Source organism: Amia ocellicauda, chromosome 7, assembly GCF_036373705.1.
Source record: "Amia ocellicauda isolate fAmiCal2 chromosome 7, fAmiCal2.hap1, whole genome shotgun sequence".
NCBI classification, from domain to species: Eukaryota; Metazoa; Chordata; class Actinopteri; order Amiiformes; family Amiidae; genus Amia; species Amia ocellicauda.
In genome coordinates this window covers 10844306-10915961 of record NC_089856.1, presented here as the reverse complement: position 1 = coordinate 10915961, position 71656 = coordinate 10844306, and the positions used below count along the sequence as shown (strand labels likewise).

The window sequence follows — 71656 nt, the reverse complement described above, 5'->3', positions numbered from 1 at the left end:
TTCCGGAGGGAGGCTCGCGGAAACGGGCAGCGCTCCCTCGTCACGTGACACGCGTGCCGCGCCTGCAAGCCTGTCTGTTTAATCGTGTCATATATGGTATTTGTTGCCATTTCACAACCTTCATGTGTCCAAAGTAAAAATACATTTCATCTAATAGCAAGAGCTCTATACTGTAACAATGAACCCCAGGAAGAACCCCCCCTCCCACACACACTGCACTAAATGTGACACTTATATGGCTTTACACTTGCATACGAAATGTCTATTTTGCATCCAATGTGTTTAAAATATATGAAATGTATCTATATTGCAGAACATTCACAGAGGAAGCAATCAATCAATAATATTTTGTATTACTAAATATATATTGATACCACTTTGAGGGAAAGTTACAATAGTGCACAGCAAAATTACAGTCAATGGATCCAGTAAAAAAAAAAAAAAAATACAAATACAATTAAAAATTACCTCCTGACATTTACATTAAGCAGATGTAAAGGACTGTCTCCAGCATTTACATAGTGGATTCTTCAGGATGCCCTTTGTAGACAGGAGGCTGGGGAACAGAGTAGTTATAAAATAAACTAGTGTAAAACCTAGTTTAACTAGTAAACTAGTAAAAACTAGTTTACAGTCTAGTGACTGGAAGGGTGTGCCATTGAGAGGGTAATACAATTGGAAGAGAGTGTAGCTATCTCAGGTATAGAGCTCTGAGCATGCAGGAGAGAGTACAATCTCAGTAGCCTCACAGGAATACAGGAGCCCAGAGGTCCAATCAGGATACATATTGTGGTCAAGAGTCAAGAGGTTAGTAGACTGAAAAAAAATCCACTATGCTGGAAACTGCAATCAAGTAATCAAGCCTATTTTAGCTCTGACATTGTTTGCTTGATTAATATTCAGATTTCTTGCTTTGGGTGAAAACATATTGGATTGATTATGATTATTTTATTTAATAGTAGAATCCTTTACCGACTTTATTTGTCACACAATATACACATTTTAAGAAATATAACACAAGAAGAGCAAGAACATACAATACACCATAAATGCAGTAAGAAAGAGGAAGTACAGAATACATTGAAAGGTTCTATGTAGGTGAGTCAAGTGACCACAACCCATATGCAGATTGTCTTGGTTCTGCCCAGCGATTCAGAGTGAGGTCTTCAATCATTCTCACCTTGACATGCTAATTCTAGGGAGGAAAATAATCAAATGTATTTTTAATCTGTTTATTGATCAGAAGGCAAGGATGGGTCCACCTTTCATAGACAACGTTTTGTGAACCCCTCAGTTTGAACAACCATGCAATCACAAGTCAGTTTGTTTGATGAAAATTAATAAGTACATATCTCTCAACCTCATAAAACCTCATAACAAAATCTCAAACCCTAAAAAATATGATTTCACATTTCGGGGAGTGAGCCCCATTGTCAGCTACGTGCTGTGAAAGTGTCATGACTGATTTGTCAATATGGTAGCTGTGGATTCCTCTGTGTGTCAGGCATTGCTATATGGGAATCTGAACTTCCCCTGTCCTTTATTTGGGAAGTTCTGCTCATCACTCCTGGGATGATGAGAAGATCCAATATTGATGATGATGACACAATTAAGCTTTAGAATGACAAGAGGCATTACACCCTTCCGGCCTCTTTTCATTAGATCTGCTGTACAGCCTGACTTCAAATGATACTTAGGCCTGGACCAAATCAAAACATCAACCCTACCCAAATAATGCAAATTAAAAAAACCTGCTTCCCATATTGGTTGAATTACTTTCTTGTCAGAGGCCATTTTCTTGTTAAGGAATAAACTAAATCAACAGGGTACAGATTGGTCCTCGATTCAGTTTTGACTAATTATTTATAGGCAATTTCTGACTCTAGCACTCTGTCATGCACTTTCACTGGACTTTATTTCGACCTGTATACCCACCATGTCACCCTGTGTGATATATTTGCCCTACTCAGCTTTGGGAGGATGAAGGGACACTCTCTGGTGCAATTTGGTTTCTGAATACTGTTGGAGGTCTCCTGTCTGTTCCCTGATAGGGAGAGAGCAGACAGGGAGAGGGGGTCAGATTGAGTGGGACTGGCATCGGTCACAGGTCACTGAGTCACTGGGACAATGCGATGGGAGTTGTGAACGAGGACACTTTCTATTTACAGTACCAACAGTATTCAAGTTCATCTCAGGGCAAAACCAATATGCTAAACTGCATGACAACTTTTTTTTCTCCCACAACGAGTCTTCAGTTGTTGACTGTGATAGGTGACTAGTGCAACCAAAAGAGACAGACACCGCAAAGCTGAGCGATGGCAAACAGGTCTGTGTTAAGTGCTTAAGTGATCCGCTTAAGAAGGCTGTGAAACATAAAATTATCCCCATCCCACTGCTTTTTAAGCCACCCAGTGAAATTAGCCCTTGTTGGCATCCATTTTCTCCTCCATCTTGGCAATCTTCTTTTTCAGCATGGTGTTCTCCTTCTGCAGTATCTTATTCTAAATAGCAACAGTAAATGCAAAATGTTAAATCAGCTTGTCACAAGGTTCTGGGGGGTTTCCCAATGGGACCCTATGGCATCAGTCTCCACCCCTGGTCCTGGAGAGCCACAGCCGGACCAGGATTTGTAACCAGTGGTTTGATCAGAGGTTAACAGTGTAACACACACACCTGCTTTATTTCTACTTCCACATTTATGAAAGGCTACAGTTGTGCTTGAGCACTAAATGCCAAGAATAAATGGTTAATAAATCAGTGGTTAACAGTGTAATCTCCATGCATTAAGCGGGTTTGTTTATCAGCTGATGTGACCAAGAGCTTGGCTGGGGTGAAAACACAAAAGATGCTACCACCTACACCGGACCAGACTTTGTTGTCCTTTTCAAGGGTGGTAAAATTTAGTTACAGCTGTCCAGACATTGCAGGCCATGGCTGGATGTGTTCTAATTAGAGTATTTTTTAAGGGTTTTGTAGGCAAAAGAAAGACTAGGAACTTTTTTGATTTTCTTACATGGTAACATTTGGTGCTACAGACAGTGTCTGTCATTTCCTAAAATATCTTTAAATATACCTGTTCACAATCAAATCTTTATAAGTAAACACATATGTAAGTGAGTAAATAAGTACATAAGTAAGTAAGTAAGTAAGCATATAATTAAGTACACAAGTAACTAAGTAACTATATAAGTATATAAGTACGTATGTAAGTAAGCAAAGCCTGTTTCCCATGGTACCTTGTGTCTCAGGGATTCAACCATCAGGTCCTTGTCTCCCCCGAAGTCCTCTCGGCCCTTAGCGGCATAGAATGCTTCTCCGATGATGGACACCAGCAAATGGGACTGAGACAGAGCGAGGGTGGGTTAGACACAGGACAGGTGGGTTAGACACAGGTCAGGCCGAGGACAACGCCATGACAAAAAACTCAGTTCTGAAGCCACTTGGGCATCCCTCCCACAATAGGCTTTAATATTTATGTATTGCTCTTAATTTTTTTAAGTGGCCCTGGACAAGGGTATCTGCTAATAAATAAATAATAATAATTATAATTTTCTATGTGACGTGGCCTGACCTTCAATCAGACCCTAGGAGGACACAGTGGTATATAAACAACAATATCATGACTTGGCACATTTCTCATTTGAGGTGCAGTCTTCGAATGTGGAGGCCGAAAGGGTGTGCTTTAACACTTTTTGTAAGGTGAAAGGGAGAAAATAAAACCTTAAAAAACAAGCAAAAAATATATATATTATATATATTTTTATACTATTAAAATCATGCCGATCCTCTGTTTTTTTTCTTTCTTATTATGCTATATTTTTTAAGGAATTATTAAGTGATAATGCCTCACCAGTGCTGGTGTTGGGTGTGTCTAAGAAGTCTAAGCCCTGCTCAGAGGCAGAATTAGAAGGCTCCAGCTAGAAGTTAGATGCTTTAAACATTTAAGCTTTTGTCTCTGCTTGGGCTGTTTCCTTCATTATGGCCAGCAGTACAACATCTGCACTGAGCCCCAGGTAAAGATGGCTGAGGAACAGTTTGTACTCACGAACTTGGTGCTCTTGAACAGGTAGCAGTAGTGGCCCTTGCCTGCAGAGCCCTTGGAGATGAAGCCAAAGAGGTTGGGCATGGTCTGGTGCACTGCGCAGAAGGAGATGGTGGACAGAGGGCAGCTGTGCAGCATGAACTGGACACGTAGAGGAGAGGATGAGAACAAGAGAGTGAGATGGGGCCCAGCAGGTTGGAGAGAGACAGAAGGACCCTGCTTTCTCAGCGCTGATGGGGGGACACCAAGTAATACGAGGGTAAGTCAGAATGTCTCCATTCTATATTGGAAGTGCCGATCAAGGCCCTTTTAAATGTCTGCAGGTTTCAGTTTAGTTATACATTAAGCAACAATCAATTTCCAGTGGAGTATATGTTGCATATATGTGAGGTCAGCCAGCCTTCATGACATTTGTGCATTTATTCCTCTTATTGCCCTTACTTTAGGGAAGCCTAGGCACAATTGCACAGAGGGTCCTTCTGTTACTGGAATTTGAATTTGACCTAGCCATAAACAGTTAAAGTATAGATTATTGATTTGCAGCTTGAATGTACTGGTTAAAAAAGAATGGTTATTTACCATGTTAACAGTTACCAGTAATACCAGTAAACCAACAAGTAACTTCATACCCCTGAAAGCCTTGGAGAGCAGTCTTGACATTTGACTAGAAATTGAGGAAGTAGCCATGTTTAATATACTGTATATTATATAGCTGTTCTTAAGGGTTGAAATACCTATTTAGCTTTCTTCATATATATATTTTTTCCCATTGCCACATTCCAAACTGTTCTTTGTGATAAATGAAAAGTGTGCTATAGCAAACGGCAAAGCTACATAACTTTGATTCTGCTACTGTTTTATGTATTCCAGGCTATTGGGAAGTCTGTCAGCTATGGAAGTTGTTTATATGTTACAGTTTTCCATAAGCTGGAATAAAGTACCCAAATTAACACTCTTTCCCCACCTCTTCTCTCCCTCAATCGTTCTCACCTTGGTTTTGTGGTCCAGGATGTCAATCCCACTGATGGACAGAAACAGAGATGTCTTGCGATGCTTGTTTTTCAGTTTGCTGGCCACGGAGCCCTCAGACATCTGGGAAAGCACAGAAATCTAGGAGGCTTTGTGCGTCTGTGTGGACACTCCTCCTCGGGCAGGGAGGAGTGGGGTTTAATAGTCATAAGAGTATATAAGCTCTCCCATTTTGTGCTGTGGTCCTAGTTGTTTTGCATTAACACTTTGTATTGTATCAGTAACTAGAAGAAAACCAAACTAAGAACTGAAGGCCTTACATTAAAAAATAGACTGGATAGGATCCTTGGATCATTTAGTTATTAATGGACACCAAACGAGCACGATGGGTCGAATGGCCTCCTCTCGTTTGTAAACTTTCTTATGTTTCTTATTACTCTCTCACCTTCAAAGTTCCTGCCGCTTCATTTAGAATCCGTAGGCCGTCTGGCTGATCCGCTTCTATTCGTCCCAGAAACTGGAAGGAAAGCAATCAACCCAAGTTATGTGACAGAAGACGCTGGTGCCAGTCTTTATATCTCAATTTAAACCCTTCAGTCACTGTGTGTGAAATTGTGTACACCACTACTATCAGGAATAATTGCCACCAGTGTGTCTGAAGGAGATAATACTGACTGTTACTCAATGGATTATCTCTGTTAAAACGGCTCAGTTTTCTAGCACAGAAAATGCAGAATGGGAAATTGTCGTGTATCTGGGGGAACTGGAAGCCACAAAACCCACCTTGACTGTGAAATAGATCTCGTCATCCTCTAAGGGAGTCATCTTAACCTCTCCTTTTCCTGTAATTGTGACAAAAGGGAGAAGGGGGGAAGTCAAGTGTTTTTGATGACCATGTAGAAACTCTGCCCATCAGCATATACACAGGATTGCTTTTTATAACAAAGGTATTGTGAAGGTAAAACATATTGTGTGATATTAGAAAAGTCATTTTTGAATTTTTCATCTTACTTAGATACATCCTATCATTCCAGATGATTTGCAGGTAATCAGGTATTTATCATCTACCCTATACCCTTACCCTGCTAGCAGTAATTGAGTTTGGGGGCCTGAAGTTATGAGTTTCTTAAAGTGAGATATATTTTTACTAAAATTAGTGAAAAATAGCAGTTTAAGAGGCAAGATGCATCTTGGTTACCCCCAAAATGAGGATAATTTGTGATCCCATTGGCAGATATTACCTCTTTAAAATGATACTGATATTTTCTAACTTTAAGTACATTATTTATTTCTGTAACACATTGTTTTACAACCTTGTAATACGTCATGTTGTTTATGGTCTGTTTTCTCCATGACATAAAATCCAAGTGTTGTCTTAGCAATGAACTTTGTATCCAGGCCCTGGATATGCTTTATTTATAGACCATATATATAGGTGAGAAATCAGTGGTTAACATGCATTAAGCGGATTTTTCAGCTTGTGTGACCAAGAACTTGGTTGGGATGAAAACGCAAAAGACGCTACTGCCTACACTGGACCAGGTTTCCCTTCCCCTGGCTGACATTCATGTTGTCCTTTTCAATGGTGGTACAATTTAGTTACAGCTGTACAAACATTACGGGCCATTACTGGATGTGTTTTAATTAGAGTATTTTTTCAAGGGTTTTTGTTTAACACTAGGAACTTTTTTTGACTTTCTTACATGATAACATAAGTAACTATATAAGTATATAAGCAGCATAATTATGAAACAAATGGTGAAAAAAATAATATTGTGACATTTCATCAAAATGGCCTATCAGGGATACATACACAAACACCTGCTTTATTTCTACTTCCACATTTATGATAGGCTACAGTTGTGTTTGAGCAGTAAATGCCAAGAATAAATAAAAATAAATGCCAAAATAAATGATTATTGAAAACATTATACCCCTGCAAGTACTTTGTTCTTGTTTCACTTGCGGGAAAACAGGATTTTATCGCCATACAAAATGGGTTACAACAGACTTGTGGTGATGCATCCATTTTTTTCCAGGCATATCAAGAACTCAGAAAAGCATCCATACATTTCTGTAGGCCGTCCCAAGCCTCAGCCAAAAGTCTCACATAAACCCTAATCCTAACTCAGGCTCTGTCATTAAAGTGAAGTTGAAGTTTTCAGATCTCAGAAGCTGTGGGATTAAATACAGGAAGAGAGAAGTTTGAGCATAACCGTGTGGTTCCATTTTGTCTCATAGCAGAGACGCATGTAACAGTCAAAAATGTACATTTTCTCTAAAAGCTGATAGCTCATACCCCCTCCCCCTTCAATCTGTCATTTTGTGTCATTTGATATAGACAGCATAAGAAAAATACAAACCTACCTCCTGACTTGGACCTTTCGAAGTTCTTTCCTCTGAAAGATGTCTCCTGGGATTCTCAGTCGGTGGCCGTCCACGATCTCTCATTGGGTTTAAAGTCTGTAAGAGGAAAGTTAATGACTGACTATATCAGTGCAGTTTCTTATAGCTCCTTATCACTGACATAAAAAGCCAATCTATATGCTTACATAAGGGATTGAAGGCTGTTCTCCCTGATTATTGCCTCCAATATGTGGATCCAAGCTGTGATCTGACACCCCCCCCCCCCAGTCGAAAACTACATTACAGTTACTGTTAATCAGAAACTGTAATTACTAGCAATAAAAGTAAGGAGGGTGGGGGAGGGTAGCGGGGGGTCTTCTAGACTTGCCTCAAGAACGTCTTATTATTATTATTATTATTATTATTATTATTATTATTATTATTATTATTATTATTTATTTATTGGCAGACGCCCTCATCCAGGGCGACTTATAAAATATAAGCACAATACAGAGTTCAAAGATACAGTTCAGTACAAGTCATAAAACATTACAAATTCAAATTTACATAATACAGTGCAATTCAAAGCATAATACATTTTCCAAGTTCTAATTTACACAAGTGTATACAATATGAGGTCTTACATCCTGGATTGTAAAAGCAGAGTGCGGAGAAGATGTTAGGTCACAGTCAAAGGCAAAGGGAAAGGGAGCATAGGGGAAATCAAAATAATACAAGTACTAGTAATGCAAGGCAAGAAGTATGATAAAACGTTGTAAAGTATTTTCTTACAGGAGAGTAAAGGACTAAATTACAAGTATTGTCTGAAAAGATGCATCTTGAGTAAGCGCCAGAAGGAGGTCAAGGACTCTGCTGTTTTGACTTCAGTGTGAAGGTCGTTCCACCATTTAGGGGCCAGGGATGAGAAGGAGCTGCTCTGGAGGAAAGGGAGTGGAGAGGAGGCAGAGTTAGTCTTCTGGCACTGGAGGAGCGCAGTAGTCTGGAGGGGATGTATGGAGAGATGAGGGACTGAAGGTAGCTTGGTGCAGTGTGGTCGAGACAGTGGTAGGTGAGGGTCAATGTCTTGAACTGAATGCATGCCGGTATCGGGAGCCAGTGGAGGGAGCGGAGCAGTGGATTAGCGTGTGCGAATCAGGGCAGAGAAAATACCAGATGAGCCGCAGAGTTCTGGATGAGCTGGAGTGGGCGGGTAGTAGTTGCAGGCAGGCTGGCCAGGAGGGAGTTGCAGTAGTCCAGGCGGGAGTCGAGTCGAGACGAGTAGTCGGTGAGGAAGGGACGGGTCCGGCGTATGTTGCTCAGGAAGAATCTGCAGGTGCGTGTCAGCGTGGTGATGTGCTGGGTGTAGGAGAGCGCAGGATCCAGGGTGACTCCTTGGTTTTTAGCGGAAGAAGAAGGAGAGAGTTTCGTAGATTCCAAGGGGATTGAGATGGAGAGATCAGCAGAAGGTGAGGAAGAGTGGGGAAAATAGTGGAGGTCCGATTTGGAGAGGTTGAGCTTGAGGTGGTGCGAGTGCATCCAGGCAGAGATAGCAGACAAGCAGGAAGAGATGCAAGAGGGGATGAGATGGTTAGAGGAGGGAAAAGACAGGAAGAGCTGGGCATTATCTGCATAGAAGTGGTAGGAGAAACCATGGGATGTGATGAGCGAGTGTAGAGAGAGAACAGTAGTGGGCCCAGGACGGAGCCTTGGGGTACGCCTATGAGGAGAGGTTGGGGAGTGGATGAGGAGAACCAGGTGAGAGCAGTCACAGAGATTCCAAGGTCAGCGAGGCAGGAGAGGAGGATGGAGTGGTTGACTGTGTCAAATGCTGCAGAGTGGTCAAGGAGGATGAGGACTGAGGAGAGGGAGGCCACTCGAGCACAGCTGAGTCAGTGACAGCCAGGAGAGCAGTCTCAGTGGAGTGAGCTGTGCGGAAGCCGGATTGCAGAAGATCCAGGAGTGAGTGATGGGAAAGAAATGCAGAGAGCTGACAATGGACAGCACACTCGAGGGTCTTTGAGAGGAAGGGGAGTAGGGAGACAGGGTGGTAATTCTGAGGAGAGGTAGGGTCAAGGATAGGTTTCTTGAGGAGTGGGATGACAGCAGCTTGTTTAAATGCAGAGGGGAAACAGCCGGAGAGGAGTGAGGAGTTGAGGAGGGAAGAGATGAAGGGGAGAAGATCAGGAGCAGTCGCCTGGAGGAGGCGAGTAGGGAGAGGGCCCAGGGCGTTTGTGACGTAGGAGGAGAGAGGAAAGTTCAGAGTCTGAGAGGGGAGAGAATGAAGAAAAGTAGCTTCTATAGAGAAACTGCTGAGACTCTCACAGTGTGACTGTCCCTTATGACAAACAAACAGTTACATACACTATAAGTATACTGTGTAGATCTTTTTTGTATGGGCGGATTTGTGTTGTGTGCCACCTGTTCAAGATTATCAGTTGTATATTGATGTACTGTATCCTTGTGTATACAATATCTTACTGGGACCTGTTCTGTCTTAAAGCTAGTAAAGAGAGGCAGAGTTTGTAGACATCACAGTGGAAGACTTCTTTCTTTATTTTAGACTACTATTTTTCTACCCATGTTCACTATCCAAAACTAGTATTCGGGTGTAGTGTATTCATCTCCAGCAGGGGTCAGCGTTGTTTTTGTTAAGTGTGGTGTGAGCTGCGGAATCTTAAAAGAGCTCAGATTGGCACCCATGCAATGCAGTAGATAATGAAAACCCATTAAGTGGAGCGAGTTGATTTGCTGGAGTCTCTCTTCCAGCTGTGTGGCAGCGCTGGGGCACACGTCTGAATAAGAAAACAATAACGAGTTTGCTGGAGCCTGTCAGTTCAGCTCCCATCTTACAAGAGGACTCCAGCTTATGATCTCGCTTATAATTCCCTCCAGTTCAGTAGAGTTGTGAGCAAGCTTTAAAAATACATTACACTGCTTCCTATAAAGACTCCAACTCCAATCTCAATCCCCCGGAGTTTATTCTTCAACATGGAAGACATTTTTATTTTTATTTGGTCAAGTCATTCTGTTCCTGGCTATTATTAGTATTATTATTTAAAGTTAAATTCTCCCTGCACTACAGTAATGCAGTTTAGTACTGTTATATACATACTGTATTATCACTGTTCTGACATATATACACATACTTCCACTTACATACTATCATGGACACTCACATATCTGTTTTTATAGTAGTACTACTAACCTGCTAATGTCACAGACTATAGTACCACTATAGTATCACTATAGTACTCCTAACCCTATTTCTACTGCTATTACCTACCCCAACCTACAAACTATCACTGAAAGTAATGCATATTCAGTAATATCTTGTCATATGCAGACTCTTTATATGTACAGGATATAAAAATACAAACACAGTGTGCATGCGTGTGTGTGTGTGTGTATACACTCACCTAAAGGATTATTAGGAACACCATACTAATATTGTGTTTGACCCCCTTTCGCCTTCAGAACTGCCTTAATTCTACGTGGCATTGATTCAACAAGGTGCTGAAAGCATTCTTTAGAAATGTTGGCCCATATTGATAGGATAGCATCTTGCAGTTGATGGAGATTTGTGGGATGCACATCCAGGGCACGAAGCTCCCGTTCCACCACATCTCAAAGATGCTCTATTGGGTTGAGATCTGGTGACTGTGGGGGCCAGTTTAGTACAGTGAACTCATTGTCATGTTCAAGAAACCAATTTGAAATGATTCGACCTTTGTGACATGGTGCATTATCCTGCTGGAAGTAGCCATCGAGGATGGGTACATGGTGGTCATAAAGGGATGGACATGGTCAGAAACAATGCTCAGGTAGGCCGTGGCATTTAAACGATGCCCAATTGACACTAAGGGGCCTAAAGTGTGCCAAGAAAACATCCCCCACACCATTACACCACCACCACCAGCCTGCACAGTGGTAACAAGGCATGATGGATCCATGTTCTCATTCTGTTTACGCCAAATTCTGACTCTACCATCTGAATGTCTCAAGAGAAATCGAGACTCATCAGACCAGGCAACATTTTTCCAGTCTTCAACTGTCCAATTTTGGTGAGCTTGTGCAAATTGTAGCCTCTTTTTCCTATTTGTAGTGGAGATGAGTGGTACCCGGTGGGGTCTTCTGCTGTTGTAGCCCATCCGCCTCAAGGTTGTACGTGTTGTGGCTTCACAAATGCTTTGCTGCATACCTCGGTTGTAACGAGTGGTTATTTCAGTCAAAGTTGCTCTTCTATCAGCTTGAATCAGTCGGCCCATTCTCCTCTGACCTCTAGCATCAACAAGGCATTTTCGCCCACAGGATTGCCGCAGACTGGATGTTTTTCCCTTTTCACACCATTCTTTGTAAACCCTAGAAATGGTTGTGTGTGAAAATCCCAGTAACCGAGCAGATGAAATACTCAGACCGGCCCGTCTGGCACCAACAACCATGCCACGCTCAAAATTGCTTAAATCACTTTTCTTTCCCATTCAGACATTCAGTTTGGAGTTCAGGAGATTGTCTTGACCAGGACCACACCCCTAAATGCATTGAAGCAACTGCCATGTGATTGGTTGGTTAGATAATTGCATTAATGAGAAATTGAACAGGTGTTCCTAATAATCCTTTAGGTGAGTGTATATCACTGTCAGCCTATATTGAGCCACTGCTGGATGAAGGTCTCTCCAAGATGATTCCACTTGCTTCGATCTACAGCTTCCCATATTCTATGTGGTCGTCTTCTGGGTATTTTTTAATTTCTTGGGATATATTCAATATCTTCCTTTGTCCATCTTTTCTTCTTCCAATGTGTCAGGCCTATTGCCATTTTCACTTTTTCACTCTTTTCCATCTCTTGTTATTCCAAGCCTACATCTTCCCATGCGTCTTTGTGTTGTCCACAGTTTCTGTATGATTCACCCATTATGTGACCAGTTTTCACAGCCAAAAGTGAGCACTGGTAGTATGCATTGCTCAAATACACATCAAATAGACATGTTGATAGATTATATTTATCAATTAACTAAATGCAAAGTGAGTGAACATAAGAAAAATCTAAATCAAATCCATATTTTATGTGACCACCCTTTGCCTTCAAAACAGCATCAATTCTTCTAGGTTCCCTTGCACACAGTTTTTGAAGGAACTCGGCAGGTAGGCCGGCCCAAATATCTTGGTGAACTAACCACAGCTCTTCTGTGGATTTAGACAGTCTCAGTTGCTTCTCTCTCTTCATGGTATCCCAGACAGACTCGATGATGTTTTCTTCTGTTCACTCACTTTGCATTTAGTTAATTGATAAATATAATCTATTAACGTCTATTTTTGAAAGCATTCTTACTTTACAGTATTTTTTCAGACCTGCCTAAAACTTTTGCACAGTACTGTAGATTTACTGAGTGTTTTGATGTCTTAAAGCTCTAATGAGTTAAGTATATATTGAATCAAATGTTTTCTCATAGTAAACAAAGCCCACGCTCAGAGTAAACTAATTTTCTCTGCATCTTTCCAATACTTATCATAGAACTTGTATATGATCCATGGTATTATATCCACTTCTGAATCCTGCTTGTTCTCTTGATTGGGTGAAGTCCAGTGTGTCTTGAAGGTGATGTGTAAATACTGTGTATAAGATGGGAAGTAATGGGCCTATAGATCTTCAGATCATCTTTGTCTCCTTTCTTGTGAAAGAGAATGACAGTTGCATTGTTCCATTTATCTGGTATTTGTTTCTATCTTAGACACTTTTTGTGAAAAGTTTTGCCAGAATCTTCTCAATTACTTTTAGGGTCTCCACTGTGATTCCATCATCTCCAGGTGTTTTTCCGTTTTCATCTTTAAGGCATAGCTTACTTCTTCTGGAATCATATCTGTTATTTCACTCGTGCTCATTGAGACCTCTTTTTCTTTACTACTGGCATCACTACTATATAGGTTTTTGTAGAATTCCTCCACTCCTCTGATAATCACACCTCTGTTTTTTATTGTTTTGCCATCATTTTTCAGGGCAATGATGTGATTCTTTCCTATTCGGAGACATTGTGTTGTAGTTGATGGCCCCATTTTTTTCAATGTTTTTTAATTAGGTTATTAAACTTTCTTACATCTTCAGTAATGTTTCCTCATGTTTTTGCACAGCTCAATGTAATTATTGTTGGATTTGGGGTCCTCACTGTATTTTATTTATCTTTTCTTCATAAATTCTGTTGTTTCTTCAGAGATCTTTTTATCTTCTTGTGATGTGCTAGTTCCTCCAAATTCTCTTGCAATTTTCATGCTGTCACTCGATCTTTTGATCACATAACTGTGATGCATCTAAGTCTTCTTGTTGGTCATAAGTACACTAAATCGTTCTTCAAATTCTAATTCTAATTCTCCGCTTGATGAGGTTCAAGATGTCGATTGGTTTGTTTGGTTTCTTCTTTAGTTTTCCTTTTTCCACTATGGCATGGAAGAATTCTGCAACAAAACATTATGTGCTCATTTCCAATACTGAATCTGATTAGGTCAGTGCTGTCTATTATTTGTTTATGGTTCTTTAATATGTAATCTATTTCACTTTTTCCTCCATTAGGACTTATCCAGGTTAATTTTCTTTTCGTTTCTCCTTGAGAGAATGTGTGATAAAATGATTTTCATTTTCTACAAATTCCACTAATCTGTTGCCTCTTTCATTCCTTTCCATATCCATATATTACCTACTGAGGACTCCTCATGTTATTGTTTTCCAATTCTTGCATTGATGTCTCCCATTATGATTTTAAGGTGTGCTCTTCCTTTCTCATGTAGTTGTCCTATTTCTTCATATAAATCTTCTATTACCACATCAGAATGACCTGATGTAGATTTATAGGCTTGGACAAATTGGAGTTAATATCTCTTTCTTAGCTGGATAGCTATTTTTACTGCTCTGTCAGAAATGCTGTTAAATTCGATGATGTTATTCTTCAGTGTCCTGTGTATAATTAATCCAACACCACTTGTGTGAACAAAAATTGTGCCATTATAAATTAAAATGTTCACTCTTCAGTTCAATTAGTTATTTTCCTTTTCTTCTAATTTCACCAAATCCTATGACATCTCCTGTAATTTTACTCAGTTCTTCTTCAAATTCTTGAAGTTCTGCTGCTCTAGAGAGAGTTCTGCAGTTGTATGTATCTAGGGTCAGAAAACTATGGCAGCCTGTTTATATCCGGTGATTGTTAACACCCTCTGCTTTCATGCTCTCCTGACTGCTGCCTTGGGCAGTGCCAATCCAGCTGCCAGGGACTGAGGGCCATTTATTTTGTTTCACCATCATGGGGGTTTATTAGCCATAACTCACCACATTGGCCAGACAGGTTGGTGAGTACATCTTGATTGGTTCATTAGGGGTTTTACATCTCTTAATTAAAGTTGTATTTCACCTTGCACATGCATCTAGTTACTTTCGCCACACCAAGGTAGAGTGTATAGAAGTCAGTTGAGTAACTAAAAATTGTTGATGTGAAACCGCAAAGCTGATTGGTATCAATAAAGGACCCGTCTTAGCTGAACTATATACTGAAAAACGATTTTTACTTAATTGAAAAAATAAAAACTGCTTTGAGACTTAACTTGAGCGTGCTTTTATGATTAACTGAGCAAGCAGCGAAATGTACAGAATTCCTGAAATTAAACTGATACATTACAGGTACTAATAACTTACTACCTGAGTGTGACCTCTCAATTATTACATTAGCATTTCATCCACAGTGACTGATCTGCATGATGAAATCTAGCTAAGGTACTTGAATAAGCCCACCGAGCCACTTATAATAAAGGTTAAAAAGATATAGATATGCAGTATGCATTTGTTTGAGTGTGTGTAAACTTTTGCTTTAATATGCGTTCTTAAGGATAGGATAGAAAAGGTCGGGTTACCCTGTGACATATTTCACTGAGCTTGACAACTGCTTTTCCATATTCGCAAATATATTTAAACTACACGTATGCAAAGCACTAGTAGTCTTGGGTCTGGCGTACTCAGCGCTACCAGTGAGTTTAACCCTTTCGCTCCGAAGCCGACTGGAGCGCCAGTGAGAAGTGCGGTCAGTGCGGTGAGTGTGCGGCTGTCCCAGTGGACAGGGCTATTGAAGAAGAAGAGACTTATTTAAATTGGGACGTGTGCGAGCAGCGAATCAGAGGTGTCAACGAAAGCCACGACGTCTAATTAAAAAAGTGAAAACGGAAGACAGGTAGTGTAGCCTACCTTAGTGCGCATTTGCGAGCAAAATTAAGCCCAGTCGATGGACAGGCAGGTCTCACATCGGGAGAGATGTAAAGCGTGCGTTTGTGACGATTGAAAGACGAGCAGCGACTCCGCAACATCACCCATAAACACTGAGGAACTGTGGAATCGGGACCGGGAGACTCTGGATTGCACTGGCATTGCACTGGTTGCACTGGTTGCACTGGTCACTGGGAGTCGCGCAGAAAGGCTAGGGAGACATCGCGCCTGGAGAGGATATCCGTGGAAGGACTGAGGCTGACGGGGATATTACACAGACCGCCTGTCACTGGGAAAGGATGAAAAGACACCACTATTAAACGCCACTGGGTTAGGAGGTACATTTTTAGCGCACACAATTCACCAGAAGGTACGTAGTTGTTGATGCTAAAATTGTTTTTGTTAAAATCCCATTTTATGACATATATGTGCGCCTGTAGGCTATATGTATATATTAATCAGCTTATCTTGAAAGTCATTGATCTGTGAAAAGCATTTCAAATAAATAGGCGAGACGGGTTTGTTTAACCACTCAATCTAAATGTGTCAGGGAAGAATGTGGATTGTGTGTGGTTTTTTTAATGTCATTTTTTATGAGTAAATGGTGAATACTTTTGTTCCACTGGTTTTATACGCATGTGCTTTGTAGTAGGCTATTTATCAAGTTTTATGTCGGCCCCTATAGCTGTTTAATAATAATAAAAGTAGTCTAGATTTAGTTTCTCCGTGTGGGTTCACTAATATTTCAAACTGTTGGTGAGCGCCGCTGTATTACTGTGTGAATGCAACACATTACAGTTGTATCTCCGTTTCTGTTGGTTTTTCTCATCCCATCCTGTTTATACTGCGGGTGGCTGGACGTCCTGCGCCTTTTATTCTTGGCAACAATGAATATGTCTGTTGGTGTTTTGCGTGTAATCAATGTCTCTATACACACAAATACACACATGAATATTTTTTTTTTTTGGCTAATTTTGTTTATTATGGCGTAATCAAACAATCCTCAAGTTAAATAAATAACACTGCTTTAAATATTTATAATTATCTTTTAGTACTGTAACTATGGGTATTTCAATCTCATGCATTCCTGCACTGGGATAGGCCTAATTCTTGTTATAAAGCGTTTGTTTTGTTTTCCCCAAAACTGGTTGTGTCCCACCATTATCCTCTTGGTGGTTTAGCTTCTAGGACTTATTATTGTATTTATTGAGGCATGCATGTATGATTGTATGTATAAATGCAGTGAACATTTTGCATTCACTGGTAAGGCTCTGCATTTTAAATATGGTCTGTTCTTACGTCTCCAATAGTCAGAGTGCAAAGCCAATCGTTGTTGTTGTTGTTGTTGTTGTTGTTGTTGCTGTTGTTACTGTTATTATTAAGTTATTTATCAGATGGTTTTTCTGAGGCAGTGATTCTTCCAACCAAGCTCTCAATTACTTAATTGAACCCTTAATTGAACTAAAAAATTAATAAATCACAGCCTTTTAATTATATTAGTACAGTAGGGGTTGAAAGTTAAGTATAGAATAGTATAGAAGTATAGAATTCTATAAAGAACTTATTAAAGCCAGTATTCTTTTATACAATTTAACAAGTCAAATCTAAGCAGATTATGACTTCAATTAAGGTTCAATTAAGTAATGGAGAGCTTGGTTGGAATAAAAACCAGTAGGGTAGAGGGTCTTCCAGGACCAGGATACAGTGGTAAGACATTGCCGTTCTAATGCTCATGGGCAGCAGCACCGTCCAGTACTGTCCAAGAGAGGAGAACGACCAGTGTCAAACTGTAATTGAGGTGACCCCTAAACTAACTCCCCAGGCCTGTGAAACCTATACATTCACTTTTTTGCAATTGCTCAGATTTCCTCTGCCTCAGATTTCTGTGTTGCTGTGTGGAGCCATTCCCCATCTGCTTCCTCACGTTGACATTTCTTTCCTGGTCACACTGTGTTCACCAACCTTGGACACAAAGCCCGAGACCCCTCATACAGCACAGCACTCACCATTTGCAGGGTGGGGGGGATCTTGTTAACTATACACAGCACTGTCGGGAGTGCAGATTGGACAGCTGCTTGTTTGTGGGAACCAGAAAGTGAATGCCTACCTTAAGTTGCAGCATATCTCCCTTATACATGAAGTGAAAATATGTAATTTAGGATCATGTCTCTGTCAATATTTAATTCTGTGGTAAAAATACTACAAAGAGCTGTTCATCTTCTGCAATTTCCTACTTGCCTCCTACTACTCTACTTTGGACAAGCTTTTTTCCCTGGAAAGGAGAAATACAAAACTGTTTGAATGGCAGATTGTGTTTAAAATTCAGTTTAACTTATGAAGGAAGAAACGTGCATGCCTAGAATCACAGGTAACCTTGATATTAAATTAAATTCAACACGGAATACAGAAACTGACTTAAGAGACTCCTCCCACTCATCAAACCAATTCGGAGGTTGGAGAAGATTAAAAATAAAGGTCATTTCTATGCTCTTGGCCCTGACCATGCTTGTCAGCATATAGGTATAACCTCTGTTAAGTAGATGTGAAAAATTCTAGTTCACTTATGGAAGGAAAACCACAATCACCTTTGCAACCAGTCATTGCCTATGTGGAATATCCTGCAATAGCCAAGTTCATATTCTAGACTGCCTGGTTTCTTATCTTTGGCAGATTGTAATGGGTGCTGAAAGGGGTAAACGGTATATTTTATTTAAAAATTGAATACATAAATTGTTTGCCAGAGAAAGCTTTCAACACACGTCTGCGAATATCCTTTTGTTCATTGTTTCTCCTCTACCAAATATTTAACGACAAACATTGTTTTGGAAAATGTCTTTTGGAAATCCCTGTGTTTAAGATCTAGAGTGTTTTTTTGAAAGGCCTGCAGGTTGTTGCCTGTAGAATTGACTTCTGGGGAGCTGGTACCCATGCAAAGCAACATCCCCTGAGCTTCAAAACCCCATCGACACTGTCCTCCCCTCTATAACATAGATCTGTCATCACACTGTGGATCTTCAAATTCCAGGGTAGGGGTTTCCGCCAATCAGAGTGACAGATTTCAGAAACTAGGTTTTCACTCGTCTCTTTCACAGGAGAGCAAAGAGGGTGAGTGAGAGGGAGAGAGGTGCAGTGTCATCACTCTGACACAAAGCTGTGTTAAGATGAGACCATAAGCTTAATTTATAACAATTCCCCAGAGACAATACAAAGGCACTGAACTGTGCTTAATTCTCCTGTGTGGCTGCCGGCCTTGCTTAAACACAGCTACTTGGAAGCTGCTTTGCGTACGTGTCTTGGAAGCAGAAACAGACCAACTTTCTCAACTTTCCTGGAGAGAAAAAAACAAACAAACTCTTTATTAAGATAAGATCTGAGCAAAACGGATCCCCTTCCCTCTACTTAGAGGTCTGCTGAGGATTAAATAAACAAACAAAAAACCCAAACTACTAAATCAATAGCCCCAGTAGCTTCTCAGAGTAGTTTGTTGCCATTAATGGAAACTGGAGCAGAGCTGAGATTTGTTTTGTCTTTCTTTTTTCCTTTTTTCTTTTTAAAGAATGGCAGCATTTCTACCCATTGATTGAGACACAGAGCTCCACCCAGACTGGTTTCGTCAACAGCATGTCTGGTCCTGTCTTACGTTTGAAACATTGGGTACCCTTCCAAAACAGCCTGCTATTGCCCAGAAATCCATCAGTAGCGTTTTCCTGTCAGAGTTACTGGTTGTGTATTGTTAATTAAAGTGGTTTAATCAGGCCTGGTTAACACTAGCCTTTTCATAATACTTTTATCTATTTCACCCTACTTTATCGGGGGGAAAGGTGCTTTGTTTGCCTGCTTGTATGTGTCCTTGGGCTGCTGAGGTGTGGAAGGATCTTTTGGAGTTTGGATGGAAGGAACTGAATTAGTTCAAAGCAGGTTTTGTGTGTAATTAGTGTGCTTCAGAGAGACATCTTCTGTGTTCGGAGGATTTTTTCCAATATGCAGAATGAGCCACAACAGTCATGGAGAATAATCTGTGGGCATTACCGAGCCTCAAGGAAAACCAGAGCCTTAGTTTTGAACAACTCCCAAGTGAGCGTAAGGCTGAGATTTATGATTTAGTGGGGAAAGCTGCAATGTGTATTTTATTAATGTGTCTTTTTGTTTTGGTTTCTTATTTTTGGTTTTTTGCGGTGCTTCTTCCTGTGCGAATGCCTCTGCATACAGAAGAAGTTACATGATCAGAAAATGCTTAATGAAGTCAGTTTCAATTCCTTTTTTTTCCTCCTTTTTGTCCAAAAACATATTAACCAGATTCTGACTGGAAGAGAGCAAAGGACCGGACTGCACCCACTCCCCCGTCTTACTGACAAACTCTTTAATTAGAGAGATCTATACTCAGTGAATCTAGGGGCCCCCTTCTTCTAGGTCACTCAAGTCACTTAATAACACATAAGAGAGTGATTTCAATGGAACTGTAATCAGTTCGAAAAATACCATATATGTGTGTATAAATATCATGCCTGTGATTTTGTTTCCATTGATATCCTTAAATTGTTAAAACCTATAAGTTACTGTCGAGCCGATTCTCTTTCAAGATGTCCGCTTTCAGAGAGCTGTAACGGTGCAACAACAGTGTCCTCTGGGATGCCGAATGTGTGACATCACTGGCACATGTGCCACCTAGGATCCAACAAGGTGTTGGTGCATCTCATATTTTGTTCTGTATTTTTCTGAACTCAGGTACGGCCTCCAAAAACGTTGGAGAAGCATGTGAAATGTTGAAATGTAGAAAGTAGTAGGTTGCTTTTTAAGAGGTGCCGTCAGCAAGCGTTCTCCCAGCTAATGAACTGCAGCCATGCTTCTCAGCCACTGCCGATTCCTAGCTCCACCACACAATGTTGGATCAAGTGAGCACAGAGGAATATCATGTCGCGACACAACACAAATATATAAGACTCCAGGGGTTGTGAAAATATTATACGATAATGTTTTATGGTAATGTTCATATATATATATGCATTCCACAGTGGACGGGCATTCGTCAGCCATAAAATACACAGAATAGAATTCAGAGTCCAAAGTACATGATTAGTCATAATATGTTGTATAGATGCATGCAAAATAATAGAATTGAACTGGATGTGTATTGAGATTCCAAGGTGGACTTATGGCATGTGCAAGAATCAGAGCATTAATGACACCCTTCAAAGTGAAAGAGTGGCTGATTTTCTTTTTTTAGTTTAGGCTAGCTAACCTAGTTTATCTTTTTTCTAATCCTGGCTGTTTTAAAGAGCCCATGAGGTTCCTTAACTTTTAATGTCAGGGATCGTGCTGTCTAGTACACTGTGACCCAAGAGGCCTGGTGAGGAAGAGTCAGGATGTGGAGCCCAGAGCCTCAGCAAAGCACATGTTTTTATCAGCCAGCTGTGTTTACGTGCATTAGTCCACACTCGCTGGCGTGACATTGCCCTGTGACAGGACTCCAGTAGTGCCAAGTCTCCCAGCACCCTAGGTTTAACCACCCACATAATCTGGAGTTGTCAGGCATCAATATGGAAAAAAGCAAGAGACTGATAATTCTGGGCAGGGTACACATTGTCCATTGGATCTCACACTCACTGGTTCAAAAAATGGGAATGTTTCAGCACCTGTGGCCACCAGCATTGCATTAGAGAGGCGTGTGGAGTATGGGCTGCCAATCTGACAGACGACAGCTAGCCAGCATGTACGAATACAGGTAGTGATTGCATTGCAGTTTGAACTTAAAAAAAGTTGGGAAGCGTTTTCAAGTGTAGCTGCACCACAGGTGAAAATCTCAGTTTGCCAGGAGCGCCTGTAATGTTCAATTAGATTGCATGAGTCTGTGTGTTAAGATTTATTTTTATCATTGTCATTTTTTCCCTCCATTTGTGGTTAATGATTATTTCAAATTACCTAGACCGAGTTTGATCCTTGCTGCAATTATCTAAATAAATAACTACAAAATAATCCATTGACCTCTCCCCCCCACCACAGCACTGGAATATAATTAGGTTATAAATCACTTCTTTCATCAGCAAGTCAGACCTGTTTGTACTGGGCGAGGGAGCTTGCATTATTACAATGCACTGATTATCAATATACTTTGATGAAAAGACCCATGACCGAAAAACCCGGTGACGTGTATAAAGTTGTTGGTACCTTGTGTTCTGTTTTGAATTAGTGTATTGTAGTTGCCTCTGCCAACACTGCTGCTGTCGTCAAGATCACGAGAAAATAAAAAACAATGCTAATGGAAATCCTTCAGACTTTCGTATTCAGAGCTTCCTCCAGCTGTCACTCCACCTTTACTCAACCCTTACTCTCCTGACCTTTTTGTGTCACTATTGAGTTGGAAACAGTGCTTTGTGTCAGCTTTGCCAGTACCTTTGAGGGTCTTGGAAAGCTTCCTGGCTGTCTCCTCTACCTCCAATCCTAGCTTCAGTTCCTCGAAACCTTACTTCGTGGCCAGGGGCCTGCTGCTCTTTGAAGGCTTTCCAAGGGAGCAGAGCCCTCTTGGGTAAGGCGGTGACAGACTTTAACCGCACACTCTTCCAGAGGTCGAACTGTATTTGTATGGATGGTTTTAACCTTTACTTCACTTGATATCGATACACCTTCCACACTTTCCTCCCACGTCTTTGTTAGGATTTGCACAGCTTCCCTGCATTGTCTAGATGTTCTACATGCTGTTCGTAGGGTTGCTTCCTCAAGGTCATTCCAACTTTGATATCTCAGATAGTGTACGTTCCTGTTACCTACATGTAGTACTTTGTCTGGGCGTTTGCCCAGTCGTGATCAAGTTTGCAGTCTGTGTGTGTGTGTGTTTTTTTTCTGTTGTTGTTGTTGTTAACTAACTGCACCAGTAGGAGACTAAATCGGAGAGAGCGATAACCTGTGACCCATTTCACTTGCCTACATTCCATGTGATTCCTCGTTTTCTGTCCAGGAATTCATCTTTTATGTAGAACTTAACTGAAAGCCTTAGTTTTAAGTAATGCACATCTATTGTATGGTTTGCTGGGTTCTACAAACTCTGAGACCAATACATCATTGCAGGTAGAACAAAAATTGTATGATAGTGCTATGATAATACATTTATTAGTTATTATGCGCTGTGTTATTGTTACAGTGGCACGCTACAGTGTCATACCAAATTAACTTTAATGGCATCCATTGCCACTGTTGTGTGATCAAATATGTGCTTGGTCTGCCTGGTCCATATACATGTTAAGTAGCTTCTATAACTCTAATGATTTCATGACTGTAATGGCATGTAACTGACAGATTAATCTATAGTTCTGTGGTTTTATCCCACTTTTTATGGAAGGGCATTTGCAATGATGACATTGACCGGCCTGTCTTCGGTGTCTGTTCAAAAGTCAGATTTTAAGGTCAATGACATCCCTCATTTCAATAATAATAATAAAAACAAATTGCTCTGGTCCTGGTAATGTATTGGCTATGACAGATAGACATCTAATTTCAGTACTAAACAGACCAAAGTCATACAGTTTATTTGCTGTATTAGGCTTTAAAAGAGAAGTGTACTTCCAAATGTTTTTATTTCAGAGCAATTCCTGTAATTTTAAAGGGTTTAGTTGCCTTCTGCATCTCTTTATTCAGCAGTTTTCTTATATGGTATTTATTTATTAGTTTCTTTTGTTAGATAGTTTCTTTGTTTGTTTAAAAGGGTGAAATAAGAGGATTTGTTCTGCTTGCACTTACCAGGGCTAAACTCTTTACACCAGAGAACAGACCCTCTGTTTCTCCCTGTGGAGATTCATTCAATAGGCCAGTTAAATGCAGCTTCTAGCATACCCCAATAGTGACAAAACTGGACAGGAGAAGGAAGTGAACGGTGACTCGCATATTTGAGACTGAAACATGGGAGTTCGGCCCTTCCCTACACTGTTAACGTCTCTGGAGAGATTGACTCAAAAAGAAGAGAGCAAGTGAGATTCGGAGATTCGGAGTGTTTGCTGAGGGCAGGAAAAGACCAGACCAGTTAACAAGGGAAGAGGAGAGAGTGAGAGAGAGATAGAGAGAGAGAGGAAGAGGGAGATATGTGGGGCATATAAAGAAAGATTCAAATGAAGTTGTACATCCACTATAGAACAGGCAGTGAAGCCGATCAGGGATCTCTTGCTTGGTACAAGTGCATTAGAGTAGTGCCTAGGGAGCTCTTCTCCTCTTCATCTCCATGTCTTTTCCTGTGTGTCTTTCTCTGCTGAAGGAGACCCATTAAGAGCAGTTCACTTTGCCAGGCCTCTGCTCACTAACATACAGGTGCATCCCAGATGGCCTTGGAGGCCAGCAAACCTTCTGCTTGGGAAGCAATAAACCTTTGTTGGCACGGGAGCATGCAAAACCAAAGGATGAGCTCTAGAATTATTCTGTATACATACCTTTATGCTGTTATTTTTTGTATTTTCTTCACTCCAGAGCAGGACAGTACTTTATTCTAATCCTTGCCCCTGGCTGTTTGCTTCCATCCCTGACAACACCCTCCCATGGTGCATTCAGCTTTTAATCAAAATTGACTAGGCTTGGCTGCAAAGTGGGTATCAAGAGACACAGACATGCATCTTTCTTCATTTGGAAAGCAAATACACATTTCCATGGGTCTGATGCACAGTGACTCTTTTTCCACTCTCAGGGACTGGGGCAGGTCGTGTTGCCAATCTAATAAATACATCATAGAGTTATAAAATTCTGCTCTACCTTTTAAGCTATCTGCCCACTTGACTTGCAATGGGAGCTGTTGGAAACCCAAACCCATTCCCAAAAATGTGCTATGATCCAGTTAAATAAGCTTCTAGCACTGCAGGCTTATTACAACATAGTGTTGATACAGACTTAAAAAGAGAGCATATTACACCTGTTCTAACATCTTTGCATTGGTTACCTGTTTAATTATACATTTTTAAATTATTTTACTGTTGTAATGTTCAGCACCTTTGTACATTAGTGAGTGTGTGACAAATGATGTTCCAAATTGAAGTTTAAGATCTTCTAACACTGGCTTACTCAATATTCCTAATGTAAAATATAAGAAAAGTGGAGAATCAGCCTTTTGTTTTTATGCACCTAAGATTTGGAATTTACTTCATATTCATTTGGCACCCTCTATATCAAGTTGTAAAAAGCAATTAAATAATTAATTAGTAATTCATTTTGATGTCAAGATATATATGTAAAGCACTTTCAGTGGCACATTAATGTATGAAATATATAATATAAGTAGTTTATTATTATTATCATTATTATTATTATTATTATTATTATTATTATTATTATTATTATTATTATTATTATTATCCCTAATTAGTCCTATTCTGAGGCTATGGAGAACTTCAGCCATCTAAGAGACCGAAATTCTCTCTGATTCATTGTCAGGGGTTTATTTTGTCAGTACAAGCTTCCTTCCCTCTTTATCAAGATCCATCTGAGAGAATACAGCTTCTGAGCCCTGTTGGAGAAACAACTGGCAGGTTACAGCGTGTGCCTGGAAGCCATGAATTGCTGACCTCAACTAAATCAGATCTGCCTTCCACCTCTCATCCAGGATGCCTGAGGCTTTGGATTGTATTGGTCTTGAAAAAACGGCTTGTTTACACTGGCTTGTTCCGGTCTGGATTGTAGAAGCAGAATTTTGTAGGAGTTCGTGGATAATCAAGGGAAACGCGCTGAGATGCTTGCATTGAAGCAGCACACTGTGCTAGGGCAAATACACCCAACAGACCAAAAATGACATTGTGTTGTATTGTATTGAATTGAATTGAATTGCACTGTATTGAGAGAAACAAACAGGCCATGTGTGACGAGAGATGATAAATGGATTTCTGAGACCTGTGTGATATCTCTCTCTCTCTGTCTCTGTCTCTGTCTCTCTCTCTCTCTGGGATAATGGCAAACTCTCACACTGCCTCCCAGTGATAATAGATTTTCCAGCAGTTATGGTGCTCAGGGGTTGTGTAGGACAGTTCAAATAGCCTCACTCTGTCAGTCTCCCACACACTGGACCGGCTGATCCCACATGTTGATGAGGCCCAGAACAGGACTGCAAAATTCCAGAATGAGGACGTACATCTATTCCTATTTGTTCCGCATTAGAAAATATACCAACCCCCTCCCAACAAAAACCAAAACACAAAAACCAAACCTGCGCTGCATGTTTATTATGAGCAGCTGTCCCAGTTTTTTCACCTCGGCACATATTGTCATTTGCCTTCTCTATCCAAGTGTCACATTTAGCTCCACTTTGTGAGTGTAATGGGAACACATGATTGGCTAATTCCTCTGTGATGGCTTCCAGGAGGGGTTACTTGGTGTCAGCACCCCCCCCCCACACAAACACAAGCATGTACAAACAACAATGTAAATGTATGCACTCACACACACACACAAACGTGTGCAGGGATATGGAGATGTGCACACACACACATTCACAAACAGAAAACTGTACAGCTGGTTCGAGTCTGTCCTTTATTTTGTGTGGAAGTTCCCATGAGGTTGCAGAGATTCTCCGAAAATATTGAGTTAAAAAGTTGGCTTAGGCCAGGATTTTAAAACAAAACAGTGGTGCTGCCAAAAAGCATTGCAATTGATCTAGTTATAAATCTCAATTATGTTCTTTGAAGGAATTATGATTGTGGTTTCAGGGCATTGTAATGACACATGCTGTGGCAGGAGGAGTCATGCTTACTGTGTTGTTGGGATTCTCCGATCCATGTCTTTCAGCTGTGCAACGCTGGCTGTCCATCTCATCCATGATCACTGAGTGTCTTTATCAATAGGGAGTCACTGCAGTCTTTATCTGAACGTCTGATGGACAGCAACACCTAAAACAAAATGTGTAGTTGTGCTCATTATTCACATTTTCTCTTGTGGGTTATTCTTATTATTCCAAATACAATCTGGGAAAATTTGCCAAATGGGCCAAGACAACGTGACTTTCAGTTTTTAAGTTATGTGAAGGGATTCTTGCCACCCTGGTCTTAGCTGTGAAATTGTGTGGGGTTATTACTATTATTATATCTTTCTTAGCAGTCACCATTATACAGAGTGACTTACAGTTTACACAAGCAGCATTGTAAATCAGTACAAAAGTGCAGTAACACAATCAGTCGGATGAAGGATGTGGGAAGGTGGATTGCAGAAGCGATACGGTCATCTGCGGATTGTCAGGTTAGCTGGCTTTGCCAAGGAATTCCTCTCCAGTACTCTCTCTCTGCGGAGGAGAACAGCGCTCTGGGCAAGTTAGACAATGGCCTATTTTTAGCTGGCCATGTAGAGTGGGTGGGTTGGTGGGGGGTGTCTGGGAAGCGGCCTCTTCCTCAGGAACTGTAAGCACTTCACAACTTCTTGAAAAACAAACAGCCCTTTCCTTTACAAATCCCTATGTGACGGCAGGGCAGGCAGCCCAGTCCCACATAGAGCAGGCCCACAGCAAAAGAGAGAGAGACAGAGACAGAGACAGAGAGAGAGAGAGAGAGAGAGAGAGAGAGAGAGAGAGAGAGAGAGAGAGACAGAGAGAGATGCTGGCTTCATGCTGTCTTCACCTCTCCCCACAAACCAAACTCCTGTGTCTGTCTTTCTGTCTAAATCTGTCTTGACTGCTTTTTGGGCCCCATTCACTCTTCACTTAGTCCTTGAATTTGATTTCCATTGTGTGCTGATACTTAGGGGCCACATTCCTATAGTGTCTTGTAACTCAGCACCCACTGATAGGCACCAGAGTTAAAGTTCAGTTCAGTTAAATACAATACAACATCTTGCATTCCCCAACCCCCGTTCGTCCGTCTATCTGTCCCTCTGTCTGTGTACGGCCATTGAGAGAACAGGATCAGGGACAAGGGCTGTGACTGAAGCAGCCGCTAATCCCGTAGCAGAGGTGAGAGGATTCTGGGGGCCGGATCCGGTTGTGTGGTTATTAATGGAAGCCCTTGGCACTGCATTGAAAGCGCATTGTGTGTAGAGGCTGTGCAGGAAGAGTGCATCAGTGTGCAGGCATGGTTTTGCGTAGACACGGGCCATGCTCTGACCTTGCTCTTTGTTTTCGCTACACCTCCCCCGCCCCCCGGTGCACCACTTGTTTTTTGTGACGGCATCGAGAACAAACAAGACGCAGCCCTCGTCCTCCAGAGATGCTGCATTTAAACTGTCTTTCATCTGATAAACAGTTTTTTTATTTTTTTATGTTTTCTTTTTGCCCCCCCCCTCCCATAATAGTACTCAAAAGGAATAAAGAAACAACAAAAGTCTACAGTCACAAGGACAGGAATATCAATTGGATTTTAATCTTCATGGTTTTCTGTCCTTCCCATTCAGTATTTTCAACATTTATTTATTTATTTATTTTGGAAGTTTTCTTTTGTTACATTCTCTTTTGAAAGCCGCTTTTACTAGGTCATTCATGAGCACTGCCAGACCAATGTCATGTGTAATTTTTTATTTAAAGAAAAAAAAAAACATAATTTCCTTCTTGTATTCATTTTCTTTTATGACCCTGGAGTGTGTGGCTTTAATTGTCTTTTGGGGCTCGTTATAAGTGACCAGGGCTGTTGCTTTATGTACTTCTGTCCCTGTTTTATAACTCATTTCCTCTGTTAAGATGTTCCCACGGTCCCCACTCCTGTGTAGTGGGTGACATTGCCCTCCTGCAGGATGTCTATGCTGATGTCAGTCAGTCAGTCTTTATCATTATATAGCGTCTTGTCCTCTGTAGTTATCTCATAGTGCTTTTAGCAGGTGAGAACATCAGCCTCAAAGAGCAGTAACAAAGTTGATCCTCTTAGACCACAGGCATTCTGCAGACATTGTGCACAAGATTTCATTTGAACAGCAAGGGCCAGAGATCAGAGCACTGCCATGGTCAGTCCAAGAGTATATGCCCTTCGGTACAGGGTTGTAATGTGTGATCTTTCATTTGAGATTGAGAGTTTTCCTGCCCTGAGGTAGAAAGACTCTCAAGCTCTTAAGTAGGTCAAACCAGGTCAAGAGGAAACCATCACAGGAGATAGGTCAACCAGCCAGCCAGTCAACCAGCTCTGGCCTGGCCATAGACCTAACCCCTCTACTCCAGCTGGAAGCTGTGTGATCCGGGCACCTCAATCATTTTTGTATCCAATTCTTCCGTTCATTTTTCGATATAAACAAACATGCTTTGAGCAACACGGGAGATAAAAAGAGCCCGACAAGGCCGAAACGGCAACCCAAGCCTTCCTCTGATGAGGGATACTCGGACTATAGCATGTGCATGTTCATGAACAGCGCCAGGGCTTTCCAAGTGCGTGATGTGCAGTGTCAGGAAGGGGACATCAACATGTTGGTCTCTAAAACTGACTGCTGATGTTTTGGGCTTTCTCACAACATCCTGCCCAAATGTTTCTCTCAGTTGGAGCCAAAAATATTGAATCTAAATCTAATTTCAAAGCTTCCTTTAGATAATTACTCACATATATGATTGTTGTTTTGAAATTATTTGTATTTTTCTATGCATCTGTGTCTATGTAAGAGGACCTCAGTAGAAATAAGTATCTGACTTTTCTTTGTTTTTAACCTCAAAGGTTATGTGCTGTGTGCAGGGGCAGACTGGGACCAAAATTCAGCACTGGCATTTTAGCAAAACCAGCCCCCCATACCCAAACCACAAACAACCATCAAGCTGTTCCCTTTTAGGTTTATGTCAGATGGTCTAGAACTATCCTCAGACAGTTACTTTCAATTACATTGTAATTATTGTTTCTTTGGAAATTGCTTAAATAAGGGTTCAAAAGCAGGTCTGATAAATAGAATAGAAATGATAAATTATTGTCAAAATTGTTATCTAATTTACTTTGATTTAATCTTGCGGTCTGCATTTCGTATGAAGTTGTCTGTTGTGTATGCTGCCACTTACCACCCACAAACTATCTTGACAGAACAAAACAACATTATTAATCAGATGAGTTTTTATGATTCCTGGAAGATGAATCAGTGCAAGCTCGATTGGTGGTATTGTTTAGTTTTCTTTATCTTAGTGCATTGACTGAGATTGTCAGATTGTTTTGGTTTTGTTTTTTTGATGGTTTTGTTTAGTTTTTGATTCATCAGATACATTTTCCATTAATTATACAATACACTAGATTGTTTTGTTAAATCTTTGTTGTTGTTTTTTTGGCAGTTTGCCAAATTTAAACACAAATTTGTTTCATGCTTTAATGTATTTGTTTTGAATTAATTTTTGTATTTTGTTTTCTAATCACTAAGATATTAATGATTTATATTTGATTTTAGAATTGGATTTAAAAAATAAATTAATCAAAAGCATTACAATTTTGAATGTTTTTATTTTATGATGATTTAAAATACTAAAACGAATAAAATAGTATTTTGAACGTTTTTTTATATTTTTGTTTATCCAGTGCATTAACTGTTAAGTGTTGCAATGTACCAGATTGTTTTCATTAACCTTAAGATATTGAATATTCACTTTTTTGGCACTTGATTTAATTAATGTAATTATGGTTTCATACACTTGTCACTTGGTTTTGTTTTAAGTTGTGTTATGATTTAGATCAGGATTTTTAAATGGTTTTTAGAAATTGATTTAAACAAACATTATTAAAAAGTATAAACATTTAGAATTTTGTGTTCCTAATAAAACAGTATTTTACTAAAGACTTCCATGGAGAGGAGCATTGATGAGTTTCAACTATTGTTTTGGACGTTCTACTTCACAGTGGGGCTTATCTTGCTGGTAAATAATAGACAAAGTAATTTATTTATTTATATACACCGACCCGCCATAACATTATGACCACTGACAGGTGAAGTGAATAACACTGATAATCTCGTTATCATGGCACCTGTCAGTGGGTGGGATATATTAGGCAGCAAGTGAACATTTTGTCCTCAAAGTTGATATGTTAGAAGCAGGAAAAGCGTAAGGATCTGAGCGACTTTGACAACCAAATTGTGATGACTAGACAACTGGGTCAGAGCATCTCCAAAACTGCAGCTCTTGTGGGGTGTTCCCGGTCTGCAGTGTTCAGTACCTATCAAAAGTGGTCATGATGGTCATGGGCGGACAAGGCTCATTGATGCACGTGGGGAGCGAAGGCTGGCCCATGTGGTCCGATCCAACAGATGAGCTACTGTAGCTCAAATTGCTGAAAAAGTCAGAACACGCAGTGCATCACAGTTTGTTGCGTATGGGGCTGCGTAGCCGCAGACCAGTCAGGGTGCCCATGCTGACCCCTGTCCACTGCCGAAAGCACTGGGCACGTGAGCATCAGAACTGGACCACGGAGCAATGGAGGAAGGTGGCCTGGTCTGATGAATCACGAGTTCAAGGTGTTGACTTGACCTCCAAATTCCCCAGATCTCAATCCAATCGAGCATCTGTGGGATGTGCTGGCCAAGCAAGTCCGATCCATGGAGGCCCCACCTCGCAACTTACAGGACTTAAAGGATCTGCTGCTAACGTCTTGGTGCCAGATAGCACAGCACACCTTCAGAGGTCTAGTGGAGTCCATGCCTCAACGGGTCAGGGCTGTTTTGGTGGCAAAAGGTGGACCTACACAATATTAGGCAGGTGGTCATAATGTTATGGCTGATTGGTGTAATATGTGTGTGTAATATTTTGTATGTATGTAATAAGATCATCGTCAAAAAGACTTGAAAAAGAGCATAAAATGCCGTATGTATTCGTATCCGTCTTAAGGGTACAAATCGCCCAACAATGTACTTTCAAACATATTCCTATACTCGCTAACAATAACACCAATTCAGAAAACACACTCACAAAAAAATTGTATCCGCTCAGGTACACAGACTTTGTGAAGTGCATTTGTGATGACTACAATTTTCAAACTGAAATCACTGTCAAAAATACATCACAGGGGTCACAGGGATTAGCTGCTGAATGGGGGAAGAATTCAATGCAGACGTTTATGTCGTGAACAATATCACTGCTATATTTATAACAGTTTTTACATTATAATTACATGATAATTAAATTATGTGGTGAAAAACAAATAGGACTATTCAGTATTTTATAATACATCAGATTATCATTTTGTGTGATAAAAACATCCATCTCTAAATTATAGTTAATTTAATACTATATAAATTAATAAGTTATAAATTAATATAATATAAGGAAATTAGCTTCCAATAGTATAAATCAGATCTGCACGTGAAAAGCAACAGAATATGAATCAGGTGTTGCAGATGAAATTTCAGATTAAAAATGATGAATCCCAATTTATTAAACCCCTTACCTAATTAAAGTCAGCGACACAAAATATAATTACAATAAATGTTAAAAGAATTTGAACCCCACATATTAAAATACACATTTATTACATCTGTCATGTGTTCTCCCCCGAATCCCCCATAGCCTAATTAGCCTACTGTTAATGTACTGGTATATCATACGATATAGACAACATACTAACTGTCAGCTGTAGGTGTAACGGGGCTCAATCGGTTTATAATGAGCATGTTACAAAGTGACGTAACCCCTCAGTAAAAGTAGTACAGTGTTAAGCTTCCCGTGGTGGGAAACCCAGTCTTTTGGCGTAGAGGCCTAAACACTGTGCTGCGCAGGAGCCGCTGCGCTGTGGAGCACTCGGAGGGGCGCTGATGGGACGCGTTTCCAATCAGGGCGGGGCGCGGCGACCTCACACGACTACATAGGCTGACACTATATATGTGCTAATGTGTACGTACTACTGCTCAACGGCAGCAGAACCAGGACTTTTTGAAAATAAATCTGTTAGTTTGGCACATTTATGAGAGTCTTCCTCAAGAGTCTCTGTATTATTATTATTAATTTATTTGGTCTCTCACTTTTTGGGCACCACCTTTAGTTTATTATTTTTTATCCATCTCTAATGCATGACAGAGTGAAAGTCGGTTTCATGCGCTTTTGACTTTGAATGACAATTTGCATAACCATAAACTCAGTTTCCACCTTAGCCAATCAGAAAACAGAGCTGTCCCATCAATCTTAGCAGGACTGGACATTATACACAGATCGTCCAAATGCTCATTATGACATATATATTTGTTTCAACTTCGATGGCAAATTCGCCTATGGCTGTACCGTGGTTGGTTTCAGTCCTTGCTTTGCACTGGTATGGGCCTGGTGTATTAAACTTTCAAGTAAAGCAAACAAACTCACTAATTGAAACTGTACTGTGAAAATGCATAGCTGACCCTCTGGGCAAAGTGTCATAACCTGGCTAGGGTTGGCCTGGGTGGAGGATACTGGCGTGAATGGGGTACCTTCTGAGAGCTGCCCCACTTCTTAACCAGCCCATTGGAAACAAGCCAACTTATTAACTACAGAGATAGCACCACTGTGATATTTAAAAAAAGAAAACAAGCAGAAAATATACCCTATTTTTCCCACTCGTATGGGTGTGTGTGTGTGTGTTTCACATTCTCTTCTTGAATAGAAGAAGAATAGAATAGGGTTGAATAGAAAAACAAAATGTATTGCCTGGGGTGTTGATCCATCTGTAATAGTCTGCGTGGGAATGACTGTGTGGTCTATATCGGACCTGAGTCTCCAGCACTGTGCATTGAGTGTGTGCTTTATTTGCCTTTCCCCTGGGACTCATTTGACTGGGCTTCATCAGTCAAGTACGATGCCAGGCTGAAGAGAGGAGAGACCTGAATGTTTTCTCTTTAGCATCGTCAACATCAGCCAGGGATCCCGCTGCTGACTTCTCTTGTGTTCTCTCGTTCCTGTTCCCTTCTCAAGAATGCATGGCTGTGAAGATGATTTGTGTGTCCGTTTGTGGTGTCCGGTATATTCCCCAGTATGCCACTCTCCTACACTTCTTTGGGGTTGTGTGCCTCCACATAAGAAATTCTGCACACCCAAATGCCACTCTCAAGCAAAGTGTGCATTACCACTAGCTCACTGTCTGCTTGACTTGCAGTCCATTTTCACCTCTTTCACAAGATGTCTGGTGCATGAAAAAATAAATCCTGCCTTCAGTTTGTATCTTGAATTTGCACTTTCATCGTTCACTGTCATTCGTTCAGAATTTAAAAAATGGTTGCTTTGGGTTCTAGTCTTGCAGAACTGACTGGAGGGTTGTTGTTTTTTCTTTGTGAGGGATCAGAGCACAAGAGGAAAGCTAATATGCTGTCAAAGCACAGATCTGCTAAAATCTTGGAAAATGACCAGGGCAGAGTAACAGATTACTTCCCTTTCCTTGTAATAAGAGAATCGATGCGGAATAAGCAGATGTCAAAGTGCTTTGCAAAGCATTTCCTGTGACCTTAGAGCAGTAGAATAATACAAAAATTGTACTACACTAAACAATAGCAGTTGCCTTTAAAAAAATAATAATTATTGACTAGATGTGTATATATGTCATGACTTTAGATCTTTGTAGTGTAACTTGACTAGAACACAAGTGGGAAGCTCCATTAAGGACTGTAATGAAAAACATTTAACATCTGACATAACATATAGGGACATAAATTGGAAGTGGGAGAAGAGTGTGTGTGGTAATCGTGTCTCCTGCCTGATCATTTTGAAGAGGAGGGCAAATACTGGAAGCCCATCTGAAGCAGTGGGAGTGTGGGTTGTGTGAGAACTGCCTGCTTCCTCCCCTGTCTAGTCTGAGGAGCATGGAGAGAGTGTGGAGGAGTCAGTCTCGAGCCAAACTTCACACAGACGTCTTTTTTCCCATTCTTTTTTTTGGAATGCAAAAATGACATCTTGCACAAATTTCCTTAAGTGCAGATTCATGTAGAGCATCAGTTTAATTTCCCTGACTCTCTTTTCAAGGCTTGCGTTATCCCACTTTTTTCTGATATGTCCCAATCCTTGAATAACCTGTCCATGTTTATGCCAGCTGTTGCTCCAGTTTGAAGAGCAATGTGAATTAATTTATAACTCCTTCTTAAGTGGACAATCAAGTTTATAGGGAGCAATTGACATCTCCAAAAATAGAGTGTAAAGACTCCATGTGACAGTCCATATCTTAGGTCTGGAAAACGTCAAGCCATTTAGATAGGAATTATCCTTATCACTTTTTCTCTTTTTGAGCTTTGCTATTTTGCAGTTCAATTCCACATGCGGCCTGGGGAAAGACATATAATAATTCATATTGAATTAGTTTTACTTTTTAAACTGGTTTAGGATTGTGAGTGTGTGTTTCTCTTTAAAGCACCCTATTTTCTAAACACTGCAATGTTTGGGCCTGCTCCATTCTGTGCTTGGTGTTTTGTCAAAGTAATTTTCACCTATATAGAAGTATCACCACGATAGCCTCAGTACACACAGTGAGCCCAGCTACATACACCTGCTGCACGCGAGCTCTGCTGGCAAAATCTCACATAATGACTGAATCTGCTGCAAGGCCAGGGCCCCACTACTACAACAGGGCAGTTTTAATGAGCTGCTTGGGGACAGTCAACAATGGCCATTCAAGTCTTTTCATTGCCAGACATTGTTCTTTCCGATCCTTTATTTTATTACTTGTAATCAGGTTAAAATATATAAAGGAACCTACTGCTCTATAAATGAATAACCCGCTGGGAAGTGTGTATTTTTGTAAGAGGGGGAAAACAAACAAAAAATAAAAAAAAATCTTCCGATTCACTTCCTTGGGAAAGTTTGGCCTTAACGGACTGCGCCCCAGGCACAATCCTGATACGGGACAGTGGAAACCGGGTGCTGGTTCCTAACGCATGGGTTTATTATTCTGTGCAATACTAATAACAGAAATAAACAGAAAGCCACCTCTTTATTATATTCCCGTTGCAGAAGTCAGCTACATAAAAAGCCCGGCCTAATCCTGTGTGAGCTCTGCTCAAAAATAACTAAATAATAGTAGTTTTATACAGAAGAATACAGTACGTTTTTTGTTGTTGTTGCGTCTTAACCCTGAGTCCTTAGTCCCTTGAACGCCTGGCTCCCATCTCCAACTCAGAGTGTCTTAGGGCAGGGGTGTGAAACTCATTTGCTATGGCGGGCCAGATTTTATTTCCATTTACTTCAAGCAGGCATACATGCCATAAATGATCAAAATACTTGGTTTACCATTACATTAGTATTATTTGTTTGCTACATATAATTTATATAAAAACAGCAGTAAATTCACTTCTACAACTACTTCAATTTTACAATTGACAGAATACTTTATTTACTGCTACTGCTGCTTCCTGACGCCGGACACCTCTGAGTCTGAGTTCAGGTGTGCGTCAGTAAGTTGCTCATGTTCATTACAGAAAGGAGCTGTTCACAGACGTACGTTGTCCCCAACATGGATGGAGTTTTTGAGGTAAAAGACCTCATCTTATGATCATCTGCTGCTACATACTGATAAAATGTTTCGACATCAACAGTGGAAAACATGTCCTTCAAAACACAATAACACTGCAGCTCAGCGATCTCCATAATGAATGGCGATGTCCTCCTCAAGACTTTTGAATTCGTAAAACCTCACTTGGAATTCATTCCTAAACATGGATATTTTGCAGGTGTACTCTGTTGTGTGAGCATCACAACCAGACTCGACTGTGTAATTGCAAGATTTCAAAGTCTGAAAGTGTGATGGATTATTCCCTGAAAGTTGCTTTAACCAATGCCGAACCTAAACCTCCAAAGCATGAATGCTGTCACAAAGCTGTCTTTATATTGAGACCGTTCAGGTGTTCCAAGATGTACACCATAACCAGATCTTGAAGCCGCTCACTGTCTTGCAGTTCAGGCATACCTTTCTCTATGATTCATAAATTACACAGTACAATCCACAAAAGCACCTTGATACAGCCCCCTGCCTTAGCCAGTGAACACTAGTGTGATATGGCATTCCATAGGGGTGTCAGTTTCCTCCAGAAGGCAGTCCCGATCTCCTGCCGGATGTTCTACCTTCCCAAGCATAAGTATCCGGTGGACAAGCCCCCCTTTCCAGCATTCCCTGCTTTGTTTCCCTCCTCCACTCCAAACTCCGTACATGCAGAAACCCTTTGAATAAACTGACTTATGTCATTAGTGCTCAATGAGCACATTTAATTCTGACAATGTTATGTGAAGTTGTCTTTTGGTTGTATTTTGGTAGTGGCAAATGTTGCAAAAACACATTGACCCTAAGCACACAGTGCTGTTAATCTTATGCGACTGTGATGCAGTAATGTCTGCACATTTCACAGGTCCATCTCTGGAAATGTAATACATATAAGAATATAAGAACATAAGAAAGTTTACAAACGAGAGGAGGCCATTCGACCCATCGTGCTTATTTAGTGTCCATTAATAACTAAGTGATCCAAGGATCCTATCCAGTATATTTTTAAATGTTCCCAAATTTTCAGCTTCAACCACATCGCTGGGGAGTTTGTTCCAGATTGTGACGACTCTCTGTGTGAAGAAGCGTCTCCTGTTTTCCGTCTTGAATGCCTTAAAGCCCAATTTCCAATTGTCCCCGGGTGCGTGTGTCACTGCTGATCTGGAAAAGCTCCTCTGGTTTGATGTGGTCGATGCCTTTCATGACTTTGAAGACTTGAATCAAGTCCCCACGTAGTCTCCTCTGTTCCAGGGTGAAAAGGTTCAGTTCCTCAGTCTCTCAGTAGGACATTCCCTTCAGACCTGGAATAAGTCTGGTTGCTCTCCTCTGAACTGCCTCTAGAGCAGCGATATCTTTCTTGAAGTGTGGAGCCCAGAACTGTACACAGTATCTAGATGAGCTCTAATTAGTGCATTGTACAGTCTGAACATTACTGGTGCACTTGTATTATTCTGTAAGCATACGGCATATTTTATTTTGTTTTCATTTTTCATTTTATTCTGTGTATTTGGTTGCAAATATACATGTCATGTTTAGAGCTTTATCTTACTATCTTACCAACTTCCCCTGCAGCCTACAAACTTGCTTTCACCACCGTTTCATAATGTTATACATTTTTTTGCCAAGGTTGCAAGAACGTTATTTGTTTAACTAGGTGGGAGGGCTGTGAGTAATGGCAATCAGTTGTCTGATCAGCATGAATAGGGACTATAGTGATCACTACAGGAAAAGAAGCAGATACGCTGACAATTCCACTACAGCGGGCCTCTGTGTGCGTGATTGTGTGAAAGTATGCATGCTATTTTAATCTCTCTTTAATCTAAGTTTGTTACGTGGAAGGGAATTGTGGCTATGAGTCAATTCGGCTCCTTATGCTTGTTTTGACGATTTTCTTAAAATTATATATAACAAAAAGCAAAAAGCAAAATCTTATCTAAAATCATTCTTACATCAGCCATAGAGCTGTATTATGAGTTTTTGTACAGTTTGGGTTCTAATGGCAATGCATGAAATGGAAGCATGTTATATGTGACTGCAGTTGAAGCCTTTCAGCCAGATGCCCTGGAGCTCCACAGTGTACCAGCACATAACAATCCTGCCAGTGTGGTTTAGTAAGGTATAGTTCTATATTAATTATGTATTTGTATAGGTATTTATTAATTTGTTTTATTTTAACTGATTATTTTGTAACTTTGTGATTTAGAATTTTTTTTTCTTCCCAAACTGATGTTCTTAAATACCAGACATAGAAACACATAAGGGTTAAAGTTCAAAACAGAACAATGAACACCTGGCCAATAGGCTGATGGGAACTAAAGTAGAAAACCGGTTATTGCTTCCTGGAACATCTTCATTTACATTTGTGAAATGAAATCAACTTTTTTTTGTTCTTGTGGTTATTGTTTGCCTTTTTCAACCTGGAAGAGATGAGTAGATCATTTAACTTCCCTTTAAAAATCACTCCTGATTTTTAAAACTTCAAATATGCCAAGTGTGTGTGTATGTGTGCGTGTTCCTGTCCCGTCGTCATATTTTGTGATCTCCGGGGAAAGTCACGTCAGAACAGATTTTCAATGGTGATCAAAAACTGGACCCATGAGTCGGGCTTCCAGAAGTTGATCTCTGTGAAAGCCGGAGGAAAAGACGGATTACCTCTTGCTGCAGCTTCTGGTGAGATCCCATCATGCTTTTCCCTTTATCACAAATGCAGACTTAGGGGGCTTTCTGACAGGGGAGTGGATTTGTGTTGGCAGACTGATAACAAGAACACCTGCTGTATGGCAGTCAAAAGCAGACAGTCCGCTGGAAAACTTAATTAGCATTCCCAAAGAGCGTTCGGTTTGTCTTGAGGGTTTCTTACCCAACACTTTTAGGTGGGTTCTTTGCTAAGCTTTCCTAGGCAATTGTAAGCAACACATTTTGTTTGTTTGTTTGTTTGTTTGTCTGACCAATTCCTTTTGGCCCATGTAGACTAACAAATCTGTTGCTAGCTCTCTCTCCTGCCCTCCCTTCACTGTCACTGTGTGTTATCTTTTGTCAGAGTAGGACAACTCGGGGCTTTCTTCTTATGCAAGCGGAATTGCTGTTTTCTTTCAAGAGGATTTACAAGAAAGGCACGCACTTTCATGAATGAACGGTGTCTCAACTGTGCCGCGTGCTGCGCTTGCCATTTTGTTGGGGAAAGTTTGTCCTGGCTTGCATAGTGCAGACGCGGCATTATAAAGCTGGCCTGACGCGATGCTTTGCCCTGAGGGTACGGGAGTACGGCAGTCACCCTCTGACACAGATAGTTAGAAAGGTTATTCACCAAGAATGTGTTGTTGTTGTTGTCAATTATCGTAGCAGGTGCATTGCATTGTTGGAAGAGGTGGGCATATTTCAGGACCTGTTTAATCGGTTGAGGTTACTGATTGCAGTGACTCACACTCACTCTTGTTTACTTTGCATGTCACTTCCAGTTCTGTCTGGTCTGTTACATCCTGGACTCCCCCCCCCCTTATTTACATTTTTAATTGTTTCATATTTCAAGGCTTCTCTGGACTGTGATACTTTGCATTAATATCTATCCATCTGAGCTGTATGCATTGATGACCTATGTGATGGTCTTGACTATAAATACCACGTTTCATGCATGTACAGGCAGGCTATGGACTTAATGTGTTGATTCCAGCATCCTCCCTGTTCTCTCTGGAAGCTTGCAGCAGAAGAGAGCATGAACTCCTAAGACTCTTCCTCTCCATAGCTTTACATTAACACTGCTTCAGAGGACAAAGGAAAGAGGTTTAAAGAGATCTGCAGGTAGTCCATCATAGATTGTAAGAGACATTAAGCTCCTGCAGCTGCAATTGGACTGACGGCTCCTTGTGATTGGCAGTCGCAGCCTAACTGACACACTTAGCATTTACATTTAGGGGAGACAGAGCATTTTCTGAAGGCTCCATTAGGAGTTTTGTGAAGATTAGGTGAAGATTTTGACTGAAAGTGTTAACATCCTTGAAGGTGATGCTCAACTGGGTGAAACACAACAGGAGAGACTCTCTACTACACAGAGGCCCATGGGTGTCCAGGACCATTCAGCCATGTCTTTGAAGTTGATTATTTGAAAAAAATGGCTCGATGAGATTACAGGATTGAGCAAACTAACAAACAATGCACAGAAGTGTCGAACTGGCCTCTAGTTTTATTACGTCCTTATTATGTCCTTGTCCAAACAGTGCTCCCATGGCAAAAGCCATGTGAAGAGACACAGTGGAAGCACAGGGACCCAGATTAACTAAACTGTGTTCAAAACATCACCACCCCTCCTCATCAAATTGAATTTAATTGTCTGCTGCTGATTCAATTGTCTTGTACACCCACGTCATTGTGTCCCACAGCAAACAAACCCTGCCAGAACTGTTGCACTGTTCCTTCTGGTTAGTTGGACTTTCATCTTTTCTTGTGTTTTGTTTTTTTCTCCCTCCTTAATGATGACGCTGGAGAAAGATCAGAGCAGTCAAAGGCCCCAGAGAGAATGTTCATTTCAGAGTCAGAATTCTTTTCCAAAACGAGTTCTTGTTATACAATACAAACTCACTGTCTAGATGGGCATTCTTAATCACTTGAAAGACCTCGCCCCCTGGTTTAACATGCCACTTGGCAAGGCATAAAGGAACGCGCATGCTTTGCCAAAGCTCATTAACCCTGTCTGACGTCCACCGGTGCTATAAACATTTGCAGGCCGTTCCCAGCCTGCTTGGTTTCCTGCAGAGCTCGGGGGCATTTCCCATTGTCACTTGGGGAATTCAGAACATTAAATCAAGGGCATCTGCAATTGAGCTAAAATAGGCTCTATATATAAAGTCCCCTTGTGATATTCTGTTTTCTGCACGCAATAAAGTTTGCGCCACCCTGGCCTGAGTGGAGCAATGCTGTCACTTGAGGTCAGCCGCAGAACGTACAGATCGTTCTGTCTCGGACTCCAGCGTGCCCCATTGTAATGAAGCATCTGTGTGTTTTTGTCTTTTGAACTGCCATCCTCTAATTTATGCACAATGATGACACCCGTGTGGATTCAGTGGTTGATTTTGAAGCTTAGTAGACCACCATGACCCCCGACTTCCCTCTGACTGACTCAAGAGAGATCCACTGAAGACAACCCTGACTATTAAAGAAAACAAACAAACAAATAAATACATCCCTCCTGTTATTGTAAACTTTAAGTTTGTGCTTGAAGCCGCTGTTTAGAGTGTGGCCAAGTCAGCGACCACACTTTCCCATTTGTCACTGCCAAGACAGGGAGGAGCAGGGATGAAAGGCAGGACAGCGCTGGCTCCTGGGGCTGAGGGGGAACGGGGGCCCCCAGTGGTTCACATCTTACATCTTGCATCCATGGGCTGTGATGTCCCTCAAGGGACAACTGTTTTCTGACTTGCTGTTCTTAAATGTCTTAACAAGCCCTATGCGTTCACTAAATGACACAGATCTAATTTTAGGGTGTTGTAATTCTGAAGTTAGGCCCCTCAGACAAATAGGGATTTCCTGAAAAGAACCTCTTAGAAGAGCAACTTAAGTTCAAGGGTAAAACTTTTTTCTGTTTTGCCCCTCTCCCTCCTGCTGGCAGCAGACAATGCATATGATGATGGCCATGTTTTGAGTTTGTCATAAATCAGTCTTGTTTCTTCGCATATGTGTTGCTGAAGATGCCATCATTTCATGGATCCTGAAATTAACAAGATGTATGAAGTGAATCAGGAAATTAATTAAAAGTTCATCTCTACCACTAACCCACTGGCATTTTTATTTTTAATTTAAAAAATATTGTGTTCTTTAATTGGGAAAGTCTGTGCTGTGATACTAGTCTTCCCTGTACATTTCACTCACAGGATTGGGCGGGGTTACCTGTCCACGTCTCTCTCTCTCTCTGTGATGTGGGGACTGGGGCGGGCTGTCTGTGAAGGAAACATCTTTTTGAGTTTCATGTCACTGAATCACTTGCTATTGAGGGGATGGACACACTGGGGCCTGATTGATTTCAGATGGGGAGAGGAAATGAGGGAGTGTTGTCTCATGTTGTTATCTCCAGGGCAAGACTGGTACAAACACACAGGTATTGAGGGGAGAAAACATGCTTTTACAATCCATTGAAAATGGTGAGCGGTCGCGAATTTCTGTCAAACTCATGTTTGTTTTTGTAGTGGTCTGTCCGTCAGCAGATCCTAGCATTGCTGGTTCTCTGTTTCTACACATCGTAAATATAAATGTAGGTTGTGCAGGAGATACAGGTCAAGCTTTCTAGTGCCAGGTGGCCTTCACATCCTCAGTCCAAGGATCGGTCGACCATTGTCGGTCTATCCGATATAGAATGGTCTGCTTGAAGAATTTGCTTTTGGTATAAAGAAAAAAACATATTACATGTTGTTTCACAATCTGTTGCTTGTGTTTTAAAAAAACAATAACTTTGGAACCATTTAACCAAAACCAGGCCTCAGTATGGGAAACACACATGTTCATATTTACAACTGTCGACATTATGAATGGAACAGCTCTCTCAGCGTCCCATACAGTGTATTCTTCTAAGCATAAGTCATCAGAGATGAAAGCAAAGGATCCTTAAATGTTACAGTGTGAGCCTCTGAAACTGTTAAAGTGTGGGTGTGAGAAGTTAACAGTTTTTTGTTTTGTTTTCTGTTTCGGTTGAGAGAAAGAGAAAATCACTGCCCCTATTAGCAGCATTTACTGTAGTGTGGTGTGGTACTGCTGAACTGGAAATCCATGTTGGACGCGTCCCACTGCTCTGATTTCCTATTTGGTTTGCAGCAAACACATCGGATCAAAGGACTCTGCTGGGGTTCAGATCATGATCATACTTGTAGCAGTGGGGGATTCGTCAGTGGGGATTTTGTTTGTTTATTAGTTTTTTTCTCCTTTCTTTCATGGTTTTTATAACTCTGCGTAGCAATTCTGCTCAGTTCCAGCTCCCCCCCTTCATGAATCACCAGGTTGTTATTGGAAGTGTACGGTTGGTAACTTCAATTCTGGTCCCTCTCTGTTTCAGTGTGCTGATGTTCCCCTCTGCCTCTCGGAGCCGGTGTTAATAAAGCCATGGGGAGGGCGCACATCTTCTGGATGCTGCTGTTGCCTTTGGTAACAGAGGTAAGTGAAAAATACAACCATCCTTTCAAATTAATCGCAAATCCAGGAGCTCACAACCCTCACGTTCTTCTCTCAAATCTTTTTTTATTTTATGTTGTTGTTGTTTTTATTATTTATTTTGCCTTTTCCCGCTTGACTGCAAAATAATCTCATCTCTACAAACCACTGGACAGCTCAAGATACTTTCACACACAGCCCTGTATCGGAATGCTTGTATGCAGTGTGTGCAAATATGTGCATGCAAATATGCTGTTGGGTGTTTTATTTTTGAAGGATGCCAACGTGTCAGCTTCAACAATAGCTGGGTTGACTTTTCCACCAATCAGGACTCACTCTTTTTTCAGTCCAGAATGCAACTTCTCTTTAATACGCATCCATGTTCTCCAGTTCTCCTTTCATTCCTTATAATATCCTGATAATTTGTTAATAGCCTTGAGGATTTGGAATGCTTTGCTCAAGTCCTCTTTCCAGTCTGCTCTCTCCATTACCAAAAAGGTTAATTTCCTTAAATTGCGGTTTTAGTAGGCGTCTCGTAGAAAAACACAACAAAATCCTTTTCCGGGACTGCATTTTTGACACTGTAGCTATTATTTCCACCATTGCCAAAGCTCAACAGGAGAATCAGACAACAAAAATATACTTCCTCATTGGGCCAGCTTTCTTACCGACATCTGTGTATTCATTATTATTTTTTGTGTATCTATTTATTTGATTTTGTGAAATCGGTAATACACTGGCAATCACAACATTGAACAGTATTACTCGTATCAGTAGGGAATTTGCCAGAATTAGTTTTACTGTTTATTAATAGTACAGAAGGAAAATATAGTTGTCAGGAAGAAAAAATGGAAGAAAAAAGACAATAGATAAGTTTAAAGTACAGGAGAGGTGACTTAAATAAGATGTTGACATAAAAAGGAAAATAAATAACCTTCTTTGTAATTCTGTTCTGGTGTTGCACACTCTTGTTCTATATTGCTTGTGGGAATGTCTTTTGAGATTAACTGAGTTTTAATAAAACATAAATGTATCGGTTTAGTCTTTTGAATGCTTACCAGCTCCCCTCCCCACCTGATGATTACCTGCCCATTGTGGGTGCCCGTCTGATCAACTCTTCTCCTGATTGTCCTCCAGATTCCTGCAGAAGCCCGGTTGTCATCTGAAGGGCAACTAGAGCAACCGGTACAAACCAACTCCATGGAGCTCGGCATAGGAGTGTCCCGGGAGCAGATCCTGTCGGCGCAGTTCGAGTGCTACATGAAGATCCTGAGTGATCCACCATACCACGGAGAAGGTGAGACTCCACACGGATACAGTGTGCCACATCTACAGCAGGATGGCCTAGCATTATCCTTGCCAAAGCCCACTTCACCTCCTATGCTTCAAGGTCCAGTCACACACAGGTTTTACACTCCCTGTCTATGAAGATCAGTTAATGTAGTCTCTGCCTGAAAAAGTCTGTATCACGGCCCACCATTTGAATAACTCCTGATCTATAATCTGATCTGGGTATCGTGCCACACAGCTGCTCCAGAGCAGAGATAAGGGGTTGGTAAAGGGAAGTCGGACATCTCTGCGGGCAAACCCACTTTGACAGCCCAGTAAATAATTCCCAACACTGACTTATCCAAATGCAGACTTCCTGTCTTTGTTTACTGCTGCTCGATGGAGGAGAATTCTTTTTTAAAACAAAGAAAACTAAATTCAAAAAATATTTAAACCCCACAAAATGTATGCTGAGCCCAGCCTTTCTGCTTTTGTTTGGTTTTTGCAGTAGGTCTGTTTTCTGTGCGTTTCCTCAGCAATGGCAGAGATGGTATCTCGTAACTCAAAGCCCCATGGTGGAAATCAACTTCGAGGGTGCACCGACTTAAAAAAAGTACAGCAGGACTGCGAGGAGGGCAGAGAGCACGTGACAAGATGTTAGGCTTTTGCTCGAGTGCTCATGTGCAGCTTTGGTGCAGTAACTGCAGCACTGGGTGGAGGTGGCAAGGCTTTATGTGTATTGGCAGGGAGATGCGCCAGAGGCCAGTGACCCTTGGTGTGTGAGGCATTGATAAATCCACGTATCAGGATTCAGTGCATAATCATAGGCTACTTCCCCCCCTCAGGTCAGGAGTTCTGATGCTGGTTATGTATCTATGTATTTATTAATTTATTTATTAATTTTAGTTGATACATATAAAGACAAAATTGTGCTGGAATGAGATAGCATTGCTCTCGCTTCCCCGCAGGCCCTTACTGTAACCGCACGTGGGACGGCTGGCTGTGCTGGTCAGACTACCCCCCTGGAACAGCCATGCAGCTCTGTCCCACTTACTTCCAGGACTTTGATCCCTCTGGTGAGTGTCCTCCTCGTCTCTTCCTGTCTCCCTCTGGGGCAGGGAACGAAGCCTAGCCCAGGCATACCCGGGATTACATCCAGCCACCTGATGAGTTCTCCTCCTCCTTTCGTTAATTAGCAGACACTCTTAACCCATTTTCACAAAATATACACATTTCACAAAACATATTAAAACGGAAAAGAGGATATTATATAATAATTAAATAATATTATATAAGTCCTAGTTGAAATCAATTAAAACCTACTAAAGCATAATACTGCACCATACAATGCAGGGCTAATTCGAGGTGTAAGCAGGTATGTTACAGCAGGCTTTATTAGCAGTTTATATTTAAAGCAGTTTAAAGGGCTGCAGTAAGTGCAGTATAACCACCGGCAACAAGAAGGGGAGTCGGTAAGTGCCTTTCTAATCATGTATTTAAACATCTATATTGCTGTACTCTGCTTTTAAAGGCATCACATTTCCTGCCTATTAGTGTATTGAAGCCTTCTAAAGTATAGATTTCCATATTAACAATTTGATACTGGTTAGAATCAGAATACTGGCTTGGCGGGTCCCCAAAAGATCGGAAATGAGATCCCAAGCTTGAGGCAATTCCCATAATTTTCCTGCTCCCTGTGAGTCCAGTTTTCCGATCCTGAATGAGTATTTGGGCTGTCTATTTGAATGTAATAAGTTAAAATTGATTAATAAAAAAACAAAAACATAGGTGTTAAAATGCACGGATGAGTATTTCATTGGTTCAGAATCCTGGACTGGCACAGGAGGTCCCGAGTATAGGATACTGTGTAATAACCAAGCTCAATAAGATTCAAGCTTACACCAGTCAAGAGCTCCCTGAACTCAAATCCCCTATGCTAATGCAGTCTAATAAAACCTCAGCCCAGAGTCACCTGTAGCTCAGATCAGGCTCTGGCAGGACACTTGGGGCCACTGAACACATCAGCGCTTTCCTGAAACATTTACATTGGCAGCCAGTTGTGTTTTTCCTGTTGATCAAAGTGGCCTCCAGTTGACACACAAATCTCTGCCCAGGCTGCCCTTGTCTTTGTCTTATCTGGCTGAGCTGTTCTCCATAATCTGTACTGCTCACGCTACATCTTGCAGAGACCAGGGCTGCCAAACATTATTAGGGATTTGCCATTGAGGGATCGGGTCCATCCCGGTAGGTTGACCAGTTCTATTAATTAATCCAGTTACAGAAAAGTTCTCCGCTATGTTGGAGTTTCAAGGATGGAACAAAGCTCAAGAGAAGGTCAAACTCACAGCCTATGAGAAAGGTTATTGCTGAATGCTTGTATGCAGTGTGTTCAGATTCAGGTTATATTTATGAATTTTAATGGATTTTATTTGTTTCTACTTTTATAAGTCATCCCTGTGTGAATTACGTACATGTCTATGTGTCTGTTAATTCCTGACTTATCAAGACTTACCTAATGCGCCTCTGGTAAGGCATTGTGTGAAGGTGCAATAGAAATATGTACTGGATTGAAGTGTATTTTATGACATAGGCAAGTGTGATATCACACGATAACTGGTGTTCGTGAAAGTGGAAATTAAGTTAATGTGTAGAGACCTGACATTGTGTTGTTTTCAATAGAATTGCATTAAACTGCTCTACAGCCTTTTAGTGTTTCTTAATGCAGAATCTCTCTATATGTGATTATTTTCTATTGTGTTGTGTTGTACTGTATAGTGAGATATTTAATATTCGCTCGGCTCACTGCTTCAATCAAGCCAATGCACTGTGTGACATGCCTGTATAGGTGAAGGTCAGGCTGATAGTTGGTAGTAACTCTCCCTGCAGAGATGGTGACCAAGGTGTGCAACACAGACGGCCAGTGGTTCCGGCACCCTGAGAGCAACCGGACCTGGTCCAACTACACACTGTGCTCTGCCTACACTGGGCAGAATCTCAAGGTGAGACCATCAGAGCCATACTCACCTTTTTATCAAGTTTGACAGGGACAGCATACCATTACTAACTACCGGTGGTATCATGGCGGGGCGATGGTAGGGTGTTGGCACCTGCAGAAGCTTGCTTTGCCCTCCTCCCAAGTTATGAACATACAGGCGTGTCGTATTGTCACCGTGCTGAGAGTAAGAGTAACCCCTGATGGGCATCAACACATGCGGCCTACAATTATTGTGTGGAACACCATCATGAGTTACACTGAGTGTTTGCTAACATATCATAACACACTGCATCTGAATTTCACTGTAAGCATATTTTCACGGGAGGGTTTTAAAGGAAGAGGTAAGAAGACGGCACTAAATCAGTCAGGATCTCTTGACTTAAATGGTATTTTGGTATGAATCAGAGTTTGCTTTGGCCTCGACATCTGGAAAGGGCGTGCACACTTTTTGTTTGCAGGCAACCGCTCTCTAATAAGGCTGCTTAATGTCCTCTGCGATTGTGTTTATTTTCCTTTGTTTTTCGTGTGACTCACAATGCTCTCAGCCACAAATTACCCACATTGGATTTTTGAACCTGTGGGTTGTCCCATATCCTCAAATCAATTACCCCCTGGCTTGTTAAAACAAGGGGCCTCAGCAGGAAAATAATATAAAGTGTGTGTGTTGGGGGGGGTTGGCGGTGGTCTGGGGGGTGGGGGGGTGCCAACAGAACACAACATGGAGACACAAATGCATTCTATGTGGAAGCCTGACCTGGTGCAGGAGACTCATGCTAACAATGCTACATGGCCTTCTTTCCTCAGACAGCATACAGCCACTACTACCTGGCTATAATCGGCCATGGACTGTCAGTGGTGTCTCTACTCATCTCCCTGTGTATCTTCTTCTACTTCAAGTGAGTGCCTTAATTTCTCACACTGTTGCCCCCAGTTTGTATTTTATGTATCTTAGCTAACGTATCTCCATCCATGTCTGTGCAGGGGATAATAAGACAATACTCTTCATAATGAAACTTTTTAATACTTCTCTCCAGGCTAAAATGTTAGGTTTCACATCATCAGTTGGGAAGAATGAGGGGGGAGGTGAATCCTAAGCACCTATTATTAAGTTAAGTCATTGAGAAGTCAAGTAGAAACGAGACCTGGAAGGCCCCGCAGGTCTTATGCTGCAGTGTGACAGCCCCATGCCCGATTAACTGACTTTGAAACTCAAACATGCTCCGTTTGACCCTTTTATGTTTCTACAGACCACAGGCTAATTACCTCTCTGCAAATAGCATATTTAAGCTAGTATGGTTCTTCATAAGAAGACTAGTTGCCCTTTTTGGGGTCCTCTCTAAATGCAGCTATACCCTGTCCCTCAAATTGTGGTCCAGATGGGAGCTAGGGCATTGGATAACATCCCCTTGCCTGTCCTCTTATCTTGTATTCTGTCCTCTTCACTCTTTTTACTTGTCAGCATCAGTGACAGTGTAGCAACTGTCGCAGCCAAGCCGTTTCAATGGAAAGATAGACTTAAATTCTACATTAACCCAGGTATAAGGAGGCTAACTTTTCAGGATAAGTCTTAGTCAGTCTTAATTTCTATGCAGCCGACTAACTTGCTTAAGACTAGTCTAACTGTCAAATTAAGACTAGTCTAATGGATAAGACAAGTCTTTATACAATTTTATGCAACTGGCCCCTGATCCCATATTTATAGCAGTCTGCAGCTTTGCCCATTTCTGTCACCTCTGTATTGTCATCAGAATAGAAAAGCTGTCTGTGGAAATCCTGTTCGATTTCCTCAACATCCACTTGGACACAGTGTGTTCCTACAAATGCAAAGCTCATCTGCTTTTTTTTACTTACTATATACACCGATCAGCCATAACATTATGACCACCTGCCTAATATTGTGTAGGTCCCCCTTTTGCCACCAAAACAGCCCTGACTCGTTGAGGCATGGACTCCACTAGACCTCTGAAGGTGTGCTGTGCTATCTGGCACCAAGACGTTAGCAGCAGATCCTTTAAGTCCTGTAAGTTGCGAGGTGCGGCCTCCATGGATCGGACTTGTTTGGCCAGCACATCCCACAGATGCTTGATTGAATTGAGATCTGGGGAATTTGGAGGCCGAGTCAACACCTTGAACTCGTGATTCATCAGACCAGGCCACCTTCTTCCATTGCTCTGTGGTCCAGTTCTGATGCTCACGTGCCCATTGTAGGCACTTTCGGCAGTGGACAGGGGTCAGCATGGGCACCCTGACTGGTCTGTTGCTACGCAGCCCCATACGCAACAAACTGCGATGCCCTGTGTGTTCTGACACCTTTCTATCAGAACCAGCATTCACTTTTTCAGCAATTTGAGCTACAGTAGCTCGTCTGTTGGATCGGGCCACACGGGCCAGCCTTCGCTTCCCATGTGCATCAATGAGCCTTGTCATCCCATGACCATCATGACCACTTTTGATAGGTACTGACCACTTCAGACCGGGAACACCCCACAAGAGCTGCAGTTTTGGAGATGCTCTGACCCAGTTGTCTAGCCATCACAGTTTGGCCCTTGCCAACGTCGCTCAGATCCTTACGTTTGCCAATTTTTCCTGCTTCTAACAAATCAACTTTGAGGACAAAATGTTCACTTGCTGCCTAATATATCCCACCCACTGACAGGTGCCATGATAACGAGATTATCAGTGTTATTCACTTCACCTGTCAGTGGTCATAATGTTATGGCTGATCGGTGTATATTACTTCTCAGAAATTTTTTATCACAAATGGTGAATGTTTTACTTTTGACCTTTGACTGTTTTCTTCCATTTGTTGTTATTACTTTCTTTGCAGAAGTTTGAGCTGCCAGAGGATCTCTCTCCACAAGAACCTCTTCCTTTCCTTCATTCTCAACTCCATCCTCACTGTCATCTCTCTCTCCACCATGGCCAAAAACAACAACCAGGAACTCAGTAATCCGGTGAGATCCTCTGGATCGGCAGCTCCAGCGTGGCTATAAAAATCACGTAACAGACATCAGCCAATCACAGGGCAGCATTTCCAAACATTCCTATACCTCTAATCATGTGTATAAATATCATCCTGCGTGAAGAATTATCAGGATTTCAAAATTCTTCAGTTACCTGCGAAGTTTTAAGATACTTAATACAAGTGGTGCACATTTCACAGGATGTCCTTTTTAGTTTTCTTACATTTAACCAGCATGAAAACAAAACAGATTGGTTTGTCAGTTGCAGCAGATCCTGTGCCAATAAATTTTTAGATGGAAAGGGGGTTGATTGTTAAATTTAACAACAATACATGTTTTTATTTCTGCATCTAATCCTTATGTGTGATATATAACAAGTTAATAGATCGTGGGAAGTGGTGTCTCTTAATTTCTCAGTTTGTGCAACCAAAACATGTCATATGCAATATGAGGCACTCTTTACAAGACCTATTAAAGTATAGAATGTATCTATAGTGGGGGGCAGTGTCGTGCCTGAATTTCACTGTTCTGTTCATAAATGGACAGACATAGATGCAGACAGCCCTTGTTTATAGTAACAACACTATAGTCTTTATCAAACCTGCCCTACCAATAGCTGATCTATTACTATTTATACTAAAACACTTATTTAATTTTAATTCCTGCCTGATTCTCTATGGCTGTGTGTGCACCGTCAGGTCAGCTGCAAGCTGCTGCAGTTCCTCAACCTTTACACCAACAGCTGCAATTACTTCTGGATGCTGTGTGAAGGGATCTACCTGCACACCCTCATCATTGTGGCCGTGTTCGTGGAGGAGCAGAAGCTGTGTTGGTACTACATCCTGGGCTGGGGTGAGTGGCACGGGGGCTCTTTGCCAGCCTTGCCCCCTCAGGTTTTTCACCCCACCCAAGCTCTTGAGCAGCTGACTTCAACTTTTTGGCTCATTTATTATTATTATTACTACATTTCTTAGCAGGCAACCTTATCCAGTGTGACTTACAATTGTTACAATATATCACAGTATTCTTTTTTTTTTTTTACATTTCATTCATTTATACAGCTGGGCATTTACTGGAGCAATCTAGGTAAAGTACCTTGCTCAAGGGTACGATAGCATTGTCCCACACTTGGGATTGAACCTACAGCACTCTGCTTCAGAGTCCAGAGCCTTAACTACAGCTACACACGTCTGTCCTAATTTAGACTAATTTCCCTCGGTTTTGTGTTTTCTTTTAAATGCCTTTCTGCTCGCCTTACTGAAGCATTTGATTGATCCTAGTATGCTTTTCTCGGGTGTTTCTCACAAGAGCTTAGAGAATCAATCGCCCACAAAATGGGCTTGGTACTGTATTTTGCTGCTTGTCCCAGTGCTGTGTGAGCATTGTGTAACAGGAGGTGGTCTGTTTTCAGGCTTCCCACTGATTCCTGCCACCATCCATGCTGTGGCCAGACTACTTTTCTACAACGACAAGTAAGAACCCCCCACCACCAACCCCTGTATAGCCCCAACAGTGAACCCATTCCATTAAAATGAAACGCCATTGACGCATGAATAATGTGTACAACACCAATCACATGACAGAGCAAACACTAACACGGCATTATTTGGAAGCTCCACCTTGGACTCTAAACTGGGCCTGTCCTAGATACACCTGAAGGGAGTTGATGTACATTGCACAGGCACACAAGTCTTTAGACTACATCTTAGTTACTAATAAGAACAGTGTAATTATACATTATTAGCGTGTACTTCATGTGTAAAAAGTGGGCCATGCCTGGCAGGGGCGTAGGTTTTGTTTCTGAACTGGGGGTGTGTCCCCTACGCCTATGCAGCTGGGCATACAATATTGGGGGGGGGAAATGTAAGATTCTCTCAACATTGGAGGGGACATGTCCCTCCCGTCCCCCCCTAAACCTATGCCTATGATTCCCGGTATAGCTCCAAAGGCATCCTTACCAGACAAATATGTACTTGCAAATACCATTCATATTTTTTACTCATGGAGTACATGTTAAAAATGTGTAATTACACTGTTCTTATGAGTAACTAAGATAGAGTACCTCTATGTTAATACAATGTAACTAGGGAGACCTGTTGTAAAGTGATACCATTAATTGTATTTAATCATGTATTTGTGTCTGATGCAGTCTCCAAGGCAGTCCCTTTCAACATTTTAATAACATTACCAGCTTACAGGAAACTGAGCAATGTTACATTGTGTAGAGTGGTGTACAAAAATGAAGACTGCAGCATAATGCAATATGTTTATACTGTGAAACAAAGATAATTGAATAAAATCGATGTGTGAAAGCCTCTGTGCTGAGTGTCTCTCTGCTTTGCCTGCAGGTGTTGGATCAGTTCAGACACCCACCTCCTGTACATTATCCATGGTCCCATTCACGCTGCTCTGCTGGTGAGTCATTTCACCACTATTACTGGTGTTGTTGCCACAAAATAATAATATATTTCTTTTAAACTATGGTAAAACCATGGTAAAAACCTTGTAGAAAATGTGGCAATCCTGTGGTAAATTTACCAAGGTAATCTTGCATTAAGGGTACCAGAGTTACTCCACTCCATTACAGTCTATCCGTTTTGAGGCGCTCCATCTCAAGCAGAAAAACTCATTTGCACCCTCCTCCCACCTCTCTCTCATCCCCCCGCTCTCCCTGACTCCCTGCCTCCCTCTTTTTCTCCCCCTCTCCCTCTCTCTCTCTCTCTCTCTCCTCTCCAGGTGAACTTGTTCTTCCTGTTGAACATCGTCCGTGTCTTGATCACCAAGCTGAAGGTGACTCACAGCGCAGAGTCCAACACCTACATGAAGGCCGTGCGTGCCACTCTCATCCTGGTTCCTCTGCTGGGCATCCAGTTCGTGCTGGTGCCCTGGAGCCCCCAGGGCCGGATGGCACGCAATGTGTATGACTACATCATGCATATCTTCACCCACTACCAGGTACACAAACCCCCACAGGTTTGCTTGATGACTCTCTTTTATGGCTTCAAAACCATTACCTGATTATTATTTATATATTTGAGTAATCTAATTAATTGCCATCTCTGTATTAGCAGAAGATTTGGATGTTTAGACCAAATTTACTACAGAAAAAAATATGGAATATCCAAAATCTGAAAATTAGACATGGCTAAGTTTGAATTCAGCATATGGATGAAGGTAGGAATGGACATTTAGGTTTGTATTTTAAATTAGTTAAATTGCATTTAAGTGGAGTTAAGTGTCGCAGTTGGTCCAGGCTAGGGTTAGGGTTAGGGTTGGAGTCCCCAGTAAACAGGCTTTCAAGAGGGTCAAGGCTACTTTTCTACTGGCTTAACTGAATCAGTTGTAGGATTGTGTGGGTGTAGCTTGAAACATTGTTTTAACCACATTTGAATATGGCATACAGATGCAGATAGAAATGGTCTTACAATAACATTTGGTTTGTTTTTCTGAGCATTATTTTGAGAATTAAAACCAAATGTTCTAAAATTAAGTATGGGCTACCTTTTATTCCAGGGTGCGATTAGGTTACCTAGATTAGGTCTCTAATAAACCTCAGCTTCCAATATATATAGTATACACCGATCAGCCTTAACATTATGACCACTGACAGGTGAAGTGAATAACACTGATAATCTCATTATCATGGCACCTGTCAGTGGGTGGGATATATTAGGCAGCAAGTGAACATTTTGTCCTCAAAGTTGATGTGTTAGAAGCAGGAAAAATGGGCAAGAGTAAGGATCTGAGCGACGTTGACAAGGGCCAAATTGTGATGGCTAGACGACTGGGTCAGAGCATCTCCAAAACTGCAGCTCTTGTGGGGTGTTCCCGGTCTGCAGTGGTCAGTACCTATCAAAAGTGGTCCAAGGAAGGAAAAGCGGTGAACCGGCGACAGGGTCATGGCTAGCCCGTGTGGTCCGATCCAACAGACGAGCTACTGTAGCTCAAATTGCTGAAAAAGTTAATGCTGATTCTGATAGAAAAGTGTCAGAACACACAGGGCATCGCAGTTTGTTGCGTATGGGGCTGCGTAGCCGCAGACCAGTCAGGGTGCCCATGCTGACCCCTGTCCACTGCCGAAAGTGCCTACAATGGGCACGTGAGCATCAGAACTGGACCACAGAGCAATGGAAGAAGGTGGCCTGGTCTGATGAATCACGAGTTCAAGGTGTTGACTTGGCCTCCTAATTCCCCAGATCTCAATCTAATTCAGCATCTGTGGGATGTGCTGGCCAAACAAGTCCGATCCATGGAGGCCCCACCTTACAGGACTTAAAGGATCTGCTGCTAACGTCTTGGTGCCAGATACCACAGGACACCTTCAGAGGTCTAGTGGAGTCCATGCCTTGATGGGTCAGGGCTGTTTTGGTGGCAAAAGGGGGACCTACACAATATTAGGCAGGTGGTCATAATGTTATGGCTGATCGGTGTATATATATATATATATATATATATATATATATATATATATATATATATTCAGTATATTTCTAAATATACTTTAAAAGTATATTTAGAAATTACTATACAGTTTCTGATGTGATTCACGCCGATTCACACAAACCTGATTGTTTCATCTCGACTTCCTAGGGTCTTCTGGTTGCAACCATATTCTGTTTCTGCAATGGAGAGGTAAGGATCACTAAATACTACTTAATACACCTGTGACTATACCACACTACAATTCTGTACTCAGTGGCAGGCTATTTTTTATTTATTATTGGTCAGATTTATCTTTGTTTTTCTAACAAATATAACCACTATCAAGCAGGTTGTACATTTAATCCAGCCCCTAGTGTATTTTAATTTGGCTGTTTATGAATTAAACTTAAAGTTTGTTGTTGTTGCTGTTGTTTGATGGTGGTTAATACTGTTTTTTGTTGCTTATTTTAAATCAACCATAGTGTTTTTCATATTTATACCCACCAACTGGAATGCCTGTTCCCACAGTTCTGCCCACAGATACAGCACTCTTACCAGCACTGTGCCTAAAATATATTTCTGATTATTTATACTGGGAGAGATAAGCACGGTACAGAGAGAGATGTTCAGTTTAAGGCTGAAAATCTATAAATATGAGTGTATAAACAATACCCACTATGCGGTTGAAAACGATTCTGGAAAAAAAAATCAGCTAATCAGTCCTGTCTTCACCATTTAAGCTGATATGATTAATGACATACCTTGCCATTTGTGTCAGTGTTAAAGCTATTGCCTTCTGCTCCTCCTTCTCATCTGAAAATAGATTTTGCTTATTCAATCAAACAAGTTCCAGCATGTTAGTGTATTTTCATTCCCTTCTTTTCATTTTACTCTTTAATGGAATTAAGTCCTGACTTAGGATCCAGGTAAGGCACCAAACTATTACATGAGCTGATTGGTATGCAGTTAAATTGGCTTTGTAGTATGTATGAGTACATTTTTATACCTGAAATCATTGCTTTTTATTTGCATGAAACCTATGGAATTATCTTATGACTACCCTATACATCCACTGAAACTCAGAGCCCAGTTGTTGATTGGTTGGAAAATAAGGATAATTATAATTCTATATTAAAATATTTATAATTTGGCAAGGGATTTTACGATGTGTCGTAATCGTAATAATATGCATGTATCATTCAAAGTCATTAAGGCGCCTGGTTATCAATGTCTGAACGCTGGCCGTCTCCAGCTGGGGATGAGATAATGAACGGAGACAGGCATAATCGTTTTTACATGTGTGTGACAGTCGATTGTCTCGGTCTGACCTTCTCTAGTGGAACGGCTGCCAGAACAGGGCGCAGAGAGATCCAGTCGGAATTGGTCATTCAACTGTGTGACGGGCAGGAAGCTTACCCGTCTCTGGTGACACCCCAGCTGTGTCTGCTTCATGGCTGTGGACAAATCTGTTCAATGCAGCCCAGTGGCTCTTGCAGCCTGCCGGTCTTGTGATACGTTCTCTGCCAGCTGATCTGCAACTCCAGCTGCCCTCTCTCACGTGCCCATCTAATGCACACAGACGAGGGCTGTACAGGGCTTTATACTGTAGGAGGAGCAGCCTTGATAAGAATGCATTGCTCCGCAGGGAATAGTGGGATTAGTGGGCCGGTTTGTGATTGCAGTTTTTCTACACAGAAGGCATTCCTGTGGCCCACTGGTGTTGTAGAGCCCCAAACTCTAGGTGTGTCCCCAGGCAGTAGCTACACAGTCGTTTGGGCGGTACAGGAGATGAGGTGGAGGAGGTATTTTAGCATGACACCTGGGTCAGTGTACGGTGCTTCTTCGGTGTGACCTCCAGAGCACTGTGTGACATGAATTCGTTCCCCCTCCACCTCGGTTGCGCTGATTCAAGGAGGAAAGTGCAACTGGCAAAACTCTTCCTTAATGCTGCTGTACCCTCTTCCCCCCAGGTGCAAGCCACGCTAAGGAGGCACTGGATGCAGTACAGGGTGCAGAGTACTGGCCGACTGAAAGGGGGCGACTCGCACTCCAACTACCACACCGACTCCTCCATCACCGAGATGACCAGGGTCTCCCACAGCCAGGTCACCACAGACCCCCTGGAAAAAACACAGCCGAAGAACGGGACCCACAACACTACCAATGGCCAGAGCAACGGCAAGCACTGCTCTGTAGTGCAGAGGCCTTTGCTGAAGAAGCCAGAGACCACCGTCATCTGAAAAAACACATGGGGACTGGGGACACGCACACTCCAAAAACAATTAAAATAAAGAAAAAGAGATCAATGACAGCATGCATATTATCTGCACACAGACTGACACGGACACGTACACACGGATTTCGCATGCACGTTTGCACACACGCACACACAACCACGCACGCACTCTCCCACTGATTTGCCTCTCAACTCTTCAGCACTATAAGCCTTCCAGCTGCAAAGCAACAGACGAGAAACACACCTGCCTGTCTGTCAATCTGTCTGTCCGTGTCTGTGTCTGTGTGCGGGTCACACTGTGCTTACCACTACAACAGACTGGAGATCTTAAACTCACAGACTTTTTCCTGGATACCTTTGCTGTTACACAGTTGTCATTTTATGTGCCAAACAAATATGTGCTTAAATATGAATATACACTCACCTAAAGGATTATTAGGAACACCTGTTCAATTTCTCATTAATGCAATTATCTAACCAACCAATCACATGGCAGTTGCTTCAATGCATTTAGGGGTGTGGTCCTGGTCAAGACAATCTCCTGAACTCCAAACTGAATGTCTGAATGGGAAAGAAAGGTGATTTAAGCAATTTTGAGCGTGGCATGGTTGTTGGTGCCAGACGGGCCGGTCTGAGTATTTCACAATCTGCTCAGTTACTGGGATTTTCACGCACAACCATTTCTAGGGTTTACAAAGAATGGTGTGAAAAGGGAAAAACATCCAGTATGCGGCAGTCCTGTGGGCGAAAATGCCTTGTTGATGCTAGAGGTCAGAGGAGAATGGGCCGACTGATTCAAGCTGATAGAAGAGCAACTTTGACTGAAATAACCACTCGTTACAACCGAGGTATGCAGCAAAGCATTTGTGAAGCCACAACACGTACAACCTTGAGGCGGATGGGCTACAACAGCAGAAGACCCCACCGGGTACCACTCATCTCCACTACAAATAGGAAAAAGAGGCTACAATTTGCACAAGCTCACCAAAATTGGACCGTTGAAGATTGGAAAAATGTTGCCTGGTCTGATGAGTCTCGATTTCTGTTGAGACATTCAGATGGTAGAGTCAGAATTTTGCGTAAACAGAATGAGAACATGGATCCATCATGCCTTGTTACCACTGTGCAGGCTGGTGGTGGTGGTGGTGTAATGGTGTGGGGGATGTTTTCTTGGCACACTTTAGGCCTCTTAGTGCCAATTGGGCATCGTTTAAATGCCACGGCCTACCTGAGCATTGTTTCTGACCATGTCCATCCCTTTATGACCACCATGTACCCATCCTCTGATGGCTACTTCCAGCAGTATAATGCACCATGTCACAAAGGTCGAATCATTTCAAATTGGTTTCTTGAACATGACAATGAGTTCCCTGTACTAAACTGGCCCCCACAGTCACCAGATCTCAACCCAATAGAGCATCTTTGGGATGTGGTGGAACGGGAGCTTCGTGCCCTGGATGTGCATCCCACAAATCTCCATCAACTGCAAGATGCTATCCTATCAATATGGGCCAACATTTCTAAAGAATGCTTTCAGCACCTTGTTGAATCAATGCCACGTAGAATTAAGGCAGTTCTGAAGGCGAAAGGGGGTCAAACACAGTATTAGTATGGTGTTCCTAATAATCCTTTAGGTGAGTGTATATTGTATATCATCCATCCTATTTGAAAGGTTTTTCCCTTTCAGACAACTTGTGCTTTTTCTAAGCTTGTGAGTACATCAAACTCTGATAACAGAGACACTATGAGGCTGTAAATCTTCAGTGAAGCTCAGCGGACCACACTTGTGAACACTACCTTCCTCTTTCCCAGTGTACACCAGCTGGATTGAAGAGTGACCCATACAGGGACAAAACAGCCAGTGACTAGTATCTGCATTTCGGTGTGGAAGAAGCCTTTATAAAGATTCAAAGTGACTAAATGCATCAGGAACTTAAAAGCAGTGTTTTTTGTAAAGAAATTATAGCTGTGTCTCACTGTAGTTCTTTCTGTTTTGATAGCTGTGTATTTGTAAATCTGCACTTCCATTTTTTTGTGTGACACCAATGCAATCGAGCCTTCTTGTGAATGTTTGTCTTTTTGCACTGAAAAGAAGAGTTCTTGATGTTAAGCAGAGTGACTAATGAGTATAGCGTCTCTCCCTTCGCAGCAATATTTTGTATTATTATCATTGTTATTTATCGCAGGTCTAGTCAACAAACCTGGTGGCGACAGCTTTGTAAATCCGTGTCCTATTTCCCGTTTGGCACAGATCCCTCAGCCTGTATCAGAGCTGCAGTGTCCCTCTCAGAGTGCCTAACCAGAGGAACGGCTCCCCCTGTAGGTGAAGTAGAGCAGTGACTGATCAGGGTATGGCAAGTAATTGACTCCCCCATAGAATGCACCGTTCTGAAATTTTCTAGCATTGTTGTATTCAGACTTTTCAGAAGTTTTTTGTATTTTGATGGCTGTAAATGCCAAAATGTTGGTTTATCTCACCCTCCCTTAAGGTGTGTGTTTTATATTTTTTGGGAGAGTACAGGAAGGTCCCAGTTAACGTGGAGGATGTGTTCTGTGATTCTGCTTATACCCATGGCGTTTTTCTCCACAGACGCATAGATGTAGGTTTAGGGGGGGATGGAGGGGACGCATCCCCCCAATATTGACAGTGTCTCCCCCAATTCTAAAAAAAACCTATGCCCCTGCACAGATGTAATGTTATAAATGAGTTACATTCCTGAAGAGCACAGAGAAAGCCTGCTTCTCCATAGGCCTGTCACAGACGTCTTTCCCAATTGCAGCAAAAACGTTGGCGTGCTGGGTTTGTCGGAGCGTGTGCGTGCCTTGCGTAACGTGTTCCATCATTTGTTGAACACGTTGCCACATAACTCACATATGCCTGTGCTGTGAAAAAGCGGACCTTCCTTTAAAGGTTAGTTAAGTTGGGTCATCTCTGGGGCCTAGAACCTTTTCTAGTGCAGAAATAGAACCGGCAAATACAATTACCCTACCAAGCCTGGTAGCACAATGGAAGAATCAGTGGCATTATGGGGGGCACTGGGATTACCCAGGACACCCACAAGCCTGTTTCTGTGTTTCTAGTTTTGCAGGGCAGAAACTGGACATGCGGGAAACACCCCTTTCAGGCAGAAACTGGGTTTAAAACCAAAAAAAAAGCAGACACAATCGATGCTTGGTCATCAATGTGAAGGAGTTATCTGGGGCATTACTTTCTGGGGCAGTGCTCTCGTTGTTATGATTGGTCAGCTTTGCCACAGCCAGGCAGAGAGCGGCAGGAAAAGAGAATTCCCGTCTCAGACATTCCACTTCAATTGCCAGCAGAACAGTGGGCACCAAAGTATTAATTTATATATTTTTCAGGACATTATTATTATCAATATTATGATGGAAATCTGTTGTACTATAGTGACAACTACCAATTACTTGTATAATTAAAAAAAGACATACCTTAAAAGTAAAACGATCAAGTTCTGTTTATTTTTAATTGTTTTTATTTGTTTGTTTGATTGTGTATATTTTTTTATGACTTTCGTTTCCTTTGCTGGGGGTGTTTATTTAGTTGTGCACAAGAGAGGGATTGGGTTTAAAAGCAACACATTCTCTCAGTTTGTGCCAACATTTTTTTGATTGGGAATAGATGGAGTTCTTAAACTAGATCATTATCAGCAGTTGAAGCTGAGCTGGTGATACCTAGGCTGGCACATTCCTCTTGAATAATGGAGTTGGGGAATGTAGTGGGGACATTCATTCATACATACAAACTATTTCTATATCCCACAAAATGTCAGATCCTCAGACACACTATGTCACCAAAGTCTCTTCTTGGTATTCTCAAGCACAGCCTCTTAACTGTCCTTTTACTGTGAGGGTGGGGGAATGCCACCATGTATTTTGTAACAGCCCTGGCATTGCAGGTGTGTGTCTGTGCTAAAAGGGAACACATTTTGACCCAGATTACAGGAAAAAAAGAAAACTTTTCAAAATCTTATCGGCTAAACACCACACATTTCGCTTCAGCTGCCCTCAGAAAAGCCTGCGTGCGCTCTATGAAGATTATGCACGCTTGAATGGCCTAAGCAAGGAACATCATTCTCCTACCCACAGCTCTTTTCACCATCCCATTATGCTCCATTCAGATAGACACTGTTTTTAATTTGACTAACGGGATCCTCGCACACAACGCTGACGGGTATTTGAGGCAGTGGCTGAGTTTCCCTGCTTGGTGCACAGAGATTTAATCAGGCTCATGAAATCTCTCATCCCTGTGTTAATAAAGCAATGTCCATGTGGTCTCTGGTGCCCAAGACAAGTGGGTCTTGGCTGGTCTCATCTGGTCACGATTCTCTCATCCAACTCCCCCTCCCCCAAGCCAGGCAGCATGTCAGGAGAACCAATGGAGACCTACTGGGGAAGATTGACAGTTTCTACTGCAGCCGCTTTGCCCACATACAAACCTCCTGAAGCTGTTGACAGAGTAAACAAAAATCAAATCTTGGTCAGAACCCATGCAACAGATTGATACGGAAAGACAGGACCCTCACAGAAAAGGCTGAGCTGTGGACTTTCCCATCACTGGCTGAACACACAGGTCACCCTGGCCACCCCCTGGGGCTGGGAATTCCTCCCAATAGCATGCAGATGTGTAGACTGTTCTGGGAGACACTCGACAGTCAGGGCACATCTGGAAGCCATTGATGACACTCTCTCTCCCCTGGCCATGTTCACACCTCTAGTAGAGGACCCAGCAACAGAGGCTGGCATTCTTCTCCTCCTTCACCTCTTCCTCCCTCTCTGTTTACATAGAGAGGGGAGGAAGCACTGTGATGTTAACACATGTCTACAGTGGCTCTCAAAAGTATTCACCCCCCTTGGACTTTTCCACATTTCATTGTGTTACAACATGGAATCAGAATGCATTTAATTTAATCAAGAGTTTTTGCAACTGATCAACACAGAAATTGTCCATAACGTCAAAGTGAAAAATATAATCTACAAATTGTTCTAAATGAATTACACATACAAAACAGAGAATAATGGAATGCATAAGTAATCACCCCCTTTGCTCTGACAAACCTGATTGAGCTGTGGTGAAACCAATTGTCTTGTAATTAGTTTAATGGAGTCCAGCTCTGCAATTAAAGTGTGTCACATGATTTCAGGTTAAATACACCTGTCTCTGGGAGGTCCCACAGTTGGTTACAATTTCTAACAAAAACTACATCATGAAGATGAAGGAACATTCAATGAAAATCCGGACTAAGGTTCAAAAGCACCATTCAGGGGTAGTATATAAGAACATTTCTATGGCATTGAATATCTCCCGGAGCACAGTAAAGTACTTTAAGAAATGGAGAGAATATGGCATAACTGTGAATCTGCCTAGATTGGGCCGTCCTCAAAAACTGAGTATCTGGGTGAGAGGGGCACTAGGCAGGGAGGACACCAAGAGGCCTATGGCAACTCTAAAGGAGTTACAGTCTTCCACCCATGTTCCAGCAGGACAATGACCCCAAACATACAGCCAAAGCCACACTGGAGTGGCTTAAAAACAAAAATGTCAGTGTCCTGGAGTGGCCAGTCAAAGCCCGGACCTCAGTCCAATTGAGAATATTATTATTATTATTATTATTATTATTATTATTATTATTATTATTATTATTATTATTTTCTGTTTTGTATCTGTAATTAATTTAGAACACTTTAACATTATAGACATTTTCTGTGTTGATCAGTGGTCAAAACTCCTGATTAAATCCATTCTGATTTCATGTTGTAACACAATGAAATGTGGAAAAGTCCACGGGGGTGAGTACTTTTGAGAGCCGCTGTATTTTCCAGTAATTTGCATCCCATTGTTACCTAAGTACTTATTTCTGCACTTTTATGTGCTGCGGGAACTACTTCTGTAATATCTGTAATCTTGCCAGCTCTGACTCCCCAGCACACAAGGGAGTTGCAACCTTTACCACACGCCAGTGACTGCATATCCCCAGTTTCCTGTCCCAGTCTGGCTCTGGCACACTGACATTGTTCCCTCTCTCTGGGGGTGGATCTGGAGGTGGTGGGTGTGTGTGTGTGTGTGTGATGGGGGTGAAGGGGGTGATGTTCAGAGTCAGGCCAGCAGGGTGTATTTTCACAGTATCCATATATGACACTTAATAGACATCAGTAACTGCACATGGCTGCTTAAAACAGTCTCTTCCTGCGCTGTGTTTTAAGGTCCAGTTCGTCATTGTGGGTCTCAGAGGGTTTGCATGCAGAAGAAAGAACAGTTTGTTCAGCTGCTGTGATCACCATGTTACTGAAGTTGTAGTTGAGGCAGGGAGTTGCAGAAACACTGGTTATATTGAATGGAGGTATTGAACAGCATGAGAAATGCAAACTGGGAAGGGCCCTTTATTGGGAACAATGCTTATTTAAAACAAATAATAATAACAATGAATTACTCTTTGCTTGGCGCCACTCCTGTGGTAAATTACCAATTATTCATACAGGGGCAAGAGAAAAGATGTACAAATGTGATACAGGAGTCCTTCATCACTAGCAGCTCCAGCACAACAGGGCAAGCCGGCCAGCTCTGCGGAATGCAGTTCTTCTCTTGAGTCCACCGCCCCCTGTCTGTCACGGTGAGAATTACAATTAGAAACCACAGTAGATAGGAACATACTTTTACTTTTATATTCGTTGTTCATTCACGTTGCATATTCCTACAATTATATCGTTAAGGCATCGTTTGATGTAAAAAGTAAGTTAGAAAATATTGACAAATATTAAAAAATGTAAAATGATTAAAGAAAAACATTATTTCTTTTCAAAATTGACTTTCTATAAAAATACTATCTACATTATTATTATTATTATTTGACTGACGCCATGAACCAAGGGTGTTATACAATGAAATATATAATAATTGAAAAAATAAAGATTCGTATTTTACATTGTATATTATATTATTGTATATTATTTAAATGCACTCCTGTTTCAATCGTTTTTCATACGTTATTTGCTTTTTGAGTTGTTTTTTGTTATAATACAAAATAACTCATCTGGCTCTTCAAAAGGATGAGGTCCCACCGAGATTTGAACTCGGATCGCTGGATTCAAAGTCCAGAGTGCTAACCATTACACCATGGGACCAGGTACGGGCTTTCGCTGTAAAGTACCAAGAAAATGCAAACTAGACGACTTTTGGATTTTAATATTATAAATGAAAGATCATAATATTTATAAAATGTGCACAAGCGTATGCATGAAGCCGCGGTTACACAGCAGGACACTGCAACTAAAAACTGTTACACGTTAGCTTTCAATAAAGACAAATGTGAGGTGATAGTAGAGCATTTCTTAATGTCCACCGCTGCCTATAGAACGCCATTGAGCTCATATTAAAGTGTGTGTTTTAGGATGTATTAATTTTTCGGAAAGAATTATAAAAAGTAGGAACGCGACAAATAAAATGATCAAACCCTGAGCCAGATTACAACTTCCGGGAACCAACCAACCATCCAGGCTACGATGATTGGCCACTCCTCCTGTCAATCTTTTAACTGTGCGTGCGCAGCCGGTACAGTATCAGGTCGCCTCGTGTAGCGCAGATTTCGCAGGTCCTGCGCGGGTCTGCGCAGCTTCACCAATGGGATCGGTAGGTTTCTGCAGATCTGTGAACAACTGCGTAAATTTGCCCTACAAGACCGTTGTGAAAGGTACATTAACTCTTTTTAGTAGGGATGTAGTTTGATGCTATACATCTAAAACAATTTCCCCCTGTACTGCATCTTAGTTTGGTTTCACTTATACCAGTTCCTACTGAGGCTAAAGTTAGCTCATTTAGACTAGTAATAATCAGCTGTAGTTTGTGTACTTTATTTACACTTACATGTTACAAAGTTAGTTTTGTAATGGGGTGGGGGGTTAGAAGTATTTATACAGCAATGTGTTAGTGCTAGTGCTTTGAATGAAGAAATATATATTAATTAGACATTTGAAAAGCTAAATTAATATTTTTATTGAATAAGGTTATTAAATAATAAGATTAAGTAATTGGTCCCAGTAGTCCTGCTGAAGCCAGGGTGACACCAAGCACTTGGCTTTCTTGTGCACTGGCTCCAGGCTGATATCCACCTCTTGCACCCACCGGAAGCTGTCCTCCCTCATGTTGGTAGGGCTGGGGGGGGCGGCCCTGGCCGGGCTGCAGGGTCTCCGTTTGGAGCTTCAGGTCGGGAACGAGGGCAGCAGTCTGTGTACAGCCCTCCTCCAGCACGACACACAGCGCTGAGAAAGAGATACCACAGATACCACTGATCAACACTGCCCATCTTTCACTGCCCCACTGGACCTCTGCATTGACCATGGAGTCACAAGGGCCACAGGAAGCAGAGGCCTCAGCCTCCTCCAGGGCTGCAGTGCCAGGATGGGCCTGTGGGTTTTGATGAGGCCAGTCCCTCTTCAGGACGATTCTGTGAGGGATTGATTCCTAGAAGACCTTGTTGCCACGCTTGGTTTTCTTCGAGTGAGTAATGGAGGAGTAACCCTGCAGGCTGAGGCCACAGTAACCATCATGACAGCGCTCTGCCCAGTGCTGAAATGGTTTTCAAACAAAATTAATTAATTTGCCTCAAGCTATTTCTAATTATAGGCAAATACAATACTTTGTCACTAGCTTACCTTATCCATTTTGCCAGAAATATGTATGTATGTTCGAATACAAGAAAGCTTATGCTGCAATCAGTTTCTCTCTTTCCATAGGAAATTATTTTTGTTGTACTTTGCTGGTGAATCCAGAACCCATTCCTGAGTTGTTGATCTGGTTTCTATGGAAACAATAGAATGTTCATATTGTGATGTCATGTTCTAGAATGATTTGTTGGTAGTAACCAATAAAACACAAATTATAACCATAACTAATTTCTTTTGGAAACACCAGCACTTGAATTTATATTCTAAAACAATAATATATAAGACCAAATGGAGAAGGTAAGCTGGTGATCTAATACTAAATCTTTCTGTATTTTCCTGTTAATGATTTGCAATATTTGCTTAATATCTACTTATAAAGATTATCAAATTAAGGGTGAAAGTCTTCAACTTTCAAATTGTACATGGGTACATACAAGTAAAATATATTCCTGTTCCTCTCAAGTACCTAGAGGCAAATTCATTAATTTAGTTTGAAAACCATTTCAGCACTGGGCAGAGCGCTGTTGTGATTGAGGGGACATTGTGGCCTCCGCAGTTGTGGCCTCCCTGCTGTTTTGCCACTGGGCCAGGCTAAATACACTTGGGTCTGGTAGACCTTACCCGTTGTTAGGAATCCACAGAGAAGTGGCCCAAGGTGAATTGACCCTTAACTTTAATTCCTAATTATTCCACTTTGATAAATAGGCTGGCATATGTGGCATGTTTCCCTGCTGTTTTGCCAATGAATGCCACATTGGGCCAGGCTAAATACACTTTGACCTGGTAGAGAAAATGCCTCTCATAATTAATCCACACAGACATCAGTGGCCCAAGGTGATTTAACCTGTTTCTTTCATTGCTAAAAATTCAACTTGGAATAATAAATAAACTGTGTATTTACAAAATGTGATTGTTTGTTACTCCATGTAAGTCATTTTGAATAAGAGTGTCTCCTAAGTAACCTAATAATAATACTGATTATTAATAAAATGTATAATATAGCTAGAGCTGCTCGTTTTTGGTTTTTATTTTACGGCTATCTGCCTTTGAGATTCTTAACCTTTTTCACCAAGTTACAAAGTATAAATTAGTTACTTTTGGTATGCCTAGTACTGATACAGTGAGGGAAAAAAGTATTTGATCCCCTGCTGATTTTGTACGTTTGCCCACTGACAAAGAAATGATCAGTCTATAATTTTAATGGTAGGTGTATTTTAACAGTGAGAGACAGAATAACAACAAAAAAAATCCAGAAAAACGCATTTCAAAAAAGTTATAAATTGATTTGCATGTTAATGAGGGAAATAAGTATTCGATCCCCTATCAATCAGCAAGATTTCTGGCTCCCAGGTGTCTTTTATACAGGTAACGAGCTGAGATTAGGGGCACTCTCTTAAAGGGAATGCTCCTAATCTCAGCTCGTTACCTGTATAAAAGACACCTGTCCACAGAAGCAATCAATCAATCAGATTCCAAACTCTCCACCATGGCCAAGACCAAAGAGCTGTCCAAGGATGTCAGGGACAAATTGTAGACCTACACAAGGCTGGAATGGGCTACAAGACCATCGCCAAGCAGCTTGGTGAGAAGGTGACAGTTGGTGCGATTATTCACAAATGGAAGAAACACAAAATAACTGTCAGTCTCCCTCGGTCTGGGGCTCCATGCAAGATCTCACCTCATGGAGTTGCAATGATCATGAGAACGGTGAGGAATCAGCCCAGAACTACACGGGAGGATTTTGTTAATGATCTCAAGACAGCTGGAACCATAGTCACCAAGAAAACAATTGGTAACACACTACGCCATGAAGGACTGAAATCCTGCAGCGCCCGCAAGGTCCCCCTGCTCAAGAAATCACATGTACAGGCCCGTCTGAAGTTTGCCAATGAAAATCTGAATGATTCAGAGGAGAACTGGGTGAAAGTGTTGTGGTCAGATGAGACCAAAATCGAGCTCTTTGGCATCAACTCAACTCGCTGGAGGAGGAGGAATGACCCCAAGAACACCATCCCCACCGTCAAACATGGAGGTGGAAACATTATGCTTTGGGGTGTTTTTCTGCTAAGGGGACAGGACAACTGCAATGGCAATGCCCAAGCAGGGGACAAAGAAGGTACCCGTAACATTTAAGCTGTTCGGTTATATAACGTTAGTCTCGTCGTCCCATACATGAACATAGCTACGTGCCCCAGTTTCAGAACAAAACTTTTGGACTAAGAATTTTTAACGTTAGACTGAACTGGTCGTTTGTAGTTGGCTGAGCTCTAAGCTAACAATCTTCTTTGTTAGCACAGATCGCTATCTAACACTAGTGAGCTAAGTTTGAAACAGTTAAGGTTCGTAAGGCTCCAGTTACTGAGTCTGACGATGATGATGAATGGCCAGATGTTTGGGCAGAGACCCAGTGACAGGAATTGAAGATGAAGAATGAGCCAAGAGGAAAAAGTTAGGTACTGTGCCTACATAGTTGAGCTGTATGTTGTTGTCCTTTATCATTCAATGGGCTAAAATTAGTCAAGGAGAATCCAACTGGTCAGCATCAGAATAATATGTTGTGCTTAATAGAGAAATATGTGTGTGTGTGTGTGTGTGTGTGTCTGTGTGTGTGTGTGCGCATGTGCGTGTGTGTATGTGTGTGTGCGTGTGTGTTTGTGCATGAAGCATTGGTTACAGTGGTAAATGGAAAAAATTGTATGTAGCCTATGTTTCGGATGATGTTTCATAGCACAAAGTTGTGACTATTGATTGTCGGGATTAATTATTATAATAATAATAAGTCACATGCTTCTTTATTCTCCTCATAAGTATAACTGCTACAAAGTACTTTTTTTTTTTTAAATGATCAATTTATTTATTTAAGGAAAAAAGTTAACCAATACCAACTGGCCTGGTTTGAAAAAGTGAAGCAGCATCTCAAATGCACTTTCTCGTGGCCTGCATGGTGAGCCGAGCCCTGCCCATAGTGCCCAGCCTAGGGGGGTTGTAGAGTTGGGTGTCTGCTGCTGGTGCCTGTACGATGGTGGGGGTGATGATATCTGACTGCCTGCGGTGCCCTTTGTTCCCCTGTGCAGCCACGAGTTGCTGTGCCTGGTTGGGTGCAGCGTTGAGCTGGGTGTTGGACGTCATGTTGAGGGCAGCGTTGAGCTGGCTGTTGTGCTGGGGGCTGTGTTGGTATTGACTCGACTATAGCAGACCTCCATGTCCTGGGCACAAGACATGACATATGTGGACTTGGATAGGGTTAATCCTGTCATCTGGGTCCATCTTCAGCATCCTCTTCAGCAGGTAGATGAACTGTAGCCGGTCTGTCAATTCTGCCAACAAGTAATTCCCTTCCAGATCCATTGGCTGCTCCTTTGACTGGATGCCCATCTCTCCTTCATGCTCCTCTGGCGTCATCAGTCTCCACAGAGTCGGCTGAGTCTCTCTTAAAGAACTGTCCTGTCTTTGTCCCGGCACTTAGCAGATTCTCCACAGGCAAACCCTTCATCTCAACAATGTACCGGATTTGATCGTACACCGATGCCCCGGGGTACAGAGGCCACCACAGAAACAGCTCCGCAATGATGCAGCACAGCAACCACATATCGATGGCTTGATTGTACGACAGGCCAAGGATGATCTGCGGAACCCTGAAATATCTGGCCTGCATGCAGGCAGAGCGCACTGCCTCCGAGACATGGATGGCCAGGCCGAAGTCGATCAGCTTGACTCGGAGGGGCTACCTGGCCGAGTCCACCAGGCTTGAGGTCGGTGTGGACCATCCCCAAACTCTCCAGCTTCATCATGGCAGTGGCGACCTGCTGCAGGATGGGCCTGATTTGCTTGAGGGGCAGTGGCCCGAAGCTGAGGAAGTCGTACAGGTTCTGATCCAGCATCTTGAACACCAGACACAAGTGGCCCTTGTACCTGAAGCACTCGTAAGCCTGGACGAGGTTGTTGACGAGCCTCTCTGCTCAGCCTGGCCAGGATGCTGCCTTTGATCAGGCCCTGCTCCTCATAGGCGGGTTTGCTCTTCAAGATCTTGATGGCCACTATCTCGTTGGTACGGTGATTCCTGCACTTCACCACCTGGCTAAAGACGCCCCGGCCTAGGAACTTCAGGACTTGATACAGGTTTCTCTTGGAGCAGAGCACCTCATGCTCCACCAGCTGGTATTCACCATTATCCTCATCTATGGCAACAGTTTCCCCGCTGCTGCTCCTCCCCATCTCAGGCGATTTCACAGACATTCTTTACTCTTTATTTTACTCACCCAAAGTTTGCAAAACTCAACTCATAAGAACATAAGAACATAAGAAAGTTTACAAACGATAGGAGGCCATTCAACCCATCGTGCTTGTTTGGTGTCCATTAATAACTAAGTGATCCAAGGATCCTATCCAGTCTATTTTTAAATGTTCCCAAATTTTCAGCTTCAACCACATCACTGGGGAGTTTGTTCCAGATTGTGACGACTCTCTGTGTTAAGAAGTGTCTCCTGTTTTCTGTCTTGAATGCCTTGAAGCCCAATTTCCACTGGTCCTTGTGTCCCTGCTGATCTGGAAAAGCTCCTCTGGTTTGATGTGGTCGATGCCTTTCATGATTTTGAAGACTTGGATCAAGTCCCCACGTAGTCTCCTCTGTTCCAGGGTGAAAAGGTTCAGTTCCTCAGTCTCTCAGTAGGACATTCCCTTCAGACCTGGAATAAGTCTGGTTGCTCTCCTCTGAACTGCCTCTAGAGCAGCGATATCTTTCTTGAAGTGTGGAGCCCAGAACTGTCCACAGTATCCAGATGAGCTCTGACTAGTGCATTGTACAGTCTGAACATTACTGCCCTTGTTTTAAATTCTACACTTTTGACAATATACCCTGACATTCTGTTTGCCTTTTTTATTGCTTCCACACATTGTTTGGATGGAGAAAGTAGACGTAGACGTTGACTCCCATAGTGTAATTATAGTGGACATTTTTGTTACCTGCATGTAATACCTTGCACTTGTCCACATTGAATTTCATCTGCCAGGTGTCGGCCCACAACTGAATATTATTCAAGTCCCTTTGAATAACCTGTGCTGCCGAGATTGTATTTGCTGAGCCACCTGTTTTAGTATCATCTGCAATTTGACAAGTTTGCTAACTATCCAAGAGTCCAGATCATTAATATAGATTAGAAAAAGCAAAGGCCCTAGTACTGATCCCTGTGGAACTCCACTAACAACCTCACTCCAGTTAGAAGCAACTCCTCAAATCGACACCCTCTGTTTCCTAGACATCAACCAGTTCATAATCCATCTACTTACATTACCCTGAATGCCTACAGCTTCCAATTTGAGGATCAGTCTTTGGTGTGGAACCTTATCAAAAGCTTTTTATTTTAATCTAAGTATATCATATCATAAGCTTTCACATGATCTACAGCTGCAGTTGCATATTCAAAATATTATAATAAATTAGTAAGACAGGATCAGCCTCGTCTAAACCCATGTTGACTATCTCCAAGAATATGGTTTTCATTAAGATGTTTCTCTATTTTCTGTCTAATATTTTTTAGACAGAAGTAATGCAGGTGAGACTGATTGGTCTGTGATTTCCTGGCTCAGTTTTGTCCCCTTTCTTGTGGATTGGTATGACATTTGCCGTCTTCCAGTCACTTGGCACATCCCCTGTTCTAAGTGTCATTTGGAATATTTGAGTTAGCGGCCTATAAATAATTTCATTCAGTTCTTTAAGTGCTATTGGAAATATACCATCTGGCCCAGGTGATTTGTTTGTTTTTAATTCTGCTAGTCCCTTTAGTACCTCCTCCTCATTTATCCTGATCTCTCTTAGGGTTTGACTGGACTGATTGTTAACCTGTGGTATGTTATCTGTTTTTTCTTTTGTAAAGACCTCTGTGAAATTCTCATTTAGAACATTTGCCACACCACATCGTTTTCCAAGATACTTCCATGTTTGCCCTTTAACTGTTCCACTTCCTGCTTTATTGACCTCTTGCTGTTGTAGTATTGAAAAAGCTCTTTGCATTAGTTTTAGCTCCAAGAGCTCTTTCTTTCTATTTCCCTCTTTGCTTTCCTGATCC

The 71656-nt window shown here is 41.7% G+C and overlaps 2 protein-coding genes and 1 non-coding gene across 7 annotated transcripts; 1 reads left to right on the top strand and 2 right to left on the bottom strand.

The window, feature by feature from the left end:
• Positions 1-337: 337 nt before the first annotated feature.
• Positions 338-7474, bottom strand: LOC136752759 (PTB domain-containing engulfment adapter protein 1). Of its 3 annotated transcripts, none has more exons than XM_066708338.1 (7): positions 7379-7474; positions 5795-5853; positions 5457-5528; positions 5033-5134; positions 4046-4183; positions 3237-3341; positions 338-2501 (listed from the first exon to the last, which is right to left on the bottom strand). In XM_066708338.1, the coding sequence occupies exons 2-7, from the start codon at positions 5834-5836 to the stop codon at positions 2418-2420; spliced, it is 543 nt and encodes a 180-aa protein (XP_066564435.1). In that variant the 5' UTR covers positions 5837-5853; positions 7379-7474; the 3' UTR covers positions 338-2417. The 3 variants fall into 3 exon arrangements, with proteins under 3 accessions (XP_066564435.1, XP_066564436.1, XP_066564437.1); XM_066708339.1 differs by lacking the exon at positions 7379-7474 and adding an exon at positions 7082-7128; XM_066708340.1 differs by lacking the exon at positions 7379-7474 and adding an exon at positions 6946-6966.
• A 7107-nt stretch (positions 7475-14581) lies between these two features.
• Positions 14582-57463, top strand: LOC136752757 (calcitonin gene-related peptide type 1 receptor). 3 transcript variants are annotated; one of them, XM_066708336.1, is made up of 13 exons: positions 14582-14689; positions 42936-43033; positions 44168-44327; positions 45268-45375; positions 47186-47298; positions 48099-48190; positions 50122-50248; positions 50956-51109; positions 51669-51729; positions 52606-52672; positions 52994-53212; positions 54848-54889; positions 56650-57463. In XM_066708336.1, the coding sequence occupies exons 2-13, from the start codon at positions 42983-42985 to the stop codon at positions 56917-56919; spliced, it is 1464 nt and encodes a 487-aa protein (XP_066564433.1). In that variant the 5' UTR covers positions 14582-14689; positions 42936-42982; the 3' UTR covers positions 56920-57463. The 3 variants fall into 3 exon arrangements, with proteins under 3 accessions (XP_066564433.1, XP_066564432.1, XP_066564434.1); XM_066708335.1 differs by lacking the exon at positions 14582-14689 and adding an exon at positions 15143-15963; XM_066708337.1 differs by lacking the exon at positions 14582-14689 and adding an exon at positions 38357-38569.
• A 6517-nt stretch (positions 57464-63980) lies between these two features.
• Positions 63981-64052, bottom strand: trnaq-uug (transfer RNA glutamine (anticodon UUG)). The gene has a single exon. It is a non-coding gene; the product is annotated as a tRNA-Gln (tRNA).
• Positions 64053-71656: the final 7604 nt, after the last annotated feature.

Excerpts from the sequence above, each read along its gene's own strand:
- LOC136752759 (XM_066708338.1), bottom strand. The coding sequence starts at position 5,836 with ATGACTCCCTTAGAGGATGACGAGATCTATTTCACAGTCAAG. Across the intron at positions 4,184-5,032 it reads TCCTGGACCACAAAACCAAG|TTCATGCTGCACAGCTGCCC; the intron begins GTGAGAACGATT and ends CTACGTGTCCAG. Across the intron at positions 3,342-4,045 it reads TGTTCAAGAGCACCAAGTTC|TCCCATTTGCTGGTGTCCAT; the intron begins GTGAGTACAAAC and ends GCTCTGTCTCAG.
- LOC136752757 (XM_066708336.1), top strand. The coding sequence starts at position 42,983 with ATGGGGAGGGCGCACATCTTCTGGATGCTGCTGTTGCCTTTGGTAACA. Across the intron at positions 44,328-45,267 it reads TCCACCATACCACGGAGAAG|GCCCTTACTGTAACCGCACG; the intron begins GTGAGACTCCAC and ends GCTTCCCCGCAG. Across the intron at positions 50,249-50,955 it reads ACCAGGAACTCAGTAATCCG|GTCAGCTGCAAGCTGCTGCA; the intron begins GTGAGATCCTCT and ends GTGCACCGTCAG.